The sequence below is a fragment of the Drosophila pseudoobscura genome, chromosome 3, assembly GCF_009870125.1.
Source record: "Drosophila pseudoobscura strain MV-25-SWS-2005 chromosome 3, UCI_Dpse_MV25, whole genome shotgun sequence".
In the NCBI taxonomy this organism is placed as follows: Eukaryota; Metazoa; Arthropoda; class Insecta; order Diptera; family Drosophilidae; genus Drosophila; species Drosophila pseudoobscura.
Genome location: NC_046680.1, coordinates 3,169,796 through 3,241,884, shown reverse-complemented (window position 1 = coordinate 3,241,884; position 72,089 = coordinate 3,169,796). Strand labels below are relative to the sequence as shown.

Sequence of the window (72,089 nt, the reverse complement as noted above, 5' to 3'; positions counted from 1 at the left end):
GCAGAAATTCGAGCGGAATTTAATAAGGCCCATAATGAGTTGGAGGCTCTCGATCAAAACGAGATTGGGAGTGAGCTGCGCGAAATCTTCGATACTCTTTTCATATCGTTGAAAGCTGAGTTGCTGGCTGCTGTTGAAGTAGGCCAGTCACACGCCGCTGCCAATTCTACGACTCTGCCAAGCCATTCCGGACATAGTACCATCATCATGGCTCACAAGCAGCGACTTCCTGAGCTGAAGGTGCCGAAGTTTTCTGGTGGATACGTCGAGTTCTCGGATTTTATGGCAATGTTCAAATCTGTGATTGAAGCGGATGCGGATCTCAGTGACATCGAGAAGTTCCAGCACCTTCGCTCTTGCCTCGCTGATGCGGCTTTGGATTCGGTTCGATCGTTGGAGCTCTCCAGTGCCAATTATCGTGCGGCTCTGGATATACTTAATAAACGCTTTAATAACAAAAGACTTGTTTTCCAGGCACACATCAAGAAGATTCTTGGGCTAAAGAGGGTAGACTCGCCTTCTGCTAAAAGGCTTCGGGAGTTTTCGGATGCAGTCAATTTACACATGCGAGCGTTGCAGACATTGGGAACTGCTGAGGAGATTTCGGGATTCATGGTTATCAACATGCTGCTGCAGAAGTTGGATTCGAAGACGCAAACCAAATGGGAGGAGCACACATCGTCGGATGCTATACCTACCGCAGAGGAATTCTTCGAATTCTTGCAGCAACGCTGCCAGAAAATGGAGCGATTGGAATATGCTACAGCGACATACGCTAGTAGCGATCAGGTGGGAAAAAACCATTCATATACGCATGTTAAGAAAACGTTTGTAGCTTCCAACTCTTCCGCCGACCCGTCTGTATGCGTCTTTTGCCACTCAGCGGGCCATGGAATATACTCGTGCAAGATATTCGAAAATCTATCACCGTTGCTGCGCCACAAAGAAGTGAAGAAGCTTTCCCTATGCTTCAATTGCCTAAAACCGGGGCACCGGACCCGCGCATGCAATAGTGGAAAATGTCGAGTATGCGGCGGTAGGCATCATAGTTTGTTGCACTTCGTTAGTATGCAGCCCACAACACAAGGCTGCCCAGGTATTACTCCTCCCGATCTGGCCGTTCAACCGGACACTCTTTCCGTTGCTCAAAATTCTGCTAGCAGCTCGTCTCTACCTTCGTCTACCTCTCTTGCTGCCCAAGGTTTTCACTCTGATGTCGTGTTTCTGGCTACAGCCGTGGTTCTCGTGAAGAATCGGTCTGGCGTTTTAGTTCCTTGTCGTGCCATCTTAGATTCAGGATCGCAGCTGCATCTCGTCACATCCAGGTTCGCCCAGCAGCTTCAGCTTAGGAGAACTCAATCGTCTGCACTTGTGTCTGGGCTGGGCGATACCAGCGTTTCTACTGAGGGATCCACCATAAGCATTTGTATGCATTCTCGCACCTCTGCTTACACAACTACACTTACTGCTCTCATCGCCCCCACGATTACCGATTCTCAACCAAGTATGGCAGTAAATGTATCCGATTGGCGTATTCCATCTAACATTCAGCTCGCTGATCCTGCATTTTTCAATCCTCAACGGGTTGATCTTCTCATTGGTGCGAGCGTTTTTTATGATCTCCTCTGCGTAGGGCAAATCAAACTCACCGATGGACTGCCTCTTCTGCAGAAGACCCGGCTTGGGTGGATCGTATCTGGTGGTGGACAGAAGGTATCAAGCTCGGCGCTTTTGGCCACGCACAATTGTCCAGATTCGATAGCTGAGATGGAAGCAAGGTTGGATAAAACTCTTCGTATGTTTTGGGAAGTCGAGGATTGTGTGGAGGCTGGGTTGAATACCAAAGAAGAAGACGATTGTGAAGCACATTTCGTAAGCCACCTTTCACGGTTGCCATCCGGGGAGTATGCAGTTCGTCTACCGCTAAATAACAATTCTGATCGTTTGGGAGAATCTTATGCTCAGGCTTATCGACGGTTCATCAGTCTGGAGCGAAAACTGGAGCGTAATCCTACACTCAAGGAGCGGTATTCCGCCTTTATGAGGGAGTATATTGATTTGCATCATATGCACCAAGTCAACCCTGATTCCCGTAGCCTCTGCAAATATTTCTTGCCTCATCACTGTGTCCTAAAGGAGGACAGTACGACGACAAAACTCCGTGTCGTTTTCGATGGATCCGCAGCTACATCAACTGGATATTCTCTAAATGATGTGATGATGACAGGCCCTGTTATTCAGCCTGCATTGTTCAACATATTGATTCGCTTTCGAACATATCCAGTCGCTCTCACTGGGGACATTTGTAAAATGTACCGCTGCGTACGAGTGTCTCCACCCGACAATTTGTATCAGTGCATCCTATGGCGAGATTCCATCGAGTCCGAGGTTCAAGTCTACACATTAGACACCGTCACATACGGGACGAGGGCTGCATCATTTTTAGCGGTCCGCGCAATGCACCAGCTGGCCATCGACGAGGGTGAATCCTACCCTCTTGGCTCAGCTGCTCTGCGGCAGGAGTTTTACGTGGATGACCTTATTTCGGGCGGTAATTCGGTCGCACAGGTCATGGAAAAGATGCACCAAACATCAGCTTTACTGTCCCGTGGTAACTTTAGACTTAGGAAATGGTGCTCCAGTCACCAGGAAGTACTTGAGGGAACCCCTGAAGATGACATAGAGAAGTTCCTAAAGTTTAATGATGGAAGCGACATAGCCAAAACTCTCGGCTTAGCGTGGGACCCTGCTTCGGATCAGCTGCTTTTTGCCTTGTCCGCACTGGACACAACCTCAAAGCCATCAAAGCGGTCGGTTTTATCTACGATTGCGCGGTTCTACGACCCTCTTGGATTGATAAATCCAGTCATTGTCAGGTGCAAAATCTTCCTTCAGCAGCTTTGGAGAGAAAATTTGGATTGGGATGAAAGCCTACCCTCAGCGTTGCATTCAACTTGGATGGACTTGAGAAATAGTTTGGCAAGCATTTCTCGGATCTCATTTCCTCGCTTGGTTCTTCGTTCTAGTGTGGCTACAGAAGTTCACGGATTCTGTGATGCCAGCTTAGAAGCATATGGCGCTTGCGTGTATATCGTGTCCAGGGAAGCCCAGTCTTCGAGCCACGTTTTGTGCTCAAAGTCGCGAGTGGCGCCGCTAAAGACTATATCGATTCCTAAGCTGGAATTAAGTGGAGCCCATTTGCTTGCGAAAATCATGCAGAATGTAAAGGACATGGGAATCTTTACAGGTCGGTTCTATTGCTGGTCGGATTCGTCAACAGCATTATCTTGGATTAGGGACGAGCCAGCTAAATTTCAAGTTTTCGTGGCAAATCGAGTGGCATCAATTCAGGAGTTGACGGCAGACATGGAATGGCGCTATGTTCCCACATCTTTAAATCCTGCTGATATTCTCTCGAGAGGCTCGCTTCCCAACCATCTTATCCAGTCAGAGCTATGGTTTCACGGCCCATCCTTTTTGCTATGCTCCAAGGATAAGTGGCCTGTATCTCCTACTAACAACATAGCAACTTTGGAGCTTCGCAAGAGAGGATTGCTAATCACGTCTCCACATGCCGATCTCACGTCCGGATGCAAATTTGCGAATTCATTCTTTCGCATGCAGCGCACATTCGCCTACATGCATAAATTTATACATCGTCTTAGGCATCCAGGACTCACCGTTTCTGATATTCGGCAAGGAACGCATCTTCTAATTCGACACATTCAGCTGGCAAGTTTGTGGATGGACATAAAGGAGATTCGGCGCAATGGTCAAGTCATGAAATCCAGTTCTATTAGTTCGCTCAACCCGTTCATCGATCATTCTGGACTACTTAGAGTTGGAGGTCGTCTTGGCAACTCATCGCTAGGATTTGACGCTCAGCACCCGCTCATTTTGCCAAAGGGACATTCCATTACCTTTGCGCTGATAAGATATTATCATGAAAGAAACCTCCATGCCGGACCTCGCGCCTTGCTATCCAAAATTCGGCTGGAATATTGGCCCATTGGAGGTGTTAAGGCAGTGTCAAGGGTCGTCAGCAGATGTGTGAGATGCTTCAGGACTAGGCCGCGTATGGTCGAACACATCATGGGAGACCTACCTAAGGAACGTTTGGAAGGATCTCGAGCTTTTGAAGTCACTGGAGTAGATTACTGTGGACCTTTTTTCTACCGATCAGAAATCCGCACAAGGCCTCCGATCAAGTGCTACATTAGCGTATTCATCTGCTTCACTTCCAAGGCTATACACATGGAGCTCGTAAAGGATTTGACCACTGCATCGTTTCTAGGCGCACTAAAGCATTTTACTTCCACTCGAGGAAGGCCAAGTCAAATTTGGTCGGACAATGCGACAAACTTCGTTGGCGCCAAGAACGAGCTTCTGGAGCTAAAGAAGCTCTGTCTGAGCGAACCGCATATGAAGGAGGTCCACGAATCCTGCTTGGCTGACTCGATCGACTGGCGTTTCATTCCACCTCGCTCTCCGCATTTTGGCGGGTTGTGGGAAGCGGCCGTGAAGACCGCAAAATATCACCTGTACCGCTCAGTTGGACCATCTGTGCTTTGACGAGCTGCGCACTCTGATCTGTCAGATCACTGCAATTGTTAACTCTCGCCCTTTGCTCTCGCTTTCAGAAAATCCTGATGATTTAGACGTTTTGACTCCTGCTCATCTGCTTTTAGGCGGCCCCCATGAGCAAATCCTCGAGCCTGACCTAACGAAGCTGAACTACAATCGTCTGGATGGCTGGCAGCGGGTCACCCAACTACAACAAATATTTTGGAGCCGTTGGCGCGAAGAGTATCTCACTCTTTTGCAAGAGCGCGCGAAGTGGCGCACCCCCGCGCAAAACATCTGCAAGAACGACCTCGTTCTGGTGAAGGACGAAAATCTTCCTCCAATGCGTTGGCCACTGGCTAGAGTGGTCGATGTTGTTTTGGGCAAGGACGGAGTGTGTCGCGTCGCTGACCTGAAGACATCCTCAGGAAACATCAGGAGGGCCGTCACTCGGCTATGTTTGCTGCCCCTTAAGGAATCTGTTGAGAGACTAGCTCCCAACGGGGGGAGTATGTTCGGGCCAGCCGCTGAGGAATAACCGTAACTTTAGCATTATTATTGTATGAGCATAGAGAGCCGCCTACATATGTTGTAAAACGTTGACTTTCTGCAGAGCTGCTGCGCTCTCTCGCTAAAGGGGCTCTCTGCCGCCGCCACTTCGGCAACTACTTTGATCTGCTGCCGCCACTTCGGCAGTCACTTTGATCTAACGCCGTTGTCTATAGTTTAGTTCTATGCTAACCCCTCTGCGCATTGGTTGCATATCGATCTCGCATAAAGTACATCTGGCAATAGCAAGCAATCGGCTTCCGCTAAGCCACCAAGATTAAATATTATATTATATATTATAAAGTTTAACCCAAATCTCTTTTTATTGTGAAATACATAGGTGCCAAAAAAGCTTGGCATCTCAAACAGATACTAAAGGGGCAACGGTAAAAAAAGAAGATATCGATTTGCCTGATCTTCCGAAAGTGGAAGTACCCACATTCTCGGGCGAAAAAGCGAAAAATTTTTGCGGATCAGCTGAATCGTTTACTAGACTTACCAATGCTAGATCACGATTAAGCGAAACATATTAAATGGTTTTCTGATTCTATAAATGAGTCAATACATTTTATTAAATTCAAGTCACATTTAACAGAAGAAGTTGATGTGATTTTCGCGCACATTGTGTTGAAAAAATTCAACAAAGATACTGTGGAGATAATGTTTTTTATCCCCAATCGGCCGACTAATTATTTCAATTAAATAAAACTCGGCGCAGAAATAAAATTGCGATATGTTCTTTAATGAGTGACATCCAAATTGCAAGTGTCGCTTGCCTGCCCTTTACATTGCCGCTCCGATCGCTAAGCGCAGCTTCGCTCGGCCGACGTCGGTAGGCAGACACAAAGCGGAGATAGCGAAGAGCGAGCTGGCAGAGAGCGTTTAGCAGGGCAAGCAAGCGCATAGCTTTAACAATAGTGACATAGACATAAGTAACAAACAAAATAAGCGGCTGAGGGCCAAGAATTAGGTGCTATTTGGCAAGCAGCTAATCGGCTGGGTTCTGCTCCGAACATTCACCCCCCGTTGGAAGGCAAAGGCTTTCAACAGATCCATCCTGAAGGGGCAGAACCGCTATTTTTCCAACGGCCCTCTTGAAGATGCTTGCTTGGGCGCAGCTGGCGGCTACGCTGGGATGATCGTCGAACGCAGCAATCGGCGATTCTTTACGAAGGCGGCTTGTCGTGATTACGTCTTGATCATCGGGAACCTCTGTAATTGCATAGAATGGCAGGAAATTTGGCAATGTAGAAATTGTTGAAAGTTGAATTTCATTTAGCGTGGATATGTAGGTTTTTAATATATCGAAAAGTTCGCGCTGCAGTTCCTGATTCTCCGATCGCAGTTTTTCCACTTGCACCTGGCACTCGAGCAGCTGCTTCCTGCATTGCTGCTCTAAGTTTTGGTACTCCAGCGTTGCGCGCCCAAAAACGTCATTAGAGATGCAAGAGGAATTTTCAAAAGCGGCTAAAACTGCACGCTTATTCTCTGAGCTATCAATGCTTCCTGACACTATCCAACCAAGTTTTGTCTCCTGCAATGTTGGCAATTGGTCTGATAGTCGAATCTGTCCGACGCACATTAAATCGAAGAACAAACCACCACCTATCAACAGATCGATACGTTGGGGCTTGGAGAAATTAGGATCAGCTAGTTTTAGATTATTCGGCATGGGCCAATTCTTTGCGTCTAGGCCGAAGTTAGGCTGCATTTTCGTAATTGAGTTGGTGACAATTGCAGCGAAGGAAGCTCGATAGCTTGCGTCCTGGGATTGTACAACTATATGTACAGACTTGCTCGAAGGTAGAATGGAATCTCCGATTCCAGAGATGTGAACATAAGACGAGCGATGATCCAACTGCAACTGATCAGCAAGTCTAGATGTTACAAAGTTTGCCTGTGACGCCGAATCCAAAATGGCACGACATGGGATAAGTGCTCCATAACGATCTGTTGCATGGACGAGGGCAGTGTTACCTACAACACGTTCTGGCTGGGCTGAGATTTCTGGATCGAGGGGGGAGGGCTAGAACACCCGCTTGCTAGAAGCACAGTCGCGGCCTCTTGCTGGATCGATTCCTCGGCCGGTGAAGAGGAAGATGAAGCACCAGTTCCCGATGGAATGTGGAGTAGCGTGTGATGTTTGGCCTGGCAATGCCTGCAAAGTCCTGACCTGCACCTCTGCAATTCATGGCCTTTGTTGAGGCAGTTCAAACACAAGCGGCTCTTCTTTGCTTCTTTGTACCTTTCAAACGCAGAGAGATTCAGGAATGCCTGACATCTAGATATGTAATGCTCGGAGGAATTGCAATGGTTACATATGGGGTTAGGATGGTCGTTACTGGAGGTGATAAGGGTGACAGGTTTGTCTTCTCCCACCTGTTGACTAGGACTTGTTGCCATGGCTGATCCCAAATTCTCCAGCATCCGACATCTCGCTTCCAAAAATGAGGCCATGCTTGACCACCGAGGCAATCCTGACGTCGGCAAGTTCTCTTCCCATTTCTCTTTTGTTTTGTGGTCCAGTTTCGTGCCTATGATGAAGATCAGCAACCCATCCGAAATCCATCCGAAAGTTCCAAGGAACGAATCGTATCCAGCGCAGCACCATCTAGACATCCACGAAGATATTGGAATTTTTCGATGATTGGGATACGATGGTCTTTGTGCACCATTGTCGAGAACATCGAGTGGAATTCTGGCCAATCCATGTAGTTCCCACCGAATCGCGGAAGCTGCAACTCGGGCATTCGAGAACGGCCTATACTATTATAGGCGAACAACGACGAATTCCCCTCGAGAGTATGCCGAGCTGTTGAATTGGCAACATTTACCGTGCGAGCAGCCATCAACTCCCGCGACAGCCTGGACCTAACCTTGACATAAACATTCGCAAAGTCCAGCCGGGCATCATGGGCTAACTGCAGGAAATCCAGCCTTTCAAGGCTCGTTTGAGCGGCATCGAAATCCGCATTCATTCGCTCGATTTGCTCTAAGCGAGCTTGAAGTTCTGCCTCATCTAACTCGGCAAGCTCTTCCTTGGTGAGAAAGCGATCCATGGCCTTTAGTTGGCGCTTGATGGACTCGGCCTTGTGCTTGTAGAAATCTACATCACTCGGCATTGCTGCGTTCGCGACATTGATAGGCTCAGGTGCTGCCATGTTGAGGTTTTAAGAGAGTCACTCAGCACGACCGAAAAAGACACCCTGTATACGTATAAACGTGCGAAAGCAAAGGGATTACAGCTAATGCCTTTAGCTGTGCGGCTGTGCGAGCTGTCCGATTCCGCTTTGTACTCCGCTTGTGTGTATTAGTGAGTTCGCTGCAGTGCACTGCCCGAATTGTCGCGACAGAGAAATTAATAGCCAGCAATGCGTGTATGTAGGTGTATGTAAGTATGTTTTAGCACCGAATTGTGCTTAACCGCCGAAAATTTGTTAAGGCTAACGAATGTCGATCGCGAATGATAATTAATTGATACTGCAACTCAGAGATCACGTCGTGGTCACCAAATTTTATGTGGAGATAATGTTTTTTATCCCCAATCGGCCGACTAATTATTTCAATTAAATAAAACTCGGCGCAGAAATAAAATTGCGATATGTTCTTTAATGAGTGACATCCAAATTGCAAGTGTGGCTTGCCTGCCCTTTACATTGCCGCTCCGATCGCTAAGCGCAGCTTCGCTCGGCCGACGTCGGTAGGCAGACACAAAGCGGAGATAGCGAAGAGCGAGCTGGCAGAGAGCGTTTAGCAGGGCAAGCAAGCGCAAAGCAAAAAAATTTTATACGATGCTCCATATTCCCTACGAAAAGAGGGAAAATGCTAACACTTGCTTGACAAAAGAACAAGCGTTCTTAGCAACAGCACCTATAAAAGTAAGGTAAAGGAATGGTGGCTATTAAAACCTTAGAGTATTCATTTATTGTGGGTCGCAATGTACCATAATTTCAGAAGAAGCTGCGCAAATATTAAACTTAGTACGAAAAAGAGCCAACACCGAGGTAAGTGGATTGTCATGTACAGACTCCTGCACTTCAAAGTACAAAGTTACTTTATCGGTAAACTCGTGATTATAATAAAGGTCCTCTAAATATTGAAGCAATTATTCTTCCGAAACTGATAAAAACTTTAACATTAAACTTTTTCAATATTGACAAAACTAAGTGGCAAGATTATGTGTTGGCAGACCTTACTTTAACAAACCAAGTAGGGTAGAAGTAATAATTGGGATAGATTTGTATACCCATATTTTAAAAGACGTAGTAGTAAAAATAGACGGACTACTTGGACAAAATACAGAATTCGGATGGATTATATCCGGTTGCACCAAATCAAAAGGTGATACATTTATTGTGGCGACAACAATTGAAGTTGGGGACTTAGAGCGGTTCTGGGAATTGGAAAGTGAAAAGAATGACGTAGAAGAAGATGTGTGCGAGGAGCATTTCTTGGAAACAACAAGAAGAGATGAGAATGGTAGGTATGTGGTTAAAATACCATTTAAAAAGAAAACGATCTAGGAGAGTCAAAACCCCAAGCTATAGCGCGATTTTATAGTTTAGAAAGAAAGCTCAGCAACAATAAAACATTAAAAGAAAATTATGTAAAGTTCATGCATGAATATAAAAACTTAGGACATATGGTAGAGTCCAAAGAAGATGGGAAATATTATTTACCCCATCAAGGAGTCATACGAGATTCCAGTCTAACGACAAAGCTGAGGGTGGTTTTCGATGCTTCAGCAAAAACCACAAACAATAAAAGTTTAAATGATATCATGTGGGTTGGACCAAGGGTCCAAAAATATATCTTCGATATTATGGTGAAATGGCGTAAATGGCCATTTGTAATATCGGCGGACATTGAAAAAATGTACCGGCAAATTAATGTTGATAAAGACGATCAACAATATTTGCATATAATTTGGAGAGATAATCCAAACGAAAAGTTAAAAGATTATAAACTTACAACCGTTACGTACGGTACAGCTTCAGCACCCTACTTAGCAACCAGGGTTCTTGTTGCAATAGCAGATAATTGCAAAAATCAAGCTGTTCGGAGCAGAACCCAGCCAATTAGCTGCTTACCAAATAGCACCTAATTCTTGGCCCTCAGCCGCTTATTTTGTTTGTTACTTATGTCTATGTCACTCATTTGTTTGTTAAAGCTTTGCGCGTGCTTGCCCTGCTAAACGCTCTCTGCCAGCTCGCTCTTCGCTATCTCCGCTTTGCGTCTGCCTACCGACGTCGGCTGAGGACAGGCAAGCCACACTTGCAATTTGGATGTCACGCATTAAAGAACATATCGCAATTTTATTTCTGCGCCGAGTTTTATTTAATTCGAATAATTAGTCGGCCGATTGGGGATAAAAAACATTACCTACACACAAGCAATTAGGGAAATCATAAAGAATGATTTTTATATGGACGACCTGATGATAGGTGCCGACACGATACTGGATGCTAAAAAGCATGTAAAGGAATTACCCGGGAGTTTAATAAGGTTGGGTTTAACTTAAGAAAGTGGATAACAAATATCCCAGAAATTATAGAAGGCATTAGAGATGACCAAGAAAATAAAGTATTAACCATTGAGGAGAATGAATCCGTCAAAACATTAGGACTACAATGGGAACCGGTTAAAGACGAGTTTAGGTTCAGTTTCCAGTATGAACCAATTAAGAAAAATAACAAAAGAATAGTATTATCTACCTTAGCCAAGATATATGATCCCTTAGGCTGGTTGTCTCCAGTGACACTTGTCGGAAAATTGTTCCCTATCTAGCACAGCTTATTATTACCAATCATCTCTAGTTAGATCCTAGGATGAGTGTGTGAAATAGATGGCTTTAATGGTGGGACCAGACATAAGCAGATCATTTAACGAAAGACTAGATGTGGTAGCTGCACAGCCGTCGAATACGACCCTCAGCTGGAGCTGTCCTCTTCGATGACGCAATGATGTGGCAAGAAATATTTGCACTTGTGCCTATCTTCCTTGGGCCCCAGAGACATATGATCGAGGGAGAGGGACTCGTTCATGAATGCCGAATATTTTTCATGAAGAGCTGGATTACTCACGAATTTGCGCTCCAAGCTTTCCAAGCGCCGCTTTGCTTGCAAATAGGAATCTCCCAAGGACTCTAAACTTCGCTTCATATGCAAGCGAACAGAGTATTCCCCTGAGGGTAAGCGAGTTTGATGGTTTACGAAGTGTTCCTCACAGTGAAGTTCCTCCTTTGTTTCCCTAGCAATTGGCTCAAAGATGTGCTCCACTTCCCAAAATTGACGAACCAAGTCATCGAGCCGTGTGCTGTGATTGGTGTCATCCGAAGATTGGGTTGCGATAAACGACGAGGAGTTGGGGGCCGAGTGCCTGCCACCAGATAGAATCCATCCGAGATGTGTCTTCTGTAGCAAGGGTAATCCAGGCGCCAGCTGAATTTGTCACACACACAGAAACTCAAAGAAAAGTCCGGTTCCGATGAGCAGATCTATCCGCTGCGGCTAATGGAACGACGGGTCAGAAAGCTGGATATTCAAAGGTATAGGCCGATTAACAGTGCCAATTGAGACACGAGGTTGACTGTCCGTAATCTTATGGGCAACGACGGCAGTGAAGCTAGTGGTGAAATCTGAAATCCGAGTTTTCAGAACGGAATGCACCGAGATACCTTCAGTTGAGAAGCTAGAATCTCCTATGCCAGAGACTGCAGTAAGCAGCTTGGTTTTTCGCAGTTGAAGCTGATTAGCTAGACGAGTAGTTATGAAATGCAGTTGCGAGCCCGAGTCCAACGTTCCAGCGCTGTTTTTGACGACGCTGGGATATATGTGTTTGCGGCGAGGAGGGCGACAATGCAATAATGGCGGTATGATTTGACAGCGGCTCAAATGACGAAGCAGTATGGAAGGGCTCTGTTGGACGAAGGAAATGCAGAAGAGTGTGGTGCTTCAATTGGCAGGTAGGGCAGGAACCTGATTTACAATCTTTCAAGTGATGACCCTAGGCAATTGCCGCATAAAAAGAGCCTCTTTGCTTCCTTGTGACGATCATTCAGCGATAGAGTTTTGAGCCGTTGACAATTGGCAATCAAATGGTTCGTGCCCTCACAAAACAAACAGGTAACAGGAGCGCACGATGCTACAAACGATTTTCGATGATGCGTACTCACGGTTTTCCCTGACTTGCCAACCTGACCATCTTGCCCTTGCATGGAGTGGTGAATGCCTTCAAGGGTACGACATCTTTGTTCCAGAAAGGCAGATAATTTCGCCCTGGATGGAAGATCGTGATTCGACGACGCAGCTTCCCATTTCACTTGAGTCTCCCTTCCAAATTCTTCCAGAGTGCGTGGACGATGATGCAATCAGGTATTTCCTCCTTATTTGCCAGCGCATCCAACGGGCGAGGATGTGAGGTGGCGGCGTCCGTAAACGCCCGCAGCGAAACAACAGATGAGTCCCCACGCACCAGCCCTAATATTTCTCTAGTGCGTGCCTGTAGAATGAGATGTTAATTAGCAAATCGATTTTTGAGAATATCTAATGCGGTATTGTAATTAGCCTCGCTCATCTCCAACGAACTAATGGTGTCCAACGCCGCTCGGCTGAAACAAGATCGCAAATGCTGTAACTTCTCGATAGAAGTCAGCTTAGTTTCACTATCAGTCACAGCTGTGAACATGGAATTGAAGCTTGGGCAACTGCAGCTGTGGCAAGCGCGATCGATTGGCCATGTAAATAATGGATCGAAATCAACTTCCTCCAATCTGGTGTGTGTAAAATTGGATTTCAGCTCCGTCAATGATTCCAACAATCCTCGCAAATCATATTCATCCATTTGGCGCAGCTCTTCACGATCTATCTCTGTGCGTATGGACTCTAGCCTGTCGAAAAATACTCTAGCCTTTAGCCTCATGAAGGAAATCCGAGATGCAGGGAATTGGGTGGTGGCTGCGTTCACACTAACCCTTTCACTAGGTGGAGCATCGCCAGCTGTCAATGTATCGCTATCATTGCCCATAGCCAACGATCCACTCCTTCTATTGTTTTTCCTTTTGGCCATGTTTTTGGCTATATATTGATGACGCGGAGAGTGTGAATCGATCACAGTTGAATAAAAGTTAAATAAAAATGATGCAACGCGAGAGCTCAGACGAGCTAAAAATGTTTTGCGATCACTTTTGCGGCACTTTTTATTTGTGTGTGTCTAAAATGTATGCGCCGGGAAAGCAACGAAACGACGACTGAAAAAGAGCCAACAGTTTTACACAAGAGAACGACCGAGAGGTTTTGTACTGTTTCAAGTTCGAACTTGAGAGAGATATATGTGCAGCCGGTCTCGAAAGTTGGCTGAAGCAAAGGACGAAAGAGGAGGCGAAATAAACTATCGGACCACGTCTAGAACTCTATGCAGCCGGTCTTGACAGTGCGCTCCGCAGTAACGAAACAGACGGAGAAAGAGAAGCTTGGAAGGTTGAAAGCTGCCGAGCTTTTTCGGCCACTCTGACACCAAAATTTACAAGAAAAAAATTTCTCCGTTTTTATACCCGATACTCAAAATGAGTATTGGGGTATATTAGATTTGTGGTGAAAGTAGATGTGTGTAACGTCCAGAAGGAATCGTTTCCGACCCCATAAAGTATATATATTCTTGATCAGCATCAATAGCCGAGTCGATTGAGCCATGTCTGTCTGTCCGTCTGTCCGTCCGTCCGTCTGTCCGTCCGTCCGTCTGTCCGTCTGTCCGTCCCCTTCAGCGCCTAATGCTCAAAGACTATAAGAGCTAGAGCAACGATGTTTTGGATCCAGACTTCTGTGATATGTCACTGCTCCAAAAATATTTCAAGTTTTTGCCCCGCCCACTTCCGCCCCCACAAAGGGCGAAAATCTTTGGCATCCACTATTTTGACGATACGAGAAAACTAAAAACGCAGAATCGTAGAAGATGACTATATCTTACAGAGTGCAAAATCTGAATCAGATCGTATAATTATTATAGCCAGAATCACGAAAACAATTTCACTCTTTCTCGCTCTGTCTCACTCTAACACACAGGTTTCATGGTCGGTTTTGCCAATTGCAAAATATGAGTTCAAGGATCTCAGAACCCATAAGAGCTAGAGCAACCAAATTTGGTATCCACACTCCTGTGATATCGGACCTTGACCGTTTCGTGTCCAAATTTCGCCACACCCCCTTCCGCCCCCGCAAAGGACGAAAATCTGGGGCAACCACAAATCTCAGAGACTATTAAGGCTAGAGTAACCAAATTTGGTACACACACTCCTTTAAGATGTCACTATAAAACGTATATCTCAGAATTTCGCCCCACCCCCGGAGACCACTTCTTAAAAGATACGGGAATACCTTTAACGTAGAATAACGAGATATACTTTAGAAAATGGCGAGCAGCCAAGGCCAAGCCAACAAACAGACCTGCTGCAATTTTTAAGGGAGTTAAAGGGTAACGTACATATATGTATTATTTTATTATAGTCTGTAATATAGGCAATTTACTAATTTAAAATTGTGAACTTATCACAATTCAGTCCAAAACTTTGTAATTTTACGTTCTTCAGCTCCTTTTTGACGGATGGTAGATGGTGCATGGTGGCAGTGTGAATCGGGGCTCCACATCTGTCAAAAATTCGCACCATTTCACCGCGATGTGTTCAGTGTGCAGAGCCTATTACAGTTTTTAAAAGGATATTTTAAGAAGAAACATTCCGATATAGTTCACAAGAGTCATGTTTTATATACTATGTATATTCAAGAGTGAAAAAATAACATTTGGAACATTTTCACAATAAAGTAGTAAAATTAAGCAGAACATATGATATAACTACGTTTACATATTTGGTACGGCTGGGAGAGGGTCACTCGAAAGTCGTTTTGAACGGTGGGGTATTTGTGTATCCTCTACAAAAAAATAACCATTATCGACCGTTACAGAAACTTCGTCCAATGTCATATAGGTTGGTACGCTTTCGTAGAGGTTTGCGATCATATAGCTTTGAGTACTGGAAATACTATCAGAAGAGTTATGCCTCGAAATACAGGAAAGTAGCCTTTATAAATGAAACGCAGATATTAATAAGAGTGAGTACAAAGATCAATTACATACCTTTTTGGCTTACTTTCCGAAATTATAGCTTCTTGTCTCTCTACGTTTTCAACAGTGTTGCCTCGAGGCAAGACGACTATATTACCAGAGCTGCACTTCGGTTTCATAACACGTTTGCTGCCTCTTAACCAAATGGGCTTTTGCTTTAGTACTAGAAACATAAATATTATTCCTAGAAACATAAATGCCACGATTCCCAAGATCATCCATGACATACCCTTGAAAATGAAAAATATTACAATTTATTTATAATCAAACAAAATGGATTTTTCTATTTACATTTGAGCGGATATGTTCTGAAATCCAAGAATTATAATAAACTTCTAAGTTTCCGCTTATATGCACTGATTTACAACTAAAAGGTGATACGCCATTTTGATTAGAGTCGATCAGGCAAAAGGTATAAGCAACGTTAGGCACTAAGTCCGTTACAATCGTTTTCAGTGGCATTGTAAAATAACAACCCAACCCGTACTCCTCAGGAAAAAGCTCCATCATATAGTACTCTTTTGTCGTCTTTGAAAACCAAAATATTCCAAAAGAAAGACCGTTTAGGTCTTCCAATTCTACTGTAATTTGAACGGTGAGTGGTCCGCTGGTTTTAGGAAAAAAATTTATTTGAGGCCACCATAAATGTTGTCTAATATTTTCCTGTGTCTTGGTACTAGTCTGATTTTGTGCGAGACATTCCAGTGCTACAAGTTCGTTAGGAGGTACTGTGGCTGATGTCGGCAGTGTTGGTATGTATATTGGACTTTCCGTTGATTTCATGATTGAGTTTTGTGAGGTGATTGCTGGTGCTGTCATCGTGGTTGCGACAGCTTCTAAGGATTCTTCGGTATCCTTGCTATCGCAAAATCGGTCATCAAATACCGAGCAGTTCTTGAATACCTCTGGAGACCAGCAATACATTGACGATGTTGACGAATGGTACGCAAAAATTAAGTTCATTTCATGTTGTAGTGCACAATCGCAATGCCATAAATTAGCGTTGGCTAGAATCCGTACATTTTGTGCCACGTTACGAATTCCAAATATGGTCTTTGAAAGTGTTTTCAGTTTATTATGTGATATATCCAAGAACTCTAAGTACTCCATTCCTAAAAAGTGAAGATATTTTAGTAAATAGATTTGCGTCATAAAGTTTAGTGTTCGACAAGAATTGTGCTAACAAATATAAACTAAATTCGAAAAAGTTGATCCCGCCTTCATGAGGATTTTAAAAGCTCGACTTTCATTTATTCAAAATAAAAATTGTTCAAATATTTAATGTTGGACAAACAATGACAACGCTTAGGAGCATAAGCTCTGTAAGCAATAAATAAAAATGAGCCAAAATCGCGCTCTGCAGCAACAACATGAAGACGAACGTCGACTATCGTCACTCAGAAACAACGCGTACCCGCACACCGCTACGCACCCGAGGTAACCAAGCCAGCAACTTCATGATCTTTGACTAGTTAAGCCGGTGTTTTCACCGGGTCCAGACGGGGTTCCAGGTTGTGTACTTAGGTACTGCGCCGAGGCTCTGCGTGGACCCTTGCCTAAATTATTCGCCCTGTCCATCGATTCCTCTTGCTTCTCCCCGATCTGGAAGGAATCTTTATTAATTCCTCTCCTTCTCTAGCAAGTCTTACGCAAAAAATTACAGAGGCATAATAAAGTTATCCGCTATTCCCAAAATATTTCAGAAGGTTTTAACTTCGCACTTGCAACATCTCTGCAAGTCACTTATATCTCCAGCTCAGCATGGACTTAGAAGGCGGCGATCAACCACCACGAACTTGTTAGAGTTTACCTCTTTCATTATTAAAGGCTTTCAAGGTAACTTACAGACGGATGTTATTTACACCGACTTTAGTAAAGCATTCGACTCTGTAAACCATTCCCTTTTAGCACATAAACTTGACCTTTTAGGGGTTTCGCCCAACCTCCTGAGATGTATTTCTAGCTATCTTTTTTCTAGGTCTCAAAGATTCCTCTTCAAAAACTCTCTCTCTTTACCAGTAAAGGTTTCTTCGGGAGTACCACAGGGCAGCCATCTAGGCCTCTTACTCTTCACACTCTTTATTAATGACTTGCCTTCAGTATTAACATACTCTCGAGTGCTTATGTATGCGGACGATGTTAAACTCTGTGTCCAGTACAAGGACATTTCATTTCATTCTCGCTTGCAATCCGATCTCAATAGCTTTCAGTCATGGTGTTGTGCAAACTTGTTACACCTTAATGCCTCGAAATGCAAAGTTATGACATTTCATCGTTCTAGCCCTTTGTTGGCTCCCTACACCCTATTTGGGGGTTCTCTTGAGAGAATTACCCTGGTGGATGATCTGGGTGTTATGTTAGACCCCAAGTTAAAGTTTTCCGAACACATTTCTACCATGGTAAATAAGGCCATGGGCGTGCTTGGGTTTATAAAGAGGTGGTCAAAGGAATTTGACGACCCCTATATAACAAAGACTCTCTATACCTCGCTTGTTCGTCCGATCTTAGAATACGGCTCCTGTGTATGGTGCCCTCAGTACAAAGTACACCAGGACCGTATAGAATCAGTACAGAAAAACTTTTTACTCTTTGCTCTGCGGGGCCTTAACTGGGATGCGGGTGTAAGACTCCCATCTTACTCTAGTAGACTATTATTAGTAAACCTCCCATCCTTAGTTAACCGTAGAAAAAAGCTTGGTGTGATATTTATGCACAACTTGTTCAGGGGTGACATAGACAGCCCTGATCTGTTGAGCCGCATAAACTTCCCGATTCCTATTAGACAGACTAAAAATTGTATACCGTTGTTCCTTCCACTTTGTAGATCGAATTATTCCTTGCATGAACCGTTTAGGGTCTTATGCTCGTATTATAATTCCCTCTACCATATTATATCCACCACTAATTCTCTTCCTCTTATTAAATTACTAATCCTTACACACCTTTCTAGTAGTTAGTAATTGTAGTGGTATTTGTATTTTGATTGCATGCTTAGTTTCTTAGTAAGTTTAGTGCTAATTTTCCTCGAATGTTAGTCTAATGGCTACCTTTCTTGCATGTTCGCGTTCGATTCGGCTACGCACGGTGCGTCATGCGGCAGCGCCCCTCGGTCGGTTGGGCGGGAGGAGGGCTGCGTTTTGCCTGGGATCCGCGCGTAACAGCCGCAGTAACTGCATCGCCTCTTGAAAGATTCAGTCATTGCATGTAAACGTCCATGAAAAAAAAAACAACTGTAGCTTGGCGTTAAAATCAAAACTAGGAGAAATGTACTGAAATTTAGAGCTAGTAATCGACATTGGCTTATTAACCTCCGCTCGCCACTAAAACTAGAGTACAAAGTATTTTTTTACAATGCAGTTCTCGAACCAGTTTGGACATATGACTGCGAACTAAGGGAAAACTAACTAACTAACTAAACTAATCCAAAGGACTGAATCGAAGTTACTGTGAAGTATCACTGCGGCACCATGGTACACACGGTAAGAACACATTTTAAAAAACTTTAGGGCGAAATTTTGAAACAAATTCGTTAAGGTCCGATATCACAGGAGTGTGGATCAAAAATTTGGTTGCTCTAGCTGTTATAGTCTCTGAGATCTAGAAACTCACTTTTAACAATAGGCAAAGCCGACCATGAAACGTGTGTGTTAGAGAGAGACAGAGCGGTAGAACACGAAATCGTTTTCTTCATTCTGGCTATAATAATAATACTATCTGGTTCAGATTCTGCCGTTTAAAAGATATAGTCATTCTCTGTGATTCTGCGTTTTTGATTTTCTCGTTACCTTCAAATTGTGAATGCCACAGATTTCGGTTTTTTGAGGGGCCGGAAGGGGGCGGGACGAAGTTTTGAAATACACGTGTAATAGTCACATATCACAGAAGTCTGGAGAAAAAATTTCGTGACTCTACGTCTTATAGTCCTGAGCTCTAGGCACTCATAGGGACAGATAGACTTACGGACTGACTGCCAGACATGGCTCGATCGACTCGGCTGTTGATGCTCATCAAGAATATATATACTTTATGGGGTCTGGACGTTACACACATCCTTTTTTGCCACAAATCTAACATACCCCTAGACTCATTTCGAGTATCGGGTATTATTGCGAAAGCAATTAAACAATTTATCTTATTAATTTTCCATAAAAAGTTTAAGAGAAAATAAATTTTGTCTCTGGATTTTAGTTACTTTTGTGCTTTGAGTTTGTAACCAACCAATACGTTGTTTTTTTCATCGATATTTTTAATTTATGTTCTGTTTAACGCACAATTAACTGTGGTGAGCGCACAGCTACCTTTGTTCCAGGTCTCAAAGAGTACTCTTCAAAAACTTTCTCTCTTCACCAGTTAAGGTTTCTTCATGAGAACCACATCCTGAGACTTAATTGTTTATTATAACATGGACCAGTATTTTCAAATGATAAAAAAGGGGATAAATTGATTGGGACAATGAAAGTTGTGTGTGGTAAACTTTATACTTTTGAAGATCAATTCAATAATATTGTGGAGATAATGTTTTTTATCCCCAATCGGCCGACTAATTATTTCGAATTAAATAAAACTCGGCGCAGAAATAAAATTACGATATGTTTTTTAATGCGTGACATACAAATTGCAAGTGTGGCTTGCCTGCCCTTTACATTGCCGCTCCGATCGCTAAGCGCAGCTTCGCTCGGCCGACGTCGGTAGAGCGTGCTGGCAGAGAGCGTTTGGCAGGGCAAGCACGCGCAAAGCTTTAACAAACAAATGAGTGACATAGACATAAGTAACAAACAAAATAAGCGGCTGAGGGCCAAGAATTAGGTGCTGTTTGGCAAGCAGCTAGTCGGCTGGGTTCTGCTCCGAACATTCACCCCCCGTTGGAAGGAAAAGGCTTTCAACAGATCCATCCTGAAGGGGCAAAACCGCTATTTTTCCAACGGCCCTCTTGAAGATGCTTGCTTGGGCGCAGCTGGCGGCTGCGCTGGGATGATCGTCAAATGCAGCAATCGGCGCTTCTCTACGAAGACGCCTTGTCGTGATTGAGTCTTGATCATCGGGAACCTCTGTAATTGCATAGAATGGCAGGAAATTTGGCAATGTAGAAATTGTTGAAAGTTGAATTTCATTTAGTGTGGATATGTAGGTTTTTAATATATCGAAAAGTTCGCGCTGAATTTCCTGATTCTCCGATCGCAGTTTTTCCACTTGCACCTGGCACTCGAGCAGCTGCTTCCTGCATTGCTGCTCTAAGTTTTGGTACTCCAGCGTTGCGCGCCCAAAAACGTCATTAGAGATGCAAGAGGAATTTTCAAAAGCGGCTAAAACTGCACTCTTATTCTCCGAGCTATCAATGCTTCTTGACACTATCCAACCAAGTTTTGTCTCCTGCCATGTTGGCAATTGGTCTGATAGTCGAATCTGTCCGACGCACATTAAATCGAAGAACAAACCACAACCTATCAACAAATCGATACGTTGGGGCTTGGAGAAATTAGGATCAGCTAGTTTTAGACTATTCGGCATGGGCCAATCCTTTGCGTCTAGGCCGAAGTTATGCTGCATTTCCGTAATTGAGTTGGTGACAATTGCAGCGAAGGAAGCTCGATAGCTTGCGTCCTGGGATTGTACAACTATATGTACAGACTTGCTCGAAGGTAGAATGGAATCTCCGATTCCAGAGATGTGAACATAAGACGAGCGATGATCCAACTGCAACTGATCAGCAAGTCTAGATGTTACAAAGTTTTCCTGTTACGCAGAATCCAAAATGGCACGACATGGGATAAGTGCTCCATAACGATCTGTTACATGGACGAGGGCAGTAGGTAGCAACACGTTCTGGCTGGGCTGAGATTTCTGAATCGAGGGGGGAGGGCTAGAACACCCGCTTGCTAGAAGCACACTCGCGGCCTCTTGCTGGATCGATTCCTCGGCCGGTGAAGAGGAAGATGAAGCACCAGTTCCCGATGGAGTGTGGAGTAGCGTGTGATGTTTGGCCTGGCAATGCCTGCAAAGTCCTGACCTGCACCTCTGCAATTCATGGCCTTTGTTGAGGCAGTTCAAACACAAGCGGCTCTTCTTTGCTTCTTTGTACCTTTCAAACGCAGAGAGATTCAGGAATGCCTGACATCTAGATATGTAATGCTCGGAGGAATTGCAATGGTTACATATGGGGTTAGGATGGTCGTTACTGGAGGTGATAAGGGTGACAGGTTTGTCTTCTCCCACCTGTTGACTAGGACTTGTTGCCATGGCTGATCCCAAATTCTCCAGCATCCGACATCTCGCTTCCAAAAATGAGGCCATGCTTGACCACCGAGGCAATCCTGACGTCGGCAAGTTCTCTTCCCATTTCTCTTTTGTTTTGTGGTCCAGTTTCGTGCCTATGATGAAGATCAGCAACCCATCCGAAATCTCCTGCGGGGTCGCCAAGGTCTGAAGTGCACGCAAGTGCGAATTTATTTTGTCGCTGAGCGCGCGCAAGCCGATAGCTGAGCCCTTCTCCACCCCTTGCAGCCCGAAAATAGCCTTGACGTGTGCCTGAAAATGTAACAGTTTATTATCGAATCGCAACATTAGCAAATTCAACGCCTTGTCGTAATTCTCCTCAGAAAGTTCCAAGGAACGAATCGTATCCAGCGCAGCACCATCTTGACATCCACGAAGATATTGGAATTTTTCGATGATTGGGATACGATGGTCTTTGTGCACCATTGTCGAGAACATCGAGTGGAATTCTGGCCAATCCATGTAGTTCCCACCGAATCGCGGAAGCTGCAACTCGGGCATTCGAGAACGGCCTATAATATTATAGGCGAACAACGACGAATTCCCCTCGAGAGTATGCCGAGTATGCTGTTGAATTGGCAACATTTACCGTGCGAGCAGCCATCAACTCCCGCGACAGCCTGGACCTAACCTTGACATAAACATTCGCAAAGTCCAGCCGGGCATCATGGGCTAATTGCAGGAAATCCAACCTTTCAAGGCTCGTTTGAGCGGCATCGAAATCCGCATTCATTCGCTCGATTTGCTCTAAGCGAGCTTGAAGTTCTGCCTCATCTAACTCGGCAAGCTCTTCCTTGGTGAGAAAGCGATCCATGGCCTTTAGATGGCGCGCGATGGACTCGCTCGGCCGACGTCGGTAGGCAGACGCAAAGCGGAGATAGCGAAGAGCGAGCTGGCAGAGAGCGTTTAGCAGGGCAAGCAAGCGCAAAGCTTTAACAAACAAATGAGTGACATAGACATAAGTAACAAACAAAATAAGCGGCTGAGGGCCAAGAATTAGGTGCTGTTTGGCAAGCAGCTAATCGGCTAACCTAGATGATTTAATTAAAAACAAACATCGGTGTTAGAGTCAACGGTAAATTTTCTCAAAAGAACTACCGAGGAAATAAAATTGAACTTTAGAAGTATGAGCGCCAGAGTAGAAAACGGAAGCATTAAATGAAAGTTTCTATGTGTACAAAGAATCTATAAATTTCTTTATGGTAACACAGCAACTAAGCTCCTTTATTGAAGAGTGCGATAGAATTCAATCAGCAGCTATTAATCTACTGATAGATATTAATCATGGTAGACTAAATCCAAATATTTTAAAACCTATACAGTTAAAGGGAGAAATAGAAAAAATAAAAGATAACTTATTAGAAACATTGCTGCTTCCAGGAAAAAGAACAGGAACAGAATTAAAGGAAATTTACAGCCTATTAACAGCGAAAGGAATTTTTGGTGATAACAAATTAATTCTGAACGTGAAGATTCCCCTGTTTGGTAGACAAGCATCCCATTTGTTTAGGATAGTTCCGATGCCGTTTGAGTATGAACAAGAATTGGTCAGGGTAGATTTGAGCTCCAAGTATTTAGTATATAACTTCGAAATCGATTCCTATCATTCGATGACTGAAGCTACCTTGAACAAATGCCAAAAATTGCAAATGAATAGATGAGTATGCGAAGGTAATTGGCCTTGGAGCAATGCCAATGAGATATGCTTGTGAGATAGCTCCTTTCAAACCAAAAGGTAATTCAAATTGCGTTTATAGGAAGATAGCAGAGACAAGGTCATTGTGGGTCGAATTAGAAAGGCAGGGTAGTTGGCTCTTCAAAGTTCCAGTAAACACTAATGCTAGAATTCAATGTAGAAACTCAAATCAAGAACTAATTGATCTTCCGCAACAAAGAATTTTAACAATAATAAATGGTTGTACTGTGCGAACCGATGACAAAATACTAGTACCTCATCACAGTATTTAAACAGAAAGCTACGAGCCAATTTCTTCCTTTTATACAAGTAATATAAGTATCGAGGGAGAACGTTGTGAGTTGCTGCGGACACCGCAACTCTACAGTTATACCCGATACTAAGTCAGTATGGCTCTCCTCCGGCAGACGCCGCTAATATTAAACGACACGACAAAGAATGCGTGCGAGAGAGACAGAAAATCAGTCTGAGCGTGACGTCGGGCGCTGCGTAGCCAATGCAAATTGATTTGTTCCTTTTGGCTACAAAAATTATCTGATCTGATCCAAATTCAGCAACCGGATAGATATAGTCCTTCTCTATGATTCTGCGTTTTTAGTTTTCTCGAATCTGCAATATTGTGGATGCAACAGATTTTCGTCCTTTGTGGGGGCGGATGGGGGTGGGGCGAAATTCTGAGATATACGTTTTATAGTGACATTTTAAAGGAGTGTGTGTACCAAATTTGGTTACTCTAGCCTTAATAGTCTCTGAGATTTGTGGTTGCCTCAGATTTTCGTCCTTTGCGGGGGCGGAAGGGGGTGTGGCGAAATTTGGACACGAAACGGTCAAGGTCCGATATCACAGGAGTGTGGATACCAAATTTGGTTGCTCTGGCTCTTATAGGTTCTGAGATCCTTGAACTCATATTTGGCAATTGGCAAAACCGACTATGAAACCTGTGTGTTAGAGTGAGACAGAGCGAGAAAAAGTGAAATTGTTTTCTTGTTCTGGCTGTAATAATTATACGATTTGGTTGAGATTTTGCACTCTAGAAGATTTAGTCATCTTCTACGATTCTGCGTTTTTAGTTTTCTCGTATCGTCGAAATTGTGGATGCCACAGATTTTCGCCCTTTGTGGGGGCGGAAGTGGGCGGGGCAAAGTTTTGAAATATTTTTGTAGCAGTAAGATATCACAGAAGTCTGGATCCAAAACACCGTTGCTCTAGCTCTTATAGTCTTTGAGCACTAGGCGCTGAAGGGGACGGACGGACGGACAGACATGGCTCAATCGACTCGGCTATTGATGCTGATCAAGAATATATATACTTTATGGGGTCGGAAACGATTCCTTCTGGACGTTACACACATCCACTTTTACCACAAATCTAATATACCCCAATACTCATTTTGAGTATCGGGTATAATAAAACGATGGGGAACGTTGTGAGTTGCTGCGGATACCGCAACTCCAAATTTTTATTCCCGACACTTAGTCAGTATGGCTCTCCTCCGGCAGACGCCGCAAATATTAAACGAAACGACAAAGAGTGCGTGCGAGAGAGACAGAAAATCAGTCTGAGCGTGACAAATAGATTTGTTTCCTTTGGCTATAAAAATATCTGATCTGATCCAGATTCCGCAGCCTAATAGATCTGATTATTATCTATGATTCTGCGTTTTTAGTTTTTTCGTATCTTCAAAATTGTGGATGCCACAGATTTTCGTCCTTTGGGGGACGGAAGGGGGTGTGGCAAAATTTTGAAACAAACTCGTCTCGGTCCGATATCTTAGGAGTGTGGATACCAAATTTGGTTGCTCTAGCTTTTAAAGTCTCTGAGATCTAGGCGCTAATGTTTTACGCTAAGCAACGTTTTACGTAGCATAGCCACTACATGTGTGTTAGAGAGAGAAAGGGCGAGAAAAAATGAAATTGTTTTCTTGATGCTGGCTATAATAATGATACGATCCAATTCAGATTCTGCAATCTAAAAGATATGGTCATTCTCTACGATTCTGCGTTTTTGGTTTTCTCATATCTTTAAAATTGTGGATGCCACAGATTTTTGTCCTTTGTGGGGACGGAAGTAGGCGGGGCGAAGTTTTGAAATATTTTTGTAGCAGTAAGATATCACAGAAGTCTGGATCCAAAACACCGTTGCTCTAGCTCTTATAGTCTTTGAGAACTAGGCGCTGAAGGGGACGGACGGAGGGACAGACAGACATGGCTCAATCGACTCGGCTATTGATGCTGATCAAGAATATATATACTTTATGGGGTCGGAAACGATTCCTTTTGGACGTTACACACATCCATTTTCACCACAAATCTAATATACCCCAATACTCATTTTGAGTATCGGGTATAATACCAAAAATACCAAAAAACCCAGAAGAAATGGATAAGTTAAGAAACGAATTAAAATTGTTAAAAGATGGTCATCATGATTTAAAAGGACTTAAGTTCCATCATGTATCTGGAAATGCGGCCTTGATTATCGGAATCATAATAATGATAATATTAATAATCTATGCCGTAAGAAGAATTAAAGTAGCACGAAGACTGCAAACGATAGCACTTACCTACCTACCCACTGTAACTGACTGTAAATGATTATCTGTACTTGTAATTATAGCTATAAAGAAAATTTACACAAAAAGGTTCACAAGAATTAAAATACAAAACAATGCCACTTTCGGCCCTTTGCAGAATGTTCAAACATGAACATATGATCGTCAATACAATGCCACTGTCGGCCGCTTGCAGATTGTTTAAACATAAATAGATTTTTGTACACATTCACTCATGTAACAACACCGATCTCTAAAGAAATCACATAAAGTAGACAAGTTATGACTGCACTGGTGTAAACAAAGATCTGTACGACATCAAAACACAAGTGGAGAAAACACTTAACAAATGCGATCCTAAAATAAAACTAATGTAAACATGCACTCAAATAGACACCATCAGTAAAGTGTATCCTCTGCTCTGATTTTAAGAAAAAAATTTAGTTTGAATTTACAACTCAACTCGCAAATGTCTAGACTTTTCTTTTAAGGTCTTAACACCATATCCACCTACAAGCCGGATCGCAAGGGCAGGCAAGTGGAGGTCGAGACAGACCCGGAGCTGCCGGAGATCCCGAGGGAGGTGACCTCGTGTGAGGAGGACAACCCGGCATCGGATGCAGCCTCAGGAATGTCACTGACGCTCCTGCAGATAAACCTCCACCATTGTAAGGGAGCATGCGCTGCTCTACTGCTCCACCTGGCCCAGGGTGGAGTCGACATAGTCCTTAATTAGGAGCCCTAGATCCTCGAAAACAGGGTCTCCGGTCTGAGGACTTCGGACTATAAGATATACGTAGCTGAAACGGCAGGTAAAATTTGTACCTGCATCCTTGCAAGAAGAGATTTGCATTTATTTTTGCTCCCAAATTTCAGCAATAAAGACCACACCGCAGTGAGCTTCGAAGGCCAGGTGCGCTCACTGAGGATCTGCTGCGCATACATGGGTCATGACCAACCTGACCCCCCGCCACACGCGCCTCTCCGGGCTTTTATCGCAGACTGTGAGGTCAAGGACATCGGCCGAATTGTGGGGTGCGACGCCAAAGCACTTCACTGCCAGTGGGGAAGCACTGACACAAACGAAAGGGGTGAGTACCTTTTCAGTTACCTTCTTACCACTCAGATGGTCTTATTAAACCAGGGTAGTGACCTCATCGTCATTATTAAAAACCGCGAGTATGTCCTGGACCTCACGCCTACCTCTCATGAGATACACATGAACATTGTATCCTGGAGGGTCCTGGAGGAACACTCCGTCTCGGACCACAGGTACTTCTCATTACCGAAGCCAGTTCAATTCCGTAACCTCAGGGGGAGAAACTGAACTCGGTACTCCGACTACCTCTGTCGTGTTCTCCCTGGGTCCCCACCTGAGTTTCCCAGGGAGGCCACGACTCGTCTTGTTAAGATTTTAACCGACGCCTGCAATACGGCGCTTGATAAATCCTGCTCCTCTGGCAAGAACTGTGAGGGAGCTTACGCTCCGCCCACCATTTCGCTCTCATTTCCTTTCCCACTGGAGGGACCCCAAGTTTCCGATTACAACACCTTTAGAATTAAGGTACATTTCCTTATTAGAAATAAGCGATTGTCTTTTTCTCATTTCTTAGATTTAAGCGTTGACTTTCAGTTTTAGGCTACGGGGGAGGGGGGAAAGGACACGAAGGCTCAACATTATTAATTTTTTATATTATACGGTCCGAGGGGTCTCTAAGCCCCGCGTAGCTTATTATCTTTATAAAAGGGGGGGAAAGCCGAGATCACGGCAGACGACACTGGCTTTTCAGATTGGTTATCCCAACAACAACGACGCAGCAGCGGCAGAAGAGAGACGACGAAAACGTCGAGAACCGAAACCCAACAACAACGTCGCAGCAGCGGCAGAAGAGAAACGCCGAGAATAGTGAACCAACAGCAACGACGCGCCAGCAGCGGAAAAGAGGGGCGAAAGTCACCGACGCAGCAACAGACGCCGAAAGAGAGTAAAAACAAGGGCGCCAGCCTTCTGCCGCAGCCAGAATAACGACGTTAGCCGCCCACGCTGACGCTGGATCGGCACAGCCAGCAGAACGCGGGTACTGAGCTGGAAAAACGTGGAGAAAAAAAGAGTCGATCAGAGAGTGCCGAATTGAATGAACGTGTTCGCGGAAAAAAACATTCAGACCGAGTGGCTGCTAAAAAAGCGTGGGAATTCAGGGGTAAGCGAGGCTCTAGTCGTGCATACAAAATAAAGAGAAAAGAGTGGATATAATGAAAACATAGCCTGTTCACCAACAGTCCGCGTCTATTCACGTCTATTCATCCGAAACTGGATGTCCGGGGTCTCGCCTTCTCTCTCCAACCTTATGCCTCTTGTCCGAGTCTCCCTTTTGCCCTACCCTCGTGGTGGTCCGTATTCGTTACGGATGCCCGTCTGTACCCTGCATGATTCCCTCCAGTAGTTCGTAAACCAACAAACTCCCAAGGCCGCTATCCGGCGGTCTTGGTGATACTACTTGGCGCCCTACATGATTCCCTTCAGCAGTTTGTAGCCCAACAGGATCCCGGAGCCGCTATCCGGCGATCGTCTAAGTGCTCCCGGTGACGTATGTTGGTGTCCCTTCCAGTCTATTTAGGGCGCCCTTCAGGGCCCCACACACCCCTCGCCACTATCATCCCACTCGTGGGAGTAGTCCTCCGTCAACCATTGTAGGTCCTAAGCTCGGAGTCCCAGCAAATTACAAATATGGCTGTAGATTCGACCCTGGATGTAGACTGAGATGTGTACCCCAGCCAGGATCGCTTCCTTACAGAACAGAGGCCGGAAGAAACCGGAATGGTGGAATCCGAAACTGAAGTAACTCCGGAAAGCCCCACGGAGACTCTTCAATAAAGGTAAGGCTGGAAACGTTGAGTAAAACTGGGCCGAGTATAAGGCCAGTCTCTCAACCTACAACAAAGGACTGAGAAAAGCCAAAAGCGCCTCCTGGCTTAAGTTCTGTAGCGAAATCGAGAACAACTCAGAAGCTTCGCGCCTGCGCAGAATTCTCTCAAAGACAACACCCACCTTGGGCTACTTGAAGAACGTCGACCAGTCTTGGACTACGTCCAGCGATGAGTCGCTAAATATTCTCCTAAATACTCACTTCCCTGGCTGCGATGAAAACAGACCGAACTACTTCGCGCCTTCTTCTGTCGTCTCAAATGCCATCCTGAGCGTGCTAAGTAAGGAGAATATTTCCTGGGCGATCAAAAGCTTTAAACCTTACAAGTCCGCGGAGCCAGACGGCACTTTTCATGCCCAACTGATTCACGTGGGACATAAAGCCATTAATTGGCTCAAAATAATTTACGAGGGAATCTTCTTCCACGGGTGCATCCCTGACACCTGGCTTCAGACCAAAGTCGTCTTCATGCCCAAGGCAGGTCACACCTCGCACACTGCCCCAAAAGATTTCAGAACCATAAGTCTATCGTCTTTCCTTCTGAAGGTGGTGGAATGGCTCCTGGGGTTGCATCTCACGGCGTGTATTCCGCCCATTCGGATCTTAGACTCCCAGCATTCCTATCGGAAGGACATCGATTATCGAAGCGTCTCTTAACTTTACATACATTACGACATAGAAGGCTCCTTTAATAACATCCACCATCCAAGACCACCATCACGGGCGCACTGACGGACCTGGCGGTTAACTCTCACGGTTTCAGGCAACGAGAAGGGGCACATGCCCGTGCGGCAACACAATGGTCCTTTTATAGGCCCAAGAGAGCTTTGGGGGGCGGGGGTTTACGGCTACCGCCTTAACCTAACCTAATGCACAAGGATGCCGACTTGGCAAACTCGAACCTTTGCACAACCGAGAGACGCCAAAAAGGAGGGCAATTTGACACTACAGGTTCTCCTGAATAACAACAGCTACAAGTTTGCTGAGTTCTATTTTTTGTGAAAGTGGAAGAAGAAGCAAATGATCTGCGATTATGTTGCTTGCTTAGCATGACTTTGTCTTGCCTTGGCTTCGTCGATTATTCAGCAGACAGATGCTGGTATCGGCGATTCAAGACTTTCTCAAAGTCAGACCAAAGCGGCAACTTCTCATAAGTTAGCTGTTCATCCCACTTTTGTTTGGTCACTGTGTCGACGCTGTTCAAAACGAGATGAATGAGCATTGCACTGAAAATTTTTGTATCGTCTCCGATCGACAGAAACGATCCGCAAATCGACGAAACAGTATCGATTAGATTTCTTAGGGACGATGCGGACTGATGCGATATTCTCGGCAGATTGAACAATGCGGAGATATTATTCGTAAAAATCAAATACTCGTCATATAATCGTTTTAGGCCGGTCATGGCCTTTTCATAATTTGGCCCGGTGACTTGGAACGCCTTTATTGTCCCTAATGCTTCATCAGAGAGGCGCGAAATCAAATGATTACATTTTTTGATCACTGGTATACTAGCGTCGCTATGAACTAACTAGTCTCTCGAAATGGCTAATGAAATTTTTGAACTCCGAATATATATCACTAAATTTGGGTAATGCCAACTTTGGAAGTCTAGCACGAGTTGGGGTTAAAGAAAATACTGGCTTCGTATCGCCTGATGCATCAAAGGCTGTGATAAGCGACAATAGCTTTCCCTTTGTTACAATCCTCAGCTCTTCCAACTCGGCTGCATATATGCATCATCACCTGTTATGTCTTGCAAAGGTTTCGTTCGCCTTTTTAATTGAAGCAGTCAAACAATCTAATCTACATTGTAATTCCGGTAATTGCAACGGAATCGACCCTTGGTGAAATTTTGTGTGCTTATCGGTGAGGTGTGCGCATCGTCCAGCATCTATTTTTTATCCCGATCAGACCACTCTTCGGATACCTATGTCCTCTCTTTTGGGAGATCTTTGTTGATAAATTTCTCCGAAATTACTCTAACGATTTTCGTGTTATTTTGTGTGCCCATCGGTTTGGTGTGCGGCATATATTTTTATCACGATCAGACCACTCGTCGGGTACCTATGTCCTTTTTTTGTGGGAGCTGCCCGACGGAGTGGTCTGATCTACGATTACCAATAGCCAATAGAAAATCGCGCAAATCTGAACCAATAGCAATTAATGTAAATGTGGCGTTATAAAAACGATAGGGAACGTTCTGAGTTGCTGCGGAGACCACAACTCTACATTTATGTAGGAAACGAAGGAAAGAGAGAGACACGAAGCGGTCGTATCGTCGGGATAGAGCAGTAATCGGCTCTGAGAGAGCCGATAGCAAGAGAGGGAGATCACTCAGTTGTCAGTTCAGCCACGCATCAGACGTACACGCATATAATTAATCACAAACATACTTGTAGAACTTGGAGCTGTTATAATTTTAAATCCAACATACTTATCAAATAAATGTTATTCGTTGCCATCAAGCAACTTAAACTACTACAAATTGGGGGCTCGTCCGAAAATAAGCCCAAGACAACATTTGCAAGTGAGATTTGTGCGTGTATTTGGAAATTTTGGGCAAACACGAGACTGGTGACACAAGAAATCGTTCGCGGTGCGAAATTGAATTGCAGTCTGGCCTATAAGTGCGAGAGAGACACTTGTCGAAGCAGGCGCATTAGTGGGGGCAGGCATTCAAGAGAGCTGGAGCGACAAAACGACGGCAGACGGCAGCAAACACAGCAAGAATCAAAACCTTCGTTGTTGTTGTTGTGCATTGCGTCAGAGAGGCTAGAGCTACAAGGAGACAAGCGGCACAGAGACGACAATCTGAGCGCGTTCGTTCCAAAGAGAGCAGAAGCGACAAAACGACGGCAGACGGCAGCACACACAGCAAGAATCAAAACCTTCATTGTTGATGTTGTGCATTGCGTCTGAGAGGCTAGAGCTACAAGGAGACAAGCGGCACAGAGACGACAATCTGAGTGCGTTCCACTATGGTCCGAACGACCACTTTTGTTGGCCAAAACCTGGTTTTGATTAAATTTGTTTGATGAATCTTAATCTGTCGGGTTCTTACTGCGTGATTGAGTTTTTAACTGTCTCTAGTAGTTGTGATGTCTTCGTAATTGAAGGTTAAAGTGAGGCTTCGTTCCAAAGGAAGCAGAAGCGACAAAACGACGGCAGCAAACAGCAAGAATCAAAGAACATTGATTGTTGTTGTGTTGCACTGCGTCGGACGGAGACTACAACTACAAGAAGAGACAAGCAGCAAAGAGACGACCATTTTGTAACAGCAGAAGCAGCAACGATTCGGGAAGCGACAACGAGTTAACGGCGAACAGCGAGAGCAAGGCAAGGCAACAAAGAGAGGACGGCAACATCGACATCGACAGGCAAGCGAGATCTGGATGTGGTGGTGTATGTGCGGAGTCTGGAAAGTTCTGCGCAGAAGCGAGAGTTAACAAGGGTAAACCCATAGTAAGGTGAGCGTTAACAGAGAAGTGATCGTTAACAGTGACGACTTTGAAGGCGTTTTCGGAGTCGATGTTAACTGGAAAATTGTTAACAGGCCAGCAGTAATAAGGTTGTTTAAGTTGATTTAATTAAATTTTCTTAGATATAAGCTAATATCAATTATTTTGTATTTAAATCGTCACGATGCAAGTTGAAGAGATAATGACACTGAGAGTCTCAGATTTGCGAGAGAAGTTAAGAGAGCTTGCGTTGCAGACGACGGGACGAAAGCGCGATTTGCAAGATAGACTATTAATACATCACGGCTTTCCAGTTGAGGATGAAGAAGAGTCAGAGGATGAGTCCGAAGTAACAGCAGTCGATGACAGGCAGAGTATAAATCTTGGTTTACGCTAAAAGACGTGGAAGGTAGTGTGTCACAATTTTCTGGTTCTAATAACCCCGACATCAATCAATGGATAGAGGAATTAGAAGAATGCGCAGCTACTGTTCAATGAAGTCAATTACAATTATTCATTTATGCCAAGCAGTTGTTAGTTGGTGTGCTCGTAGTTTGCGTGTTATTCGTAGCTGGAATTCGTTGAAGGCAGCTCTTTTGGATGAGTTTAGTGTTAAACTGTCGTCCGTAGAAGTACATAGAATGTTGCAAAAGCGCCAGCAGAAAAAAGGAGATTCGTTGCATGAGTTTTTGTATGCGTTAATGGAGATAGCCGAGCCAATTAAACTAGATGATGAGAGTTTAATCGAATATTTTGTGGATGGTATACCAGACGCTAGGGCAAGTAAGGCAATGCTGTACCAAGCTAGAAACTTAAAGGAGCTTAAATTTCAGATCGAAGTTTACCAGAAAGCTAGGGCGGATCCAAGCCGATGAGTAAGAATTGGCCGCTGAGTAATAAAAGTGACAGTTCGGTGAAAGGGTCGATGGCAGAGAATTTTAGAAAATGTTTTAAGTGTGGAGACAAATCGCATTTGAGGAAAGATTGTCCCAAAAATGATTTTTGTTGTTTAATGTAATGTCAAGGTCGAAACCAGACAAGAAAAGAGATCGAATACGAACATTATTCGAGATAAGGAAGTCGTTGATAAGCCGTCAGGTATTTTCACTCCATCAGGTTTGGAATTAAAGGATATTAAGTACGCGAATTTGGTATGATTGATACTGGAGCAGATTTGTGTTTAATTCGCAGGAGGGTATTTTTGAAATTTAGAAATCTTGAACTGATCGGCCAGGAGAAATGTTTAACAGGTATTGGAGTTAGTCAAGTTGTAACTTTTGGTAGCTTTTCGATAACAGTGAAAATCGATGAGATTGAAATGGAGGTAGAATTTCATGTCATTCCAGACGAGGATATTGGTTTTGAAGCCATTTTAGGAAGGATTATTCTGGATCATGTTGACATGCAAGTTTCTAAGACAAGACAAGAACAAGATTTGTTCGTAGAGTTTGTGGCAAGGATAAAGATAAGAAACTTGATCAGGTAGCATCGTCCTCATGCGTGGAATTGTTTAATGAATATAAAGGCATTTGCATGTCAAGTATTGACGAAGTTGAGAAGGAGTTTTCAATTGATGTTGGTCATCTCAGTGCTAGAGAGTTTAGGGGTATGGTAGGAAAGTACCAACCTCAGAGAAAAGTAGTTCCGCCGATCAAAATGAAAATTGTGTTAGTGGATGAGATACCAGTTTTCCAGCATCCGAGGCGATTACCGTTGTGTGAACAGGAAATCGTGGACAAGCAAGTGGAAGAGTGGCTGGCTCAGAAGATTATAAAGCCAAGTACATCGGAGTATGCATCACCAGTAGTGTTGGTACCCAAAAAGAACGGTAGCAAGAGACTATGCTGTGATTACCGAAAGCTGAATGAGAAAATAATTCGTGATAACTTTCCAATGTCACATATGGATACAGTGTTGGAGAAACTGAAGGGTGCAAAGTATTTTACCCCGTTGGATTTAACAAATGGTTTTTTCCATGTGCCTGTAGAATTTGAGTCTCAAAAATATACATCTTTTGTGACTTAGAATGGTCAGTTTGAATTTTTATATGTACCATTGGGAATTTCAAATTCTCCAGCGGTGTTTACCAGATTTATAATGGCTGTGTTGAGAGATTTGGTAAAGAATAATTAAGCAGCAGTCTATATGGATGACGTTATTATTTTTAGTCAAGATATAGAAGAGGGTTTGTCAAAGTTGAGAAAAGTACTGAAGATAGCGGAAATGAATGGGCTACGTATAAATTGGAGAAAGTGTCAGCTGTTACGACAAAAGGTTAATTTTCTGGGGTATATAATAGAAAATAATACGATAAGACCAAGTCATGAGAAGACGAGGGCAGTCGAAAAGTTCCCAGTGCCAGTTGATAAAAAAGCAGTGCAGCGTTTCATAGGATTGACTTCTTATTTCCGAAAGTTTATTGAGGGTTATGCTGTTATTGCAACACCATTGACAGATCTGCTGCGGAAGGATGTTAAATTTGAATTTAAGGCGATACATCAGGTTGCCTTTGAACAACTAATGGTAGCATTGATTAGTAGACCTGTTTTCGAAATGTACAACCCGAAGTTGGAGACAGAAATCCATACTGATGCATCAAAATGGGGATATGGAGCCGTGTTACTGCAAAAGAGTTTGGAAGACAGCCAATTCCATCCAGTTCAATATATGAGCCGTAGGACTAAGCCATGTGAAGAGAAATATCCTGCTTATGACCTTGAGGTTCTGGCAATTATCGAAGCTTTAGCGAAATGGCGTGTATACGTTTTGGGTATAAAGTTCAAAATTGTCACAGATTGTAATGCATTTACAATGACGATCATAAAGAAAGACGTTCCTTTGAGTGTAGCACGTTGGGCCAGTTGGAAAATGAGATTATATCAATAGCACATAAGCAAGGACATTTTTCAGTTAAAAAGACACAAGATATCATTGAAAAGTCGTATTATATTCCGAAGTTAAAAGACAAAGTATGGCGCGTAATAAATAGTTGTGTCGAGTGTATCATTGTCAATGAAAAGACAGGAAAACGTCAGGGTTATTTGCAACCAATAGACAAGGGTGATAGGCCGTTACAAACGTATCACATTGAACACGTTGGACCAATGGAAATGACTAAAAAACAGTACAATTATATACTGGTTGTCGTTGACGGATTTTCTAAGTTTGTTTGGTTATATTCTACTCGTAGTACAAGTTGAAAAGGGTCGTTAAGTGTTTGGAAATTCAGGGGACTAGTTTTGGTAATCCGAACAGAATAGTGACGGATAGGGGTGCAGCGTTTATGTCCAATTTGTTTCGTAAATATTGTGAGAGGCAGAAAATACAGCATTTAATGATTGCCACAGGCGTTCCACGTGGGAATGGTCAAGTCGAAAGGATGCACAAGATAGTGGTGCCTATGTTGTCGAAATTGTGTCAGGGTAATTCCGGTAGTTGGTATAAGCATCTAGGAAAAGTACAGCAAATGATCAACAGTGTTGAGCCGCGAAGTACCAAGGTAACACCTTTCAAGATATTGACTGGGCTAGACATGCGTATAGGAATGGATCCAAAAATAAAAGAAATATTGGAAGAATCACTTATCGAAGAGTTGAACAAGGACCGCGAAAAAATTAGAAAGGAAGTAGTTGAAAACATCGCACGGTTACAGCAGGAAAACAAGAAACGTTTTGACTTAAAAAGGAAAGTAGATAGACAGTATGTGGTTAATGAGCTAGTAGCTATCAAGCGTACTCAGTATGGTACTGGATTAAAACTAAAAGGAAAGTATCTAGGGCCGTATAAGGTGGTTAGGGTAAAGAATCATGGAAGGTACGAAGTCGAGAAGATTGGGGATACTGAGGGACCCTATAAGACCTCTACAGTTTCAGAATATATGAAACCTTGGCTAGACCCATCTGAGGCGTATGGTCCGTCAGGACAGCCGAATGTAGAAAACGAAGGAAAGAGAGAGACACGAAGCGGTCGTGTTTCGTCGTGTCGTCGGGATCGAGCAGTAATCGGCTCTGAGAGAGCCGATAGCAAGAGAGATAGATCACTCAGTTGTCAGTTCAGCCACGCATCAGACACGCATATAATTAATCACAAACATACTTGTAAAAATTGGAGCTTTTATAATTTTAAGTCCAACATACTTATCAAATAAATGTTACTCGTTGCCATCAAGTAACTTAAACTACTACATTCATACCCGATACTTAGTCAGTATGGCTCTCCTCCGGCAGACGCCGCGAATATTAAACGACACGACAAAGAGTGCGTGCGAGGGAGACAGAAAATCAGTCTGAGTGTGACGTCGGGCGCTGCGTAGCCACTGCAAATTGATTTGTTCCTTTTGGCTATAAAAATGATCTGATCTGATACAGATTCAGCAACCGGATAGATATGGTCATTCTCTATGATTGTTCGTTTTTAGTTTTCTCGAATCTGTTGTCTATTGTGAATGCAACGAATTTTCGTCTTTTGTGGGTGCGGAAGGGTGTGGGGCGAAATTCTGAAATGTACGTTTTATAGTGAGATCTAACAGAAGTGCGGATACCAAATTTGGTTACTCTAGCGCTAATAGTCTCTGAGATTTGTGGATATCCCCAGTGTTTGAGATGCCAAGCTTTTTTGGCACCTATGTGTTTCAAAAATGAAAAGAGATTTTGGGTTAAACTTTATAATTCGTATTTAATCTTGGTGGCTTAGCGGAAGCCTATTGCTTGCTATTGCCAGATAAACTTTATGCGAGATCGATATGCAACCAATGCGCAGAGGGGTTAGCATAGAACTAAACTATAGACGACGGCGTTAGATCAAAGTGATTGCCGAAGTGGCGGCGGCAGAGAGCCCCTTTAGCAGGAGAGCTCAGCACTCTGCAGAAATTCAACGCTTTACAACATAGGCGACTCTCTCTGCTCATACAATAATAATGTTAAAGTTACGGTTATTATTTAGCGGCCCACTGGATTTATTAATCCAAGAGGGATAAAACCGACCGCTTTGATGGCTTTGAGTTTGTGTCCAGTGCAGACAAGGCAAAAAGCAGCTGATCCGAAGCAGGGTCCCACGCTAAGCCGAGAGTTTTGGCTATGTCGCTTCCATCATTAAACTTTAGGAACTTCTCTATGTCATCTTCAAGGGTTCCCTCAAGTACTTCCTGGTGACTGGAGCACCATTTCCTAAGTCTAAAATTACCACGGGACGGTAAAGCTGATGTTTGGTGCATCTTGTCCATGACCTGTGCGACCGAATTACCGCCCGAAATAAGGTCATCGACGTTAAACTCCTGCCGCAGAGCAGCTGAGCCAAGAGGGTAGGACTCACTGCATTGCGCGGACCGCTAAAAATTATGCAGGCCTCGTCCCGTATGTGACGGTGTCTAATGTGTAGACTTGAACCTCGGACTCGATGGAATCTCGCCATAGGATACACTGATACAAATTAACGGGTAGAGACACTCGTACGCAGCGGTACATTTTACAAATGTCCCCAGTGAGAGCGACTGGATATGTTCGAAAGCGAATCAATATGTTGAACAATGCAGGCTGAATAACAGGGCCTGTCATCATCACATCATTTAGAGAATATCCAGTTGATGTAGCTGCGGATCCATCGAAAACGACACGGAGTTTTGTTGTCGTACTGTCCTCCTTTAGGACACAGTGATGAGGCAAGAAATATTTGCAGAGGCTACGGGAATCAGGATTGACTTGGTGCATATGATGCAAATCATTGTACTCCCTCATAAAGGCGGAATACCGCTCCTTGAGTGTAGGATTACGCTCCAGTTTTCGCTCCAGACTGATGAACCGTCGATAAGCCTAAGCATAAGATTCTCCTAAACGATCAGTATTGTTATTTAGCGGCAGACGAACTGCATACTCCCCGGATGACAACCGTGAAAGGTGGCTTACGAAATGTGCTTCACAATCGTCTTCTTCTTTGATATTCAACCCAGCCTCCACACAATTCTCGACTTCCCAAAATATACGAAGAGTTTTATCCAACCTTGCTTCCATCTCAGCTATCAAATCTGGACAATTGTGCGTGACCAAAAGCGCCGAGCTTGGTACCTTCTGTCCACCGCCAGATACGATCCACCCAAGCCGAGTCTTCTGCAGAAGAGGCAGTCCATCGGTGAGTTTGATTTGCCCTACGCAGAGGAGATCATAAAAAACGCTCGCACCAATGAGAAGATCAACCCGTTGAGGATTGAAAAATGCAGAATCAGCGAGCTGAATGTTAGATGGAATACTACAATAGGATACATTTACTGTCATACTTGGTTGAGAATCGGTAATCGTGGGGGCGATGAGAGCAGTAAGCGTAGTTGTGTAAGCAGAGGTGCGAGAATGCATACAAATGCTTATGGTGGATCCCTCAGTAGAAACGCTAATATCGCCCAGCCCAGACACAAGTGCAGACGATTGAGTTCTCCTAAGCTGAAGCTGCTGGGCGAACCTGGATGTGACGAGATGCAGCTGCGATCCTGAATCTAAGATGGCACAACAAGGAACTAAAACGCCAGACCGATTCTTCACGAGAACCACGGCTGTAGCCAGAAGCACGACATCAGAGTGAAGACCTTGGGCAGAAAGAGAGGTAGACGAAGGTAGAGGCGAGCTGCTAGCAGAATTTTGAGCAACGGAAAGAGTGTCAGGTTGAACGGCCAGATCGGGAGGAGTAATACCTGAGAAGGTTTGTGTTGTGGGCTGTATACTATCGAAGTGCAACAAACTATGATGCCTACCGCCGCATACTCGACATTTTCCACTATTGCATGCGCGGGTCTGGTGCCCCGGCTTTAGGCAATTGAAGCATAGGGAAGCTTCTTCACTTCTTTGTGGCGCAGCAACGGTGAGAGATTTCCGAATATCTTGCACGAGTATATTCCATGGCCTGCTGAGTGGCAAAAGACGCATACAGACGGGTCGGCGAAAGAGTTGGAAGCTACAAACGTTTTCTTAACCTGCGTATAGTAATGGTTTTTCCCACCTGATCGCTACTAGCGTGTGTCGCTGTAGCATATTTCAATCGCTCCATTTTCTGGCAGCGTTGCTGCAAGAATTCGAAGAATTCCTCTGCGGTAGGTATAGCATCCGACGATGTGTGCTCCCCCCATTTGGTTTGCGTCTTCGAATCCAACTTCTGCAGCAGTATGTTGATGACCATGAATCCTGAAATCTCCTCCGCAGCTCCCAATGTCTGCAATGCATGTGTCGCATGTGTAAATTGAAAACTCCCGAAGCCTTTTAGCAGAAGGCGAGTCTACCCTCTTTAGCCCAAGAATCTTCTTGATGTGTGCCTGGAAAACAAGTCTTTTGTTATTAAAGCGTTTATTAAGTATATCCAGAGCCGCACGATAATTGGCACTGGAGAGCTCCAACGATCGAACCGAATCCAAAGACGCATCAGCGAGGCAAGAGCGAAGGTGCTGGAATTTCTAGATGTCACTGAAATCCGCATCCGCTTCAATCACCGATTTAAACATTGCCATAAAATCCGAAAACTCGACGTATCCACCAGAAAACTTAGGCACCTTCAGCTCAGGAAGTCGCTGCTTGTGAGCCATGATGATGGTACTATGTCCGGAATGGTTTGGCAGAGTCGTAGAATGGACAGCGGCGTGAGACTGGCTTACTTCAACAGCAGCCAGCAACTCAGCTTTCAACGATATGAAAAGAGTATCAAAGATTTCGCGCAGCTCACTCCCAATCTCGTTTTGATCGAGAGCCTCCAACTCATTATGGGCCTTATTAAATTCCTCTCGAATTTCTGCCAACATATCAAGGCGCACCTCGACTTCCGCGGCGGTCAGCTTATCGATTTTATTCCCCGCGAAGGATTCGCCAAGCCTGTGCAATCGATCATATAATTTATTTACGCTTATACAGACTCAGTCTGGAATCAGCCACCACAATATTTCCGCCCGCGCCTGTATTCGGATCGTTGTCCATGTTAACCGTTGTGCAATTCGACACAACAACGGAAAATGAAATACCGCTTAAGCGACGATGTATAGACGCGAGAGCGAGAATGCAAGACACGAAAAGTCAAGAACCGCGGCTGCAGCTGCGCAGAGAATGAGAGATTCGACGCTTAAAGTACCGGAATTTGTCTATAAATATTCCAGCCGCACTCTCACTGAATTTGCACTTTAAACTGTTTTTAATGTGCACACAAATGTATTTGTTGGTAGTTAAACTACCCAACAACACAATATTGTATAATTAATAAGTGTTTTAACGGAACGCGATTAAGCAATGGTTTTATATCACGTCGGGGTCACCAATGTTTGAGATGCCAAGCTTTTTTGGCACCTATGTGTTTCAAAAATGAAAAGAGATTTTGGGTTAAACTTTATAATTCGTATTTAATCTTGGTGGCTTAGCGGAAGCCGATTGCTTGCTATTGCCAGATAAACTTTATGCGAGATCGATATGCAACCAATGCGCAGAGGGGTTAGCATAGAACTAAACTATAGACGACGGGATATAGTACTATAGATCCCCCTTTAGCGGGAGAGCGCAGCAGCTCTGCAGAAAGTCAACGCTTTACAACATAGGCGGCTCTCTCTGCTCATACAATAATAATGTTAGAGTTACGGTTTTTATTCAGCGGCTGGCCCGAACACCCAGATTTTCGTCTTTTACGGTGGCGGAAGGGGGTGAGGCGAAATTTTGAAACAAACTCGTCAAGTTCCGATTTCTTAGGAGTGTGGATACCAATATTGGTTGATCTAGCTTTTATAGTCTCTGAGATCTAGGCGCTAATGTTTTACGCTAAGCAACGTTTTACGTAGCATAGCCGCTACATGTGTGTTAGAGAGAGACAGGGCGAGAAAAAATGAAATTGTTTTCTTGATGCTGGCTATAATAATGATACGATCCAATTCAGATTCTGCAGTCTAAAAGATATGATCATTCTCTACGATTCTGCGATTTTTTATTTTCTCGTATCTTTAAAATTGTGGGTTCCACAGATTTTCGTCTTTTGTGGGGGCGGAAGTGGGCGGGGCGAAGTTTTGAAATATTTTTGTAGCAGTAACATATCACAGAAGTCTGGATCCAAAACGGACAGACGGACAGACAGATAGGGCTTAATCGACTCGGCTATTGATGCTGATCAAGAATATATATACTTTATTGAGTCGTCAAACGATCAAGCCGTAGAGGAATTGACCAACAACGCCAACAATTTCATCGAGCATTTACACCAAATGTATTTCTCCGACTAGTATTCCAGTATAAGCCTGATGTTAAATATTATGTTCATTATAAAGTGGTTAGTGGTACTTTGGAAAAGGAATGCCCGAATTGGCATGCACTCAATTTTACAAAATGTTGCTTATCAGGAAAAGTACAAATAACCGAAATTGAAACACCACCTGAACCATTGCACGGTTTACTTATCGGTACAGATCCAGATTCTAGCATATTTTTGAAGTAAATTCGCACATTCAATTCATATTTCCAAAAGACATCATGTGGAGCAACAGAAATAGTGGACAATATTGCTGAAAACGATCAACAATTTAATTCTACGTTCAAAGTCAAAGGCCAAGTTTATCAAAAAGTGGGCTCATTGCTGTCAATGCCAAACGAATCTCATATATTTTGACAAATCTACGTGAATATATTAACTTGCGAGATGCCATTGCGAACAACGCTGACACTTCCGAAATTGGTTATTCTGTTATCTTACCATCATCGTACGTAAGTAGTCCACGTAATATGCAAGATTACATATAGGACTTTCGTACGAATATGGACGACCGTGTCTTTTCATTACTTTTACATGTCATCCAAAATAAGAGAAAATTACATCGTTGCTATTACCAGGACAAAATGCAATACATCGTCATGACATATAATCACCTTGTGTTTGAACAAAAATTAAAGTCTTTAATCACCTTTATTACAAAATTGCATGTATGTGGACCTACACGTTGTTGGATGTATTCAGTTGAGTGATTTAAACGTGGATTATCTCATGCTCAGATTTTGATTTGGTTCTTCGACAAAATAGTTGCTGATAGTTTGATTTGTGCAGAGATTCCAAATCCGTCCAGTGATCTATTACTATTTGATATTGTTACTAAAAATATGATTCATGGTCCGTGCGGAAATCTGAATCGTTCATAACGTTGAATAGTAGACGGAAAATGTACAAAGTGTTTTCCTAAAGATTTTACAAACGATACGGTCACACATGCTGACGGATATCCCATCGTCGAAGAATTACAGAAAATGGCGGACAATCGTTCTAAAGCTATCAGTAACTCACATCGACATTGACAATAGTTGGGTGGTACCATATTCACCTCTGCTGAGCAAAACATTCAATGCTCATATTAATGTTGAGTCATGCAGTTCGCTGAAGAGTGTCAAGTATATTTGCAAGTATGTAAATAAAGGAAGTGATATGGCTCTATTTAGAATTGAAAATACTAATGTAAATGTTCCTCCGGTGAATCAAGATGATGAAATTACGAATTAACAAATTGGCCGGTATATCAGTTCCAATGAAGCTGTCTGGCGTATTTTCGGTTTCCCAATTCATGAACCAGCAGGTATACATTTAGCTGTACATCTTGAAAACGGCCAGAGCGTATATTTCACGGACGGTACAGAGCTTGATCGTGCCTTTGCACAAACACTGCTCTATTCTGAAGTTTCACGATATTTTACTTGGGCTCAATCGAAAAAATAGATGTCCCGCAAGCAAGGGACACTAGTTGATGCGTGCCCCGCTTTATACAAATCAAATAGTTTGGGTCGTGTATGTACAGTCAATTCAAGGCAGACTGAGTGCTTTTATCTGCGACTGTCATTTCGGTCTGAGCTCCCCGAATCGAAGTGCATCTGATTAACTTTACACAGATATGAATCGCGAACTACAGTACTATAATGTAGAAATGGCAGGCATTGTTAGTCGCAATATTCCACTACTAAATGATGAACAAGAAGTTATTTACGACAGCATTATGCTTGCAGTTTCGGCAGGACAAGGAGGATTATTTTGTCTTGATGCACCAGGTGGAACTTGCAAAACGTTCCTTATTTCGCTACTTCTTGCCGAGATACGATAAAAAAAATGGCATCGCATTGGTCGTTGCATCTTCTGGCATTGCAGCAACAGCAGAACAGCCCAGCATTTAAGCTGCCATTAAACATTCAAAATAATCCAGATTTAGTGTGCAACTTAAAAAAACAATCGTGTATGCCCACAGTGATGAAACAATGTTAAATTTTTATATGCGATGAATGCACTATGGCATACAACATTCGCTTAAGGCATTGGATAGGACACTAAAAGATTTAAAAAACGAGGGAGAACGTTGTGAGTTGCTGCGGACACCGCAACTCTACAGTTATACCCGATACTAAGTCATTATGGCTCTCCTCCGGCAGACGCCGCTAATATTAAACGACACGACAAAGAGTGCGTGCGAGAGAGACAGAAAATCAGTCTGAGCGTGACGTCGGGCGCTGCGTAGCCACTGCAAATTTGTTTGTTCCCTTTGGCTATAAAAATTATCTGATCTGATCCAAATTCAGCAACCTGATAGATATGATCATTAGTTTCCAGTACACGGCAGCCACCCCCCTCTATCAGCCCCTCGATCAGGCTCACCCCCGGGAGTTAACCACCAGGTCCGTCAGTGCGCCCGTGATGGTGGTCTTGGATGGTGGATGTTATTAAAGGAGCCTTCTATGTCGTAATGTATGTAAAGTTAAGAGACGCTTCGATAATCGATGTCCTTCCGATAGGCATGCTGGGAGTCTAAGATCCGAATGGGCGGAATACACGCCGTGAGATGCAACCCCAGGAGCCGTTCCATCACCTTCAGAAGGAAAGACGATAGACTTATAGATCTGAAATCTTTTGGGGCAGTGTGCGAGGTGTGGCCTGCCTTGGGAATGAAAACGACTTTGGTCTGAAGCCATGTGTCAGGGATGCACCCGTGGAAGAAGATTCACTCGTAAATTATTTTGAGCCAATTAATGGCTTTATGTCCCACGTGAATCAGTTGGGCATGAAAAGTGCCGTCTGGCTCCGCGGACTTGTAAGGTTTAAAGCTTTTGATCGCCCAGGAAATATTCTCCTTACTTAGCACGCTCAGGATGGCATTTGAGACGACAGAAGAAGGCGCGAAGTAGTTCGTTCTGTTTTCATCGCAGCCAGGGAAGTGAGTATTTAGGAGAATATTTAGCGACTCATCGCTGGACGTAGTCCAAGACTGGTCGACGTTCTTCAAGTAGCCCAAGGTGGGTGTTGTCTTTGAGAGAATTCTGCGCAGGCGCGAAGCTTCTGAGTTGTTCTCGATTTCGCTACAGAACGCCAGGAGGCGCTTTTGGCTTTTCTCAGTCCTTTGTTGTAGGTTGAGAGACTGGCCTTATACTTGGCCAGGCTTTCCGGAGTTACCCCAGTTTCGGATTCCACCATTCCGGTTTCTTCCGGCCTCTGTTCTGGGGGGTACACATCTCAGTCTACATCCAGGGTCGAATCTACAGCCATATTTGTAATTTGCCGGGACTCAGAGTTTAGGACCTACAATGGTGTTAGTACACAATGGTGTACCTACAAAGCAGTTAGATCTTTTCCTTATATGGGTCACCGGCCACAGAGACATCGAGGGGAATGACGCCGCCGACAAGGTAGCCAGGCAGGGTACTACGATTCCTCTCCTATCGGAGAGGGAGCAATTAACGATGCCTTTGCTACGTTCAGGCTCCTCACGCACAAATCGTTCGAGCAAAATGCCAATAGGAGGTGGCAGAAAACCGCTTCCTGTAAAGTCTCAAGATTGATATGGCCATATCGGTCGAAGAAGCGCTCAGCAGAGTTGTATAGACTCAGCAGAGCACAGTGCTCTGCAGCTCCTCGAGCCATTACGGGACACTGGCAGATCGGCACTCATGCCTCTAGACTGTTAATCCCTCATAACATCTTCTGCAGAGGTTGTCGCGATGAGGAAGAGGAGGAATCGGTCCCCCACTTCTTCTGCCACTGCCCGGCCCTTGGAAATCATCGTCTTCGGATTCTGGGAGCCGCTTTTCTCACGGAAATCTCGGACCTGTCCGAAACTAAAACAGGGACCTTGTCCAAATTCATCCAAGCCTCCGGATGGGACTGCCCTTAACCTACAGTAGTCTGCTCTCACGGTTTCAGGCAACGAGAAGAGGCACATGCCCGTGCGGCATGGGGGGCGGGGGTTTAAGGCTACCGCCTTAACCTAACCTAATGCACAAGGATGCCGAGACGCCAAAAAGGAGGGCAATTTGACACTACAGGTTCTCCTGAATAACAACAGCTACAAGTTTGCTGAGTTCTATTTTTTGTGAAAGTGGAAGAAGAAGCAAATGATCTGCGATTATGTTGCTTGCTTAGCATGACTTTGTCTTGCCTTGGCTTCGTCGATTATTCAGCAGACAGATGCTGGTATCGGCGATTCAAGACTTTCTCAAAGTCAGACCAAAGCGGCAACTTCTCATAAGTTAGCTGTTCATCCCACTTTTGTTTGGTCACTGTGTCGACGCTGTTCAAAACGAGATGAATGAGCATTGCACTGAAAATTTTTGTATCGTCTCCGATCGACAGAAACGATCCGCAAATCGACGAAACAGTATCGATTAGATTTCTTAGGGACGATGCGGACTGATGCGATATTCTCGGCAGATTGAACAATGCGGAGATATTATTCGTAAAAATCAAATACTCGTCATATAATCGTTTTAGGCCGGTCATGGCCTTTTCATAATTTGGCCCGGTGACTTGGAACGCCTTTATTGTCCCTAATGCTTCATCAGAGAGGCGCGAAATCAAATGATTACATTTTTTGATCACTGGTATACTAGCGTCGCTATGATCTAACTAGTCTCTCGAAATGGCTAATGAAATTTTTGAACTCCGAATATTTATCACTAAATTTGGGTAATGCCAATTTTGGAAGTCTAGCACGAGTTGGGGTTAAAGAAAACACTGGCTTCGTATCGCCTGATGCATCAAAGGCTGTGATAAGCGACAATAGCTTTCCCTTGGTTACAATCCTCAGCTCTTCCAACTCGGCTGCATATATGCATCATCACCTGTTATGTCTTGCAAAGGTTTCGTTCGCCTTTTTAATTGAAGCAGTCAAACAATCTAATCTACATTGTAATTCCGGTAATTGCAACGAAATCGACCCTTGGTCAAATCGATCCTCTAAGCGGCGAATGCTTTTTAATCGACTTTTGAGCTTATTCTTTAAGTGTTCATGAATGGATTTACTGTTTTCTGCCTTAATATTTATGTATGCAATTTACGAAACAAGCCAGAACAACCATATTTATTTTAAATTATTTATATTTTAAAATAAAATGTTTGAACAAGAACGATAATCGAAAGCAAGGGTAGGGTATCGTGTCACTTGGCAAGCAACAGCCGTAAATAACATACCCCTTGACGCACCGCTAAGCTCAAGAGCGGCCACGAAAATTCTGTTTATTTCTGTTCATTTCATGCATTATCCTAGCGCTACAATTTTACACTTATGTTTAATACGCTGTTTAATTCTCCTAACAAAGCGATTGATCTGATACAAATTTGTTTTGAAATTTTTACTCAATATTTGTATATTCTAATATATTAAATTCTCGTGTCACAAGCTTTTTGCTAAATTCCTCCGAAATGGATCTACCGATTTTCGTGAAATTTTGTGTGCTTATCGGTTACGTGAACGCATCGTCCAACATCTATTTTTTATCCCGATCAGACCACTCTTCGGGTATCTATGTCCTCATTTTGGGAGGTCTTTGTTGATAAACTTCTCCGAAATGACTCTAACGATTTTCGTTATATTTTGTGTGCCCATCGGTTTGGTGTGCGCCAACATATATTTTTATCACGATCAGACCACTCGTCGGGTACCTATGTCCTTTTTTTGTGGGAGTTGCCCGACGGAATGGTCTGATCTACGATTACCAATAGCCAATAGAAAATCGCGCAAATCTGAGCCAATAGAAATTAATGTAAATGTGGCGTCATAAAATTCAAAGAAAACGAGGGAGACAGAAAATCAGTCTGAGTGTGACGTCGGGCGCTGCGTAGCCACTGCAAATTGATTTGTTCCTTTTAGCTATAAAAATGATCCGATCTGATACAGATTCAGCAACCGGATAGATATGGTCATTCTCTATGATTGTCCGTCTTTAGTTGTCTCGAATCTGTTGTCTTTTGTGGATGCAACAGATTTTCGTCCTTTGTGGGGGCGGAAGGGTGTGGGGCGAAATTCTGAAATGTACGTTTTATAGTGAGATCTAACAGGAGTGCGGATATCAAATTTGGTTACTCTAGCGTTAATAGTCTCTGAGATTTGTGGTTATCCCCAGATTTTCGTCTTTTGCGGAGGCGGAAGGGGGTGAGGCGAAATTTTGAAACAAACTCGTCAAGTTCCGATTTCTTAGGAGTGTGGATACCAATATTGGTCGATCTAGCTTTTATAGTCTCTGAGATCTAGGAGCTAATGTTTTACGCTAAGCAACGTTTTACGTAGCATAGCCGCTACATGTGTGTTAGAGAGAGACAGGGCGAGAAAAAATGAAATTGTTTTCTTGATGCTGGCTATAATAATGATACGATCCAATTCAGATTCTGCAGTCTAAGAGATATGATCATTCTCTACGATTCTGCGATTTTTTATTTTCTCGTATCTTTAAAATTGTGGGTTCCACAGATTTTCGTCTTTTGTGGGGGCGGAAGTGGGCGGGGCGAAGTTTTGAAATATTTTTGTAGCAGTAACATATCACAGAAGTCTGGATCCAAAACGGACAGACGGACAGACAGATAGGGCTTAATCGACTCGGCTATTGATGCTGATCAAGAATATATATACTTTATTGAGTCGTCAAACGATCAAGCCGTAGAGGAATTGACCAACAACGCCAACAATTTCATCGAGCATTTACATCAAATTTATTTCTCCGACTAGTATTCCAGTATAAGCCTGATGTTAAATATTATGTTCATTATAAAGTGGTTAGTGGTACTTTGGAAAAGGAATGCCCGAATTGGCATGCACTCAATTTTACAAAATGTTGCTTATCAGGAAAAGTACAAATAACCGAAATTGAAACACCACCTGAACCATTGCACGGTTTACTTATCGGTACAGATCCAGATTCTAGCATATTTTTGAAGTAAATTCGCACATTCAATTCATATTTCCAAAAGACATCATGTGGAGCAACAGAAATAGTGGACAATATTGCTGAAAACGATCAACAATTTAATTCTACGTTCAAAGTCAAAGGCCAAGTTTATCAAAAAGTGGGCTCATTGCTGTCAATGCCAAACGAATCTCATACATTTTGACAAATCTACGTGAATATATTAACTTGCGAGATGCCTTTGCGAACAACGCTGACACTTCCGAAATTAGTTATTCTGTTATCTTACCATCATCGTACGTAAGTAGTCCACGTAATATGCAAGATTACATATAGGACTTTCGTACGAATATGGACGACCGTGTCTTTTCATTACTTTTACATGTCATCCAAAATAAGAGAAAATTACATCGTTGCTATTACCAGGACAAAATGCAATACATCGTCATGACATATAACCACCTTGTGTTTGAACAAAAATTAAAGTCTTTAATCACCTTTATTACAAAATTGCATGTATGTGGACCTACACGTTGTTGGATGTATTCAGTTGAGTGATTTAAACGTGGATTATCTCATGCTCAGATTTTGATTTGGTTCTTCGACAAAATAGTTGCTGATAGTTTGATTTGTGCAGAGATTCCAAATCCGTCCAGTGATCTATTACTATTTGATATTGTTACTAAAAATATGATTCATGGTCCGTGCGGAAATCTGAATCGTTCATTACGTTGAATAGTAGACGGAAAATGTACAAAGTGTTTTCCTAAAGATTTTACAAACGATACGGTCACACATGTTGACGGATATCCCATCGTCGAAGAATTACAGAAAATGGCGGACAATCGTTCTAAAGCTATCAGTAACTCACATCGACATTGACAATAGTTGGGTGGTACCATATTCACCTCTGCTGAGCAAAACATTCAATGCTCATATTAATGTTGAGTCATGCAGTTCGCTGAAGAGTGTCAAGTATATTTGCAAGTATGTAAATAAAGGAAGTGATATGGCTCTATTTAGAATTGATAATACTAATGTAAATGTTCCTCCGGTGAATCAAGATGATGAAATTACGAATTAACAAATTGGCCGGTATATCAGTTCCAATGAAGCTGTCTGGCGTATTTTCGGTTTCCCAATTCATGAACCAGCAGGTATACATTTAGCTGTACATCTTGAAAACGGCCAGAGCGTATATTTCACGGACGGTACAGAGCTTGATCGTGCTATAAATCCACCAGAAACTACGCTAACCGAATTTTTTGAATTGTGCAATCGTGCGGATGCTTTTAGTGCCTTTGCACAAACACTGCTCTATTCTGAAGTTTCACTATATTTTACATGGGCTCAATCGAAAAAATAGATGCCTCGCAAGCAAGGGACACCAGTTGATGCGTGCCCCGCTTTATTCAAATCAAATAGTTTGGGTCGTGTATGTACAGTCAATTCAAAGCAGACTGAGTGCTTTTATCTGCGACTGTTCTTTGTGAATGTCATCGGACCATTGTCATTGCAAGATATACGCAAGGTAGTTGGACAACAGCATCCAACGTATAAAGATGCATACCTTGCACAAGGCTTGCTAAAAGACGACAATCATTGGGACAGTATGCTTGCTGAAGAAGCATTAAACTGCATAGGAAAACATTTGCTATAGTAATGACTACATATTTCCCGGCCCGAGCACAAATGTTGTGGGATAATCACAAAGATTCAATGACTGATGATATACTGTATCGACATTGTACAAGTTTCAACGATCAAACGATATCGTTTAGTGATGCAATGAAGCAGTGATTGCTATCGAGGATTATTGCATTGATATTGCGAATTTACCAATCAGTCATTTCGGTCTGAGCTCCCCGAATCGAAGTGCATCTGATTAACTTTACACAGATATGAATCGCGAACTACAGTACTAAATTGTAGAAATGGCAGGCATTGTTAGTCGCAATATTCCACTACTAAATGATGAACAAGAAGTTATTATCCAGCATTATGCTGGCAGTTTCGGCAGGACAAGGAGGATTATTTTGTCTTGATGCACCAGGTGGAACTTGCAAAACGTTCCTTATTTCGCTACTTCTTGCCGTGATACGATAAAAAAAATGGCATCGCATTGGTCGTTGCATCTTCTGGCATTGCAGCAACAGCAGAACAGCCCAGCATTTAAGCTGCCATTAAACATTCAAAATAATCCAGATTTAGTGTGCAACTTAAAAAAACAATCGTGTATGCCCACAGTGATGAAACAATGTTAAATTTTTATATGCGATGAATGCACTATGGCATACAACATTCGCTTAAGGCATTGGATAGGACACTAAAAGATATAAAAAACGAGGGGGAACGTTGTGAGTTGCTGCGGACACCGCAACTCTACAGTTATACCCGATACTAAGTCAGTATGGCTCTCCTCCGGCAGACGCCGCTAATATTAAACGACACGACAAAGAGTGCGTGCGAGGGAGACAGAAAATCAGTCTGAGTGTCACGTCGGGCGCTGCGTAGCCACTGCGTGTGTGTTAGAGAGAGACAGGGCGAGAAATAATGAAATTGTTTTCTTGATGCTGGCTATAATAATAATACGATCCAATTCAGATTCTGCAGTCTAAAAGATATGATCATTCTCTACGATTCTGCGTTTCGGGTTTTATCGTATTTTTAAAATTGTGGATGCCACAGATTTTCGCCCTTTGTTGGGGGCGGAAGTGGGCGGGGCAAAGTTTTGAAATATTTTTGTAGCAGTGACATATCACAGAAGGCAGGATCCAAAACATCGTTGCTCCAGCTCTTATAGTCTTTGAGCATTAGGCGCTGAAGGGGACGGACAGTCGGACGGACGGATAGACGGACAGACAGACATGGCTCAATCGACTCAGCTATTAATGCTGATCAAGAATATATATACTTTATGGGGTCGGAAACGATTCCTTCTGGACTTTACACACATCCACTTTTACCACAAATCTAATATACCCCAATACTCATTTTGAGTATCGGGTATAAAAAGAAAAATAAAAACAAAAATAGAACAAAAAATAAATACAATTTTGTAAAAAAAAATATAATTAAGCTTCTCTACAAATTTTAAATGATATTTATTAGATTTAAGTAAATACTTTCTACACAGATTCGTAAGGTGATTACCGCAATAAACACAAGTGAAATCTTTGTAGCGCTAGGATAGAGCATGAAAATGAATAAATGTGTGGTCCCAGGGTTTATTCATTGATATGGATTGAATCCCGAGACGACGGTTTATTAAGTTGTAGATGTGACTTTTATCAAGTATTTAAATGGATTAAGATTATGATTAACAATGTAGTTGTGTGTGTGTATAACTTTGGGTTATGTGGATCATTTGTCTGCTGTGTGTGAAGCTTGCGACACTCTGGCACCGACTGACTCTCGCTCTCGCTGACTCCCACTCTCTTCATCTCTCCACTTAACCCTAGAAACCTCCTGCTGTCGTGATTTTTCTCTCTCTCTGCTGCTAAAAAAGAGTGTTGTTTAGTACTGGCGGCCACTTCGAGTCTCTCTCTGCACCGTGGACTCTATCCCGATTCCTTCATTCGGCCCTCTTGACGCTGGATTCGCCCCGAATTCCTTCATGTACTCTGCCACACTCGATGTTTTACAAGGTCCTTCTCGTACCTTTTCGACATCATATCTTCCATGTTTATGGACTTTCACCACTTTATAGGGTCCTAAATACTTTCCTTTTAATTTAAGCCCTACACCGTACTGTGTACGCTTAATCGCTAATAAATCATTTTCCTTGTATTCCTTTTCTACCTTTCTTTTCTTATTGAATGCTAATCGATTTTCCTCCTGTAAAACTGCTATATTCTCTCTAGCTTCCTTGCGTAACTGCTCACGCTCTTCGTCCAATTCATTAACAAATGATTCATTCACCAGGTCTTTTAGCTCCGAAATACCTGGACAACGCATATCGATACCTGTGAAAACCTTAAACGGTGTGATCTTCGTACTCCTTGGTTCAATATTGTTGATTAACAGCTTTACTTGGGCTACATGCTTATACCAAGAACCTGGACTATCTCCACTTAACTTTTACAACATAGGAACTACGATTCTGTGCATTCTCTCCACTTGCCCGTTACCTCGTGGCACACCTGTGGTGATCATTAAATGTTGTATATTCTGCTTTGTGCTATACACTATAGTCAACCTATACATCACACTTTCTGTCAATACATAACACGATACTCTGCATAATGCATATACATGCCTCATCTTTGAGCCTGACCTATGCCCTATCTCGAAATCGAAGTCTTGTAGGCACATCGCCCATCTCGCAACTCTAACGGTACTTCCTTTTCTTCATCGCCATGGCAAACGCATTACAATCAGTGATGATTTTAAACTTCATTCCCAGGACATATCGTTCTCGCTTCTAGCTCTTGCTTAAGCCGGTTGTGTTTTTTCTTGCTCCTGCATTCTCCGCCCTTTGCTTAAATATCATACAACATTGTTGTGACTTTGTTTTGATATATCATCGCATCTCTTTAATTTGATTTTATTTTGTGTTAATCACCAGTGTTTTGTTTGTAAACAAGTGTTTAATATAAATGCAATATTTGCAACGCAACGCATCGGACTCGTGCAGGCAATTTGTTATTGTTTATACCCAGTCTGCTTTAGGTTATAGTTTCTTCGGTGTGCACTGTTCTCCCGCATCAGCGTTTGCATCACCTACACTCTCTCGAAAGCATAAGAGGCCTGATGCTCGCATTTTTGCTCTCACTCTCTCTGGATTGCCTTTACTCTCCCTCTCTGTGGACTTTTCTTTTGTGTCTCTGCTTTGGTGAATTTACTGCTCGTTTCCTGCACTTCGTTTGATCATCTGCTCTGAATTATTGTCGCTACAGCTGATTGTCGGGCTCACTCTCCCATTTTACCTGCGCTCTCACTCTGTTCTTTTATTATTAGTGCACTGTGATTCTACTGCTGTCAATAATGGCAATCGTTTGTAGTGCAAAGAATGTGAATTCAGTGGTGTAATCATTGGTGATTCATTCCGTAGCTGCTGGCTGTGCGACAATTTTGCCCACATAAAATGTGCTGGTGGCGGAAATTTTGGCCGGCTAAATGATCTGATCTCGAAACGCATGGGCCTGTCTTGGTCATGTCTGGCTTGTCGGGAGAGACAAGACTCGAACAGACTCGAACTGGGTTTCTGAATGTCTGGAAACAATTTGTGGCTCTCAACGAGAAATTTCTTGCCCTTGAATCACAGTTTCTTGGGCTCAAACTCTTGAGCGAATCGCCTAGACGGAAAATTCCGCATAATGATACCAATCTCTTGCAACCTAATCCGATTGGCATCGGAAGTATTTGTTACTCCGTGTGGTCATGCCTCGCCGTTATCTGTAAATCCGCCAACGGTGGCTCCGGTGTTCTTTACACCGAGCAATGTGCTTCCTTCGAGCATCCAAGTTCCCAACAGCATCAATACCATTCCTGAGTTTTCTGCTGCCGTCACTTCTGACGTAGTGAGTGCTCCTAGTGCGTGTGTTTTGGTTGCTGGTGATGTCTTGCCAATTCCTGCTCCAGCCGTTGCTGCCAATTCTTCTGCCCCAGGACCGAGATCTCTTTTAGGAGTGGCTCCACCATCTCGATCTCGCTCGGGACCTCAACTTAGAGCAGTGATCCCTCGGAAAGCAATATTTGTTTCTCGTCTTATTCCTGATGATATAGTTGTGACTAAATTTAAATTTAAACATAAGCGCAACATATCATCCTTTAAAATTCTTCTCCCTGATTCTTTACTATCCAGTTCTCTAGAACCGTCAATATGGCCTGAGCATACAATTATGCATGAGTTCCTTCTCAAAGATTCGAACTCGAATCCAAGAATTACCGAACATACTCCAAAAAACTGATGTACCATATTTCCATGCACTATCAGAACGATCGCAGTTTGTTGGGCAAATTGCGTCAAATTCATACTAATAGTACGTCCTTTGATTTCGATGCCATCGCGTTTACCGAAACCTGGCTTAACTCCTCTGTCAATGATCATGAAATTTTCATTGATAGTTACACTATCTATAGAATGGACGGCCCATCTTTTGCAGCTGGGGTTCTGATTGCAGTTAAATCCGTTTTCTCATCTGAGTTATTCCCATTCAATAACATCCATGGAATTGAATTTGTTGCAGTCAAAGTTCGTGTTGGCTCCGCATTTTTCTATTTTACCTGCTCTTACATTCCTCCCAGGTCTGATGCTGAGCTTTACTTACACCACCTCTCAGCAATTAATACTGTTGTTTCTGCATTAGGGTGCAATGATCGAATTATTGTCATGGGGGACTTTAATCTTCCATTTCTTTCTTGGCTGCCTTGTGATGACGCTAACCTGTTGTTTCCCAATTGCCATAATAACTTTATCAATGGGCTAACGGCTAACCAAATTAATGCCGTTAAAAAGATTAGGGAAAGATTTCTTTATCTCGTGTTTGTTAACGATGCTTCTCTTGCTACGGTATCTAGAGCAAGCCCAATATCACTCCCTGCCGATCCTTACCATCCAACTTTGTTGATATCCCTGGAGTGTACACAATCTGGTGGTGCTGACAGTTCCATGGCTCCTTGTCACATAAAGTGTTTTCGCAAACAAACTTTATCGATTTAGATCTACATCTCTCGCGTGTTGATTGGTCGTTTCCTTATTCATTACCGAACATAGATGCAACTGTTAGCTCGTTTTATAGCTCTATTTACTCCGCCCTTAATACATTTGTTCCAGATATCACTTACTTAAAAAACAATAAATCCCGGCTCTATAAAAAGTACCAAAAGTCGGGCTCCACGTTGGCCTTAGCTCTATACTCCTCCGCTCGCTCTCTGTTCCTTGCCGTTAATAGTCAGTGTTATAATCATTACCTTTCACAATGTGGTATTAACTTTCGTAGTGATCCTACAAAATTATATTCGTTCGTTAACTCTAAGCGTAAGTCAAACGCTTTTCCTCCGTCCCTTCATTACCAGAACAAAACAGAAGCTTGTGAGGGACCTATTTCACGCTGAGGTAAGCTCAGTCCCGTCCAGGGGTCAATCCACAAGAAATTTGTAGAAATAGAAGGAACCTTAAGGGCGGCGTCGGGGGCGGCCTCTTGTAGAGAGGCGGATCGGGGCTAGAGTGGGCGTCGCTCGTCGTGTATACGAAACGGCGTGCGTGGACTCGGGGTGGGGTAGTGTCGGTGCCTCGGCTAGTTGGAGTGAACTTACGCAATCGGGTGTTACTTTGATAATTCGACACTTCATTATAATTCTTAGCACTTTAAATGAACTTAGTTTAATTGGTCGCCGGTGTTTCTTGTAGGTTCCGGGTACAACGTCTGTACTCCGAACCAAGTTTCTGCACAAGTCTACAACGTCTGTACTCCGAACCAAGTTTCTGCACAAGTCTACAACGTCTGTACTCTGAGCCGGGTTTCTGCGTAAGTCGTTTCTTGGTCTCGTCGTCCTTTTTTAGGCCCGTATTGCTGGATCCGAGGGTTTGAAAGTGCACGTCCACGTCGGGGTGCACTTCGCCGTTCTTGGTGACCGTCGCAGACTTTCGCGGTGTCATCTTTCCGCAGTTGATGAACCCGGAAGACCGCACTTGGCCGATGGCTTGGCCTGGAGTGGGGAAAGTCCGCGTGACCTGATGTCTTTGGTCAGCGTTATGGAGTTGGCGCGTGTTGATCGGTGGCTGCGTGCGGAGAGGGGGGAGGGGAACAGGCTTGTCTCCCAGTAATTTGGAATGAGTCCTACATCATTCCGCTTCACAAATAATGTTCAAGATCAAACATTGAAAATTATCGTGTTATCGCAAAGCTTTCCGCCATCCCGAAGCTTCTTGAGTTCCTGGTCACCCGGCAACTGCAACATCTTTGTTGCAGCTTGATATCTCCGTCCCAACACGGTTTCTTCAGACATCGTTCAACATCGACTAACCTTCTTGAGTTTTCTAACCTAATCCACCGTGGTTTTCAAAGTGGTTTACGGACTTCAGCAAGGCATTCGATTCTGTGAACCATGCTCTGCTTATTCACAAGCTCTCTTTATTAGGGTTCCCAACGAATCTTCTAGATTGGATTTTGTCCTATCTCTCTAACCGTACTCAACGTGTTTTGTTTTCTAACACACAGGGAAGTCATCTGGGCCCGCTTGTTTATTTTATTTGTGAATGACCTTCCTCAAGTTATAACATACTCTACTACACTAATGTATGCTGATGATGTCAAAATCTGTCTTTCTTACTCTGATTGGTATTTGCACACACGCCTTCAACTTGATCTAAGTGAACTACTATTGTGGTCTTCAACTAATCTTCTTTTTCTGAGCCTCTCCAAATGCAAACTTATGACATTTTACCGTCGCGCTTCTCATTTTGTCCCATATGTTCTAGGAAATCATGTCCTTGAGCGAATTTTGAGTTCAAATGACCTCGGAGTCCTTTTTGATCATAAGATGTGTTTTAACACCCATATAGCTGCAACTGTAAATAAAGCTAAGGGTGTTTTAGCGTTCATCAAGCGTTGGTCCAAGGAGTTTGACGACCCTTACGTTCCGAAACAACTGTACATCTCGTTAGTACGTCCTATATTGGAGTATTGTTCTTGTGTGTGGATTTTTTCTGGAACTTTAACTGGGACTCAGGTAGAATCTTGCCACCCTACCGGTCTAGGCTAAATCTTATTGAACTGCCATCGTTGCACCATCGCAGAATATGCAATGGCGTAATGTTCGTGCACAAGCTCCTTCTCGGGACTGTTAAGTCCCAAACTCTCTTGGGTCAGATTGACCGTTCCATCTAGACCTAACCTATACAACCTCAAAACTGCTTTACTGGTCAGTGCAGCCTTTAACTGCTTTAACGCTATCTGCTGTAACTCCTTGAACTCAAACCTTTCCTCCTTCCGGAGCAAATCTGACAATGGTTTTTCAATCCCTGCATAACCTTCAACAAACTTCCTGAAATACGACGTCAGTCCTAAGAATCTTTGCACTCCCTTTATATCTCTGGGTATTGGGAAAATCTTCACTGCCCTTGTTTTTTCCTCACTTGGTCTGATCGTTCGTAGCATCTGACACTTTGACCAATTTATTCTCAATCCGTTTTGTGCTGTCACTTCAAGCACCCTTCCCAATCTTTCTAGTCCCTCGTGCACGTCTTTACTAGGAATGATAATGTCATCCATGTAAATAATTGCATCGCCTTTCTTTATTAACTCGCGCATTTCGGACATTATAAAACGATTAAAGACTGCCGACGAGTTGGATATACCGAATGTAACATACTGGAACTCGTACTGACCATTTTGGGTAATGAATGATAATGGAATCATTATCATTGTAACATTTCCTATCAAATTCTGAACATTTTCCCTCATCTATTTGCTTACCAAAACTACGCGATTCATATATGTTTGACGACTTCAATAGACCACTTATCTTCTGACAAACTTCAATCTGATTCTTCAACTGCCTCATGGTTCTGGCTTGACACAGCAATACCTTATTGTGCGACTATCCGGAATACCATTCACAAAGTACTCAATCAAACTTTCGTCTTCTAAATCAATGGGTCTCGCGATCTCCATCAGAGCATACAATTATTCCTGCAACGTTTCGTTTTCCCTTTGTTGTCGCTTATTCAATCTCCGATGAATCTCTGCCGATGATACTTTAACCCCGAACTCTTCTGTCAATGCTTCCTTCAATCTACTCCAATGCCGAACATCCCGCTGACTGCGTATGAACAATTTTGCTGCGCCACCTAACAATTGCTTAGCGTAAATAAATGTCTGCAGCTGATTTCACCCTACGGTCATTGCACATTCTTCAAGTTCAATTATCCACTGGTTAACATCCAAGCTATTTGAACCGGAAAACTCTGAAACGCTACCTTCCACATCCTTCAACGTGAACCACGACCTAGCTAAAACTCGAGCTTCCATTTCTCTGCGACTTATTCCGGCCAATTTATTTCCGATTTCTTCATTTTCAACTTGTTGCGGTTCTGTTGACTTGAATGAATGTTCATTTTCATCCCCATCACTCTTATTTACCTCCACTAAAAGATCATAGTGAGTAAGAAGCCGGTTTTGCAAATCTACCTTTCTACCAACCGTTTCCAAACCCAGTTCGTTTAACTTAAGCCTCAAATCCGCAACTAGCAGTGCCAGAATCTCGTCCCTTCTCATCTTGCACAAAATATATTCTTATCGTATATTGTAAATAGTAATATGTTTGATTATAATATAGTAATAATAAGCCAAATATAAACTCTTAATCATAATTTCTCTTCCACTTTATCGTTTAAAGTTGACTTAATTTTTTCCAATTACATCTTTCTTACAGCTTTTGTTACAGTTTAACTTTTCCACTAAAATATCCCTAAAATTTGTCGTTACAGTTTAATATTTTCTACTACAATATCCTTAAAACTTGTTTTTACAGAGTATTTATTTTACTTCAATAACTTTAAAACTTGCTGTTACAGTTTATTTATTTCACTACAATATCTTAAAACTTACTTGAATATCAAACTGTACTCGCATACTTTTCAAACTGTAAGCCAATTATTTCCAAACTTTACTCCAGACACTGTTCACAATTTTAGCTTAACACTACGTTAGTTCATTCTTGTTTGACTAAATGTGGCTCGTATTAGCTTCCTCTTCGATCAATACTTATATGGATCCTCTCGTCTTATAAAGACAATTTCTGTCCCTCACCAGACTATGCAACTGTATCTTGCAACTTGCTCCTGCCGTCCGGCCTTACCGCCTCTCAACTCTTGATACCACCCAGATTAGTCAGCTCTCGTTCTGCTTCACGCCATTCTTTTCCAGCTATACCGTCACAACACTCCAGCCGTTTGCTTGTTGTCTGTATACCGAAAAGTCCCGCGCCGCTGTCAGTAACGATTGCTACTCGCTCTTCTTTCGTATCGTCTTCGTCTCCAGCTTCGTTACCGCTGCTTTTGTCGTTTCTCTTGTCGTTTTCCCTTGCTTTGGTCGTCTTCTTCCGCTTTCACTGTTTCTTGTCGCCTTGCTGCCTTCGGTGTTTCCTTTTGCCTTCACCGTTTCTTGTTGCCTTCTTGTCGCTAAGTCAGCCGTTGTTTCGCTTCTTTCGCTTTTCTGCGTGTCGCTCCTGAACACACCACAGCGTCGCTTCTGAATTTCACAATTCGACGCAATTCTCGAAAATTATTTTTGACGCTCTGTTTCTTTTTCTATCGCTCTTTAACAATAGTCCATTAACACTCCTGACTTGGTCAATGCAATTTTGCGACCTCTGATATATGATATATGCTCAAATATATGCAATTCTAAGGTTACAATATTTGTTATTGAATTTCTCCGAAATGGCTCGACCTGATCGTTTGTCGACTGAAATTAGCCCCTCTGCGTCTTATTGGCATTGCTCAAATATATGCAATTCTAGGGTTACAATATTTGTTATTGAACTTCCGTCGAAATGGCTCGACCGATTTTCTTAAAATTTTTTTTTAGATTTTTTCGCTTCCAGCATTTAAACTTCAGTTCTTCAATTTAATTTTTTATACCCGATACTCAAAATGAGTATTGGGGTATATTAGATTTGTGGTAAAAGTGGATGTGTGTAACGTCCAAAAGGAATCGTTTCCGACCCCATAAAGTATATATCTTCTTGATCAGCATCAACAGCCGAGTCGATTGAGCCATGTCTGTCTGTCCGTCTGTCCGTCCGTCTTTCCGTCTGTCTGTCCGTCCGTACGTCCCCTTCAGCGCCTAGTGCTCAAAGAATATAAGAGCTAGAGCATGTTTTGGATCCAGACTTCTGTGATATGTTACTGCTACAAAAATATTTCAAAACTTCACCCCGCCCACTTCCGCCCCCACAAAGGGCGAAAATCTGTGGCATCCACAATTTTAAAGATATGAATGAGAATGACCATATCTTTTAGACTGCAGAATCTGAATTGGATCGTATTGTTATTATAGCCAGCATCAAGAAAACAATTTAATTTTTTCTCGTCCTATCTCTCTCTAACATAGGCGGCTTTGCTGAGAGTAAAACATTAGCGCCTAGATCTCAGAGACTATAAAAGCTAGAGCAACCAAATTCGGTATCCACACTCCTAAGATATCGGACCGAGTCGAGTTTGTTTCAAAATTTCGCCACACCCCCTTCCGCCCCCGCAAAGGACGAAAATCTGGGGCATCCACAAATCTCAGAGACTATTAACGCTAGAGTAACCAAATTTGGTATCCGCACTTCTGTTAGATCTCACTATAAAACGTACATTTCAGAATTTCGCCCCACACCCTTCCGCCCCTACAAAGGACGAAAATCTGTTGCATCCACAATAGACAACAGATTCGAGAAAAATAAAGACGAAAAATGCTCAAAAAGGGTGTTGTTCAGTACTGGCGGTCACGTCGAGTCTCTCTCTGCACCGTGGACTCTATCCCGATTCCTACATAAATAGTTCCCTTCCTCTTCTTAAATTACTAATACTCACATACCTTTCACGTAATTAGTAATTGTAGCGGTATTTGTAGTTGTAACAGCTATCTTTCCTGCATGTTAGCGTTCGGTTCGGTTAAAGCGTCGCGCGTCATCCTCGCGTAACAGCTTTCTGCAGTTCTTCTCCTTGCTTGGGACTCCGGAAACTTGTTATTCTTTTAAGTTTCGATTATCTGTTTATCTTCGGAATGCGTTATAGCAAAAAATGTATACAACATTTCACAAAAAAAAGTTAAGTATAGATTTCTGATCGCACTTCTTGAAGCTTTCCAAGCAAGATGTAGCTTCTTTACAGCAAAGTCTTTTGGGGTGTTCTTGTTTTCTCCCAAGTGATGATGCATTCGCAATTGTCAGAAAAAGCGTTCCTTTTTAGATGTGCGTACCACTTGAGACATTGTTAAAAATAATATAATGTGTTCGGAGCAGAACCCAGCCGATTAGCTGCTTACCAAATAGCACCTAATTCTTGGCCCTCAGCCGCTTATTTTGTTTGTTACTTATGTCTATGTCACTCATTTGTTTGTTAAAGCTTTGCGCTTGCTTGCCCTGCTAAACGCTCTCTGCCAGCTCGCTCTTCGCTATCTCCGCTTTGCGTCTGCCTACCGACGTCGGCCGAGCGAAGCTGCGCTTAGCGATCGGAGCGGCAATGTAAAGGGCAGGCAAGCCACACTTGCAATTTGGATGTCACGCATTAAAGAGCATATCGCAATTTTATTTCTGCGCCGAGTTTTATTTAATTGAAATAATTAGTCGGCCGATTGGGGATAAAAACCATTATCTCCACATAAAATTTGGTGACCCCGACGTGATCTCTGAGTTGCAGTGTCAATTAATTATCATTCGCGATCGACATTCGTTAGCCTTAACAAATTTTCGGCGGTTAAGCACAATTCGGTGCTAAAACATACTTACATACACCTACATACACGCATTGCTGGCTATTAATTTCTCTGTCGCGACAATTCGGTCAGTGCAGTGCAGCGAACTCACTAATACACACAAGCTGAGTACAAAGCGGAATCGGACAGCTCACACAGCCGCACAGCTAAAGGCATTAGCTGTAATCCCTTTACTTTCGGTTCGCACGTTTATACGTATACAGGGTGTCTTTTTCGGTCGTGCTGAGTGACTCTTTTAAAACCTCAACATGGCAGCACCTGAGCCTACCAATGTCGCGAACGCAGCAATGCCGAGTGATGTTGATTTCTACAAGCACAAGGCCGAGTCCGTCGCGCGCCAACTAAAGGCCATGGATCGCTTTCTCACCAAGGAAGAGCTTGCCGAGTTAGATGAGGCAGAACTTCAAGCTCGCTTAGAGCAAATTGAGCGAATGAATGCGGATTTCGATGCCGCTCAAACGAGCCTTGAAAGGTTGGATTTCCTGCAGTTAGCCCATGATGCCCGGCTGGACTTTGCGAATGTTTATGTCAAGGTTAGGTCCAGGCTGTCGCGGGAGTTGATGGCTGCTCGCACGGTAAATGTTGCCAATTCAACAGCTCGGCATACTCTCGAGGGGAATTCGTCGTTGTTCGCCTATAATAGTATAGGTCGTTCTCGAATGCCCGAGTTGCAGCTTCCGCGATTCGGTGGGAACTACATGAATTGGCCAGAATTCCACTCGATGTTCTCGACAATGGTGCACAAAGACCATCGTATCCCAATCATCGAAAAATTCCAATATCTTCGTGGATGTCTAGATGGTGCTGCGCTGGATACGATTCGTTCCTTGGAACTTTCTGAGGAGAATTACGACAAGGCGTTGAATTTGCTAATGTTGCGATTCGATAATAAACTGTTACATTTTCAGGCACACGTCAAGGCTATTTTCGGGCTGAAAGGGGTGGAGAAGGGCTCAGCTATCGGCTTGCGCGCGCTCAGCGACAAAATCAATTCGCACTTGCGTGCACTTCAGACCTTGGCGACCCCGCAGGAGATTTCGGATGGGTTGCTGATCTACATCATAGGCACGAAACTGGACCACAAAACAAAGGAGAAATGGGAAGAGAACTTGCCGACGTCAGGATTGCCTCGGTGGTCAAGCATGGCCTCATTTTTGGAAGCGAGATGTCGGATGCTGGAGAATTTGGGATCAGCCATGGCAACAAGTCCTAGTCAACAGGTGGGAGAAGACTAACCTGTCACCCTTATCACCTCCAGTAACGACCATCCTAACCCCATATGTAACCATTGCAATTCCTCCGAGCATTACATATCTAGATGTCAGGCATTCCTGAATCTCTCTGCGTTTGAAAGATACAAAGAAGCAAAGAAGAGCCGCTTGTGTTTGAACTGCCTCAACAAAGGCCATGAATTGCAGAGGTGCAGGTCAGGACTTTGCAGGCATTGCCAGGCCAAACATCACACGCTACTCCACATTCCATCGGGAACGGGTGCTTCATCTTCCTCTTCACCGGCCGAGGAATCGATCCAGCAAGAGGCCGCGACTGTGCTTCTAGCAAGCGGGTGTTCTAGCCCTCCCCCCTCGATCCAGAAATCTCAGCCTAGCCAGAACGTGTTGCTACCTACTGCCCTCGTCCATGTAACAGATCGTTATGGAGCACTTATCCCATGTCGTGCCATTTTGGATTCTGCATCACAGGCAAACTTCGTAACATCTAGACTTGCTGATCAGTTGCAGTTGGATCATCGCTCGTCTTATGTTCACATCTCTGGAATCGGAGATTCCATTCTACCTTCGAGCAAGTCTGTACATATAGTTGTACAATCCCAGGACGCAAGCTATCGAGCTTCCTTCGCCGCAATTGTCACCAACTCAATTACGGAAATGCAGCCTAACTTCGGCCTAGACGCAAAGGATTGGCCCATGCCGAATAATCTAAAACTAGCTGATCCTAATTTCTCCAAGCCCCAACGTATCGATCTATTGATAGGTGGTGGTTTGTTCTTCGATTTAATGTGCGTCGGACAGATTCGACTATCAGACCAATTGCCAACATTGCAGGAGACAAAACTTGGTTGGATAGTGTCAGGAAGCATTGATAGCTCGGAGAATAACCGTGCAGTTTTAGCCGCTTTTGAAAATTCCTCCTCCATCTCTAATGACGATTTTCGGGCCACAACGCTGGAGTACCAAAACTTAGAGCAGCAATGCAGGAAGCAGCTGCTCGAGTGCCAGGTGCAAGTGGAAAAACTGCGATCGGAGAATCAGGAACTGCAGCGCGAACTTTTCAATATATTAAAAACCTACATATCCACGCTAAATGAAATTCAACTTTCAACAATTTCTACATTGCCAAATTTCCTGCCATTCTATGCAATTACAGAGGTTTCCGATGATCAAGACGTCATCACGACAAGCCGCCTTCGTAAAGAAGCGCCGATTGGTGCGTTCGACGAGCATCCCAGCGTAGCCGCCAGCTGCGCCCAAGCAAGCATCTTCAAGAGGGCCGTTGGAAAAATAGCGGTTCTGCCCCTTCAGGATGGATCTGTTGAAAGCCTTTGGCTTCCAACGGGGGGTGAATGTTCGGAGCAGAACCCAGCCGATTAGCTGCTTACCAAATAGCACCTAATTCTTGGCCCTCAGCCGCTTATTTTGTTTGTTACTTATGTCTATGTCACTCATTTGTTTGTTAAAGCTTTGCGCTTGCTTGCCCTGCTAAACGCTCTCTGCCAGCTCGCTCTTCGCTATCTCCGCTTTGCGTCTGCCTACCGACGTCGGCCGAGCGAAGCTGCGCTTAGCGATCGGAGCGGCAATGTAAAGGGCAGGCAAGCCACACTTGCAATTTGGATGTCACGCATTAAAGAGCATATCGCAATTTTATTTCTGCGCCGAGTTTTATTTAATTGAAATAATTAGTCGGCCGATTGGGGATAAAAACCATTATCTCCACATAATGTGTTTTATTACCTGGTCATTGCGTTGCCGCCAAACACACAAAAGTAATAATGAACAGTGAATACAGATGCCAGAACGCTTATGTTAAAATCCACACTTTCGATGTGATTTTTATACCCGATACTCAAAATGAGTATAGGGTTATATTAGATTTGTGGTGAGAGTGGATGTGTGTAACGTCCAGAATCAATAGCCTATGAGCGCCTAGTGCTCAGAGACTATAAGTGCTAGAGTACCGACATTTTGTATCCAGCCTTCCGTAATTTTTCACTGTTATAATTGTATTTCAAAACATCGCCCCGACCCCTTCCGCCACCACAAGGGACGAAAATCTGTGGCATCCACAACTTTGAAGATACGAGAAAATTAAAAGCCCACAATCATAGAGAATGACCATGATCGAATGACGAATGATCGCGATATCTACCAGATTGCCGAATCTGGATCAGATCGGATTTTATAGCCAAAAGGAACAAGTCAATTTGCAGAGGCTACGCAGCGCCCGACGACAAGTTCAGACACGTTTTCGGTCTCTCCCGCACGCACTCTTTGTCGCTCAAGGTAGCCATACTGGGTATAAATGTAGAATTGCGGTCGCAGCATCAAAATAAATAATAAATATTAGCAATATGGACATATCTATATTGAACTATATACATACACACATCTATATATAAATCGGTAAGTTGGTTAAAATATATAGCGGTTTGACCTTTGAAAATTGTTGAACCTATTCAGTTGAGCTGCACTGTATATATGTATATACATATATATACTAGGTGACCCGGGACACGTTGTTTTGCCATGTATATTATTTCTAGGTAAAATTTGTTCAGTTTAATAAAAATAACTATCTACTATAAGTATGCGGGGATTTACTTGTCAATTATAAGATTACTTAACAATACAGATCATCTCTCATCCGTCTTTAGTCAACACAAACAAACTGAATGGTTTTTCGACGAGAGATATATCTGATGTATGAATTTGATGTAAATGCTCATTGAAATTGTTGTCGCTGTTGGGCAATTACTCTACGATTTTTGCGTTGTTGGTCAATTCCTCTAAGTCTGTCGACTATGTATCTGCGCGTTACTCTCCGTTCTAGTTGCCTTTGTTGATTTCGTTGATCTCGGGCCTCTTGCGATAGTGATTCACGTAACTGCGCCAGCTCACCTGAAATTCGTACTCTTATATCTCGCATGGTTCTAGACTTGATCGTTTGTCGACTGAAATTGGCCCCTCTGCGTCTTATTGGCATTGCTCAAATATATGCAATTCTAAGGTTACAATATTTGTTATTGAATTTCTCCGAAATGGCTCGACCTGATCGTTTGTCGACTGAAATTAGCCCCTCTGCGTCTTATTGGCATTGCTCAAATATATGCAATTCTAGGGTTACAATATTTGTTATTGAACTTCCGTCGAAATGGCTCGACCGATTTCCGGTGCTTATCGTGTTTATCGGTTTGTGTGCTTATCGGTTACGTGAACGCATCGTCCAACATCTATTTTTTATCCCGATCAGACCACTCTTCGGGTATCTATGTCCTCATTTTGGGAGGTCTTTGTTGATAAACTTCTCCGAAATGACTCTAACGATTTTCGTTATATTTTGTGTGCCCATCGGTTTGGTGTGCGCCAACATATATTTTTATCACGATCAGACCACTCGTCGGGTACCTATGTCCTTTTTTTGTGGGAGTTGCCCGACGGAATGGTCTGATCTACGATTACCAATAGCCAATAGAAAATCGCGTAAATCTGAGCCAATAGCGAAAAACATATGAAATCTTAATGTACATACTAGTATATTAATATAAAAATATTTGTATATCATACCTTGGAAAATATATTGTGGTAGGTAATTGATATTTGAATTCGATAAAACTAACCGTTCAACCATGGTTAGTTTACTGAACGTGTCTTGAAGTAATTTGGTACTGAAGTTGTTGTAGCTGAAGTCAACAAAGGCGAGTAATCCCATTACAGGGTCATGAGCTGTGACATTTCTTACACATTGTAGTCCTACTCGTATTACTAAGTGCTCAATTTGAAATTTTACATTGTCGAGAAAATTTGGATATATACATTGTACGGATTCTTCCCGCTGAGTAATAGAAATTCCCTTTAAATCTTCTGAGATGTTATTAAAAAACCCATTAGTAATCTCTTTCAGCCTAAGATCCTCAAGAACAATGTTATTGAAGATACCTCCACCAAAAGCACCTCTCTCAATAACTGTGATATTTGAGATAGCTATATAGATATTTTTGACTTTATCACCAATAGTTGATAAGAATCCGACCTTCACTGTTGCATTAATAAATTCATAGTTGTATAGACGAAGCTCTTCAATAACATCACACGTATCTGACTGAAAGAAGACCAAGAAATTTTGAGTATTTAGTTTTTATTTCAAAATTTTGACTACTCACATGATTAGAATTGGATATGGCGTACTGAATATCGCTGACGATTTCTTTATCTTGGCCGTTAAAGCAGGTGTAGCGACATTGAACCTTCAAGCAATGCGATGGTAATTTGTTAAAGGAACCTGCTAAATATTCACTGCCACACAAAGAAAGAGCATAAACAGACACATTTACGAATTTAAGATAGATAAAAGATAGATAAGTTATTTATTCTGAAGTCGATTTAGATCATATAGATAAGTTAGATCAAGTTGAGGCGATTCAAGTCTTTTTGTGTAAATTTTATTTGAATGAAAAATATTATTACGGATACAATTAGGTAGTTTGCTTTTACTGTTAGAGCAACTTATACAACAGTCAAAGGTAAAACTACGATGATTTAAAAAAAAATGTGTGTAAACAAGGTCGAAGAAGAACTCTTGCCTTCAGGCAGGACTACCGCCTTGATGAATTTGGTCAATGAAGCTGCACCATCCTGGACTACGCGAACGGTCCTCTCCATTAGAAAGTTTTTGATAGCTTCATACAGCTAAGGCTTGAGCATCACTATGATCTTGGCGAGCAGTCTCTCGTGCTTGCCCATGAGCAGTCAGCCGTACCGGAAAGCGAGGTTTAAGTTTCCTCTTGTAGCATGCTGTCAGATTCCAAAGGACGTATGTGGGAGTGTCCGTCTGCTTTGGCCTGCGAAAGCAGTCTATCCGTGGCCTTGGTTTTCTGTTTTGTTAATTTCTTCATTACCCGGTTAGCCACTCCCCTGTAGACTCTGTCGACCTGCGGGTTACTGGTGCATATGTACTCGCGCCTAAGTCGTTTCTTGAGCGGAAGAACCCCTATGATCTCGCTTGAAGCGCCTCCTCTGTGGTTTCCAGTCTGTGAAGTTCGACTGCCTTGAGGGCCGCAGGTGGTAGCAGATGCAGAAGCGTCACAGACTTTGGTCACAAGAGTATCGACTGCAGCATCTACATCCTGAGCGGTCCTTAAATATGTGTGTAAGAGTTGCGAGTTTAAGTTGGGTTTCAGCCTCGTCATGGCTGGGATTGTCTGCGGAGTAGTCGATAAGGAAGCAATGAGAGGCAGGTGGTCGGAGCTGAGGTTGATAGTGTCAAATATCCCTCCGAACGAGTACAGGTGCTCATCCTCTGGCCTTGTTTGATGGGTGTAACACTCTAACACCTGTATCTGTGGAGCGTGTAGTTTTTCCCTGGGTAAAGGTAGGTTTCAGTCACTAACATGATGTCAATATTATAACGCTGTAAAAATAAAGGCAGCTCAATAGTGTTATGATACAGGCTACGGGCGTTCTAGAATCCGATCCTTAGGTCCGACAGCATTATGGTTTTTAGAGTGACTGCGAGGTTAGGAGTATACCTCCGTTACGCAGTTGGTCAAGGGATTGCAGGATACCTGCTACTGCCTTTGTGAGGACCGCTACTAACCTCTGCAGTTGCATAAGAACCTGAGCTATCCATAGTTCGTATCAATCTGCGGTTCTGCAGGAGAACCTTGGGAGTTGGAGGACCAATTTGGTGGTCTGCGTTTTTCTTTAAGATACAGCTCCATTTACATCCGTTATCTGCCAACCCTGGTGATCCTGAAATTTTCCTTGTTGTTAGGGCGAGATCAATAAACCAAACGTTTTGGTTGGGTGGGTCCAGCCAAATTTTATATTTTTAATATTTTTGGTTGTTTTTTTTTTGCAGTTTTTAGCAGGTGCGTTCACTTTGATAAATTTAGTATGTTCAAGGTGACCAACAGCCACAGATCCTGTTGCAGCAGCAGGTAAAGGATCTAGATAAAGCTCAATCACAGTTATGACAAGACTGTTGGAAGAGAAATGGCTCCCTGATGGTCTCCTGGATGCCTCTGCCAGCCCGACATCCACGGAAAGTTTGTGTCCAAGTCGAGGCCAGAAACCATTGTGCTCGCTGCACCATGGCTTATAATTTCTTTGATTGAGCTTCACTTTGATCCTTCACTTCCATTCACCGTCTGCCTGTTGCTGTTGGTCACCTTGATCCTTCAGAACCTTGACCAGCATCAACTGTTGCAGCATTGCTATCAATTGGCCGTTGTCCGCCACAGGTCTTGCTCATCCAAGAATCCAAGAAGACTGCTCTTCCATCGGTAAGCCCCACTTGGGCAATTCCTTCGTCATCTTTTAGCTATATTTAAGCATTCTCACAACTGACACTTCTGACACCAGTTGTTCCGTTTATACCTTTCGTATTTCGTTTAAGCAGAGAGTATTTTTACTAAACAGGGAGACTTTTCTGAACTAGGGATTTTACGTGTTGTTCCGTACAGCTTCGAGCCGACCCTGGATATTTATAGTATAATTCGGCATTAGAAAAATAGTCAGCATACCTAATCTCCATTCGTTAAAGTATCTGTGTAATGCCTTCGTAGACAACTTTTTCATGAATGAAATCTTACTTGAATGCCGCGCATTAGCCACTCAACATGGCCAAACTTTCGGCGGCTATGAAGGTCACTTCGTGATCCCTTTCCTTCCCTTCCCAGGTAGGCATTTCAATGATTACTTTTTGCCCCATTTTAATGAACGGTAAGAGGAAGTGAGAGAGTGGGTGCTCTCTAGTAAAGAACGAAAAGAAAACTGACAGAAATCTGCTTTATTTATTTACTTGAATGTATTTACTGAATGTATTGCTAAGTTATTGTCCGCCTTCATCTCGAACAGCTCGAAGATGCGATTCGTTTCGCTCTTCTTCGCCTGGAGTACCTCCAGCACCGTAGACTGCATTGGTCGCCTAAATGGCTTCCAGCAGGGTTTTCAGGTCACCGATCTGTTGTGAATCTTCTCTTTGTGCTGGAGATTCGTGTTGGTGATTTCTAGACGTTCCTTCAGCTCCCTGATGGTCTCGTGGATGCCTCTGCCAGCCCGACATCCACGGAACGTTTGTGTCCAAGTCGAGGCCAGAAACTTTTATGCTCGCTGCACCTCTGCCGAGCTCATAACTTCGCTGAGGCATGAGTTACGCAATATCAGCCGCTTAAAAAGTACAAAGAAGACCCCAACAATAACGATCTGACCGGCCCCGGCTGCCGGAAAGGGTCGGTTCCCCATCGTCGGGGTTTTCTTTATAGTTTTTACGCGACAGATTGCGTAACACACGTCTCAGCGTAGATATGGAGTGCGCCAAAGGTTCAGCGAGCTCTGTGGTCACATTCCTGGGATTCTCGAAGACCTCCGGAGATGCCAGCTGCCAACAAGAAGCTCCAGGAAAACACCGAATGATGGTAAACGATTGACAAGAAAACAGCGACATAAAGTATTCTGCGGATCGGTGCTAGATGTGGGGAGCTGATAGCCACCCAAGAGAAAATATTGGACCCGAGATTTGAATATCTCACTCTCAGAGGCGTAATGGATGGAAGTGAATGTGCATTGACTTTGGATACTGGTGGAACTGCGAGCATCTGTTACTGTCTGGATGCTTAAAAGTTTGTCTGCGATATAGAATCCAAACGATACAAAACTATATCGATCTGTGACTTGGACGAGGGCAGTAGCTAGAAACAGTAGCTAGGCTGAAATGTCGTGACCGAGGGGAGAAAGCGAGAATATCCGCTTGCTGGTAGGACAGTCGCAGCCGGATCGATTCCTCGAGACCGAAGTTCCTCAGTCGATGGAGAAGAAGAAAATGCACCACTACTCGATTGGATGTGGAGCAACATATGATGTTTGGCCTGGCAATGCCTGCATGATCTGCCTTTCTGCAATTCATCGCCTTTTTTGAGGCAGTTTAAACATAAGTGGCTCTTATTTGCTTCTTTATACCGATAAAAAGCAGAACGATTTGCGAATGCCTGACATCTAGATATGTAAAATTCGGATGAATTGAAATGGTTACATGTGGGGTTAAGATGAAAAGATTTCAAGAAGGAGATCAGTCCCGACCCTACGGCCAATGCTGAGGTCGTGAGTTTCTCTTCCTGCATAAAACGTAGATAATGAGAGCGAGCTTCGAGGGAACGCTATTTGGCAAGCAGCTAATCGACGGGCCTCTTCTCCGAAAAAAGTTTGTTTCAAAATTTTGCCCACAATTACACAGCTTCCTGTCCCTCATCTTCCATTGCAATCATCAGAGGATGTCGCCGTGTCTTCAGGACCTCAATTGCGCACCGTAGGATACCCCCTCTGCAGTCCAACTGGTTTTTGTGCTAGTTGAGATGACCAATCTGTATCGTATGCAACCTAGCTTCCTACACAAGCACACACATATTTAACAACAAAAATTAATTCGTCCCTTTGGCGAACAGCGATACCAAAACAAATAAAATATATTGTACAAATTAAATATATCATAAGCTCAAATATAAACTACCTGAGTACCGGGTAAAAAATTAGATCCGTGGCCGTTTTTTCAGGTTGTCAATTGCAACACTTATGTAGCAATCTGGTTCACGTAAAATCATTTTATCAAAAGTAGATCTACTCCGACAACCACACCATACAAATACACATAAATAGTAAATAAAACAAAGAACGAAAATCTCTGCCTGTAAAGTTTCGGGTCTTAAATATTTTTATATCCCAAATCTTCTTTTAAAAGTGCTTGATCCTGCGGGCGTTGAAGGATCTCTTTGTTAGAAAGGACTCTTTTTGTTTTATAGAACTATTTTTTCATGCGCTAAAAAATATTCGGTTACGCTCCAAGTCTACACTTTCAATTTATATTATGTATTATATTAATATATTTTTAAAATCAAACGATTGGCTACATTTGTTAAATAGAGATTATCTGGTTTTGTAACACCTAGTTCTTCTCAGCTTTCGATCACTTCTCCAAGACTTTTTATACCCGGTACTCGAAGAGTATAAGGGTATTGGTTATGAAATAGTGGACTATATGATTTTTAATAAAGGTTTTATTTTATACTTTTTTTATATTGGACGTTGACGTGCAATGACAGCACCTTTCAAGAGTCGATGCAATTACTGCACCATCAAGTCGCCCGAATGACACAAGC

General features: G+C 43.1%; 1 protein-coding gene across 1 annotated transcript; it reads right to left on the bottom strand.

The window, feature by feature from the left end:
* Nucleotides 1-14,861: 14,861 nt before the first annotated feature.
* Nucleotides 14,862-69,677, bottom strand: LOC26532499 (uncharacterized). The gene is made up of 6 exons (XM_033378146.1): nt 69,531-69,677; nt 67,101-69,414; nt 66,505-67,039; nt 15,520-16,340; nt 15,241-15,458; nt 14,862-15,184 (listed from the first exon to the last, which is right to left on the bottom strand). Exons 3-6 carry the CDS (start codon nt 66,647-66,649, stop codon nt 14,965-14,967), a joined length of 1,404 nt encoding a protein of 467 aa, XP_033234037.1. The 5' UTR covers nt 66,650-67,039; nt 67,101-69,414; nt 69,531-69,677; the 3' UTR covers nt 14,862-14,964.
* Nucleotides 69,678-72,089: the final 2,412 nt, after the last annotated feature.

Bases quoted from the DNA above. Each gene is read 5' to 3' on its own strand.
- LOC26532499 (XM_033378146.1), bottom strand. From the start codon at position 66,649: ATGGGATTACTCGCCTTTGTTGACTTCAGCTACAACAACTTCAGTACC. The intron at 16,341-66,504 runs GTATGATATACA...TTCACTTTTTAG, and splicing joins ACCACAATATATTTTCCAAG to GAATGGAGTACTTAGAGTTC. The intron at 15,459-15,519 runs GTAAATAGAAAA...TTCATTTTCAAG, and splicing joins CAGAACATATCCGCTCAAAT to GGTATGTCATGGATGATCTT.